Source organism: Phacochoerus africanus, chromosome 9, assembly GCF_016906955.1.
Source record: "Phacochoerus africanus isolate WHEZ1 chromosome 9, ROS_Pafr_v1, whole genome shotgun sequence".
Lineage (NCBI taxonomy): Eukaryota > Metazoa > Chordata > Mammalia > Artiodactyla > Suidae > Phacochoerus > Phacochoerus africanus.
In genome coordinates, this window is record NC_062552.1 from 4,162,692 (window position 1) to 4,233,562 (window position 70,871).

Genomic DNA, 70,871 nt, shown 5'->3' on the forward strand with positions numbered 1-70,871 from the left:
TTGCCATGAGCTGTGGTGTAGGTGGCAGACTTGGCTCGGATCCCCAGTTGCTGTGGCTGTGGTGGAGGCCGGTAGCTGCAGCTCTGATTCCGCCCCTAGGCTGGGAACTTCCATGTGCCGTGGGAGAAGCCCTTAAAAAAAAAAAGGCCAAAAAAAAAAAGTTCACATCTATGTATACGCAGAACCTACAATAGGACGCAAATGAATTTATCTATGAAACAGGTAGACTCACTGACCTAGAGAGCAGACTTGTGGTTGCCAAGGGGGGGAGGGTTGGGAAGGAAAGATTGGGAGTGGCAGCTCAGCAGAAATCTCTCTTTATACCTCAGAGAAGAGCGCTCTCCTTTCGTTACCACTGGTTTCCTCCCAATGCTTTGCCCCTGGGCTTATTAAAATCACTTCCATTTTATCAGCATGAACTCTTGAGAGCCTTTGCAACTGGAGCCAGCATTTAGCCACAAGTTGGTAGTTTGTCTCCTGCTGGAGCAAATTTTTAGACCATGTGCCTCCCACCCTCCCTGACCTCTGCCTTAATCAGATACTGCAGAGGGATCTGTTCATCCTTGGGAAGTTGCTCGGATTCATCTGCAGAGCCCACCTCTTCCTGGGCCCAGCACATGTGCTCCTCAAAGGAGCAAAAATCATTTCTGTTTGTACTTTGTCATAGAACGCGTCGACCCCTTTAGGAACCAAGTACTTTGCATATTATGTCCCCAGAATAGTGAACATCAATAAACTTTAATTAAACATTAGTATTGACATTATGTGGGGCCATAATAAGGAAGTTGGGGGGGGCAATATTAAGGGGCCTGCTACGGTTTGTCTGTTGGAGCAAACAGTTATCAAAAAGCCCTGGTGAGCTACCAATCTGGGGCAAATAAAAACAAAATTAGTGTCTATAAGCGATAAGCTGAAAATGTTTCAGAAAGCTTGGTCCAATTTTCTATGGGAAATCCAAGCCATTTTTCAAGAAGCCAAGTCTCCACCTTGGCAACAGTATGAAGTAAACGTGTTGACTGTTTTCTCCTCCCACGAGAAAGTACACTCGGTGACAGCGAGGGCTTTGTTGGCTGTTTTCCTGGCACGTGGAACTGTGGCCGGTGTGCTGAAGTCCCTCATAAACATTCGCTGCGTAGAGGAAGGAAGGAATCTGGAACAAGTGGACAAAAGATGAATTTTTCCCTGTTTTCTAGAGGAAGCAGAGCGTGTCTCTACTTCCCTATTGATGCCGGCAAGATGTTACTGGAATCCGGGGTCTTGTTCACGGAGCTGAAGAAGGAACTTCAAGAACACACAGGCAGCAAGCAAGCAAAGTCTTCATTACAGGACAGCAAACAGCTCTCGGGGCAGCTGGGAGGGGAAAGAAGAGCCCCCCCTCTCTGTTGTCCTATAGGGGGTTTTATCCTTTAAAGATGGGGGGGACCAACATGGGATCCAGAAAGATGTGATTTTTCTCTCATTGGCTTTGCCCAATTACCTACATCCGTCCTTGTCCAATAGGGTCTTAGGGGTGGGAATGTCCCGTAAGTCTCGTCTTAGGGGTGGAATGTCCCGTAAGTCTCATGGTTTCTTTGCCCTTTTCTTCCCGTAAACTGAGTCACAGGGGGTTAGGGATTAGGGTCCATCTGGGTGTAGGTCCACTCCCTACAGTACACAAGACCCGTGGGGATGTTGTTCCCTGGAGCCCTTAAGCCACAAACATTCATCAATGGCCACATCAGAGAAGGCATCGAAGCCCAGGCTCCTCCACTGACTCCCTGGGTTAGTATTCTGCCTCGCGGGCACCAACCCTGCAAGACACTTGTGTAACCCACATAGCATACAAGAGATGTGAAAATAATTAAAGGGCAAAACCTCAGCTGTTGGCCTGGGGGGCTACTAAATGGTGTTACATAGGAAGCAGCCTGGCTTCCTGGCTTCTGCACACCTGGGGGGCTGGTTTTCTGTGGGACTCAATTCACAAGACAGAAGTCAGAAGGGACCAAACCTGTCATCCCTCCGCCGCGTGGCAGAAACCCAGGGACAGGCCACAGAGACGAGGAGCAAGACGGCAGTGCTCTGTGAAGGGGAGCTGTCCCCTCCTACCATAAATATCGGAGGGGCGTTAAGGGAGAGCTGCCACCGTGGAATGCAAATGACAGTGAGGACGCACGGGCTGTTGGAGCCAAGTGCTCCATCTGTTACCAAATGCAAGATAGGTACTATCGTTAAGTCCAGGGGCCCATCCGCATAGTGAGGCCAAAGATACCCAAACATCAGAGTTAGGAGCAGAGAGAGGTTTATCACGGGCCCTGCAAGGAAACTGGCAGCCGTGCCTTAAAAAGCCCAAATGCTGGAACAAACACTTCAGCAAAGCCCTTTTAAAAGCAAAATGAGGGGAGGGTGTGGTTCCATGTTGCAAACTTCTTGGTGTCAGGGACCCTTTGTTCTTTGGGTCTGCATAGGTCAGGTCAACGTCACGTCACCACGTTCCTGTTATTCTCTCTTTAGCTCAGGCCACGGTCAAGCTCTCCTGTATCGTCAGAGTTGCTCTTCCCTGTTACATTTCACCAGCATTGTAACGTATAGGTAGGGCTGTCGGCTGCTGGCCAAGGAGATGCAGGTGTGATTGGCCTGAAGCCCCTTCCTTGTTCTGGAAAGTGCAGCACCCACCCTGAGATGCAAGCACTGTCCCAAGGGAGCTGTATCCCTTTGGGAAATACAAGCGGATGACGTGCACGGCATGCTTGCGGTGTATGAGTCTCCATAGAACCTGTGTGGGTCACAGAGTGGAGAGGGTACCACGTTGCACATTCCATAAACAGCAGTCTAAGTCCTTGGGTGGCCTTGGGCGCGGCCCACCTGCAGCAGGCCGCTTGCCCGCACCCAGCAGCAGCCTTTCAGCTGCACACTTCTCTCTCCTTCCCTCACTCTCAGCAGCAAAATCCAGGGATCCGATGTAACCTCGTGTCCTCCTGTGGAGCAGCTCAGCCTTCCTTAGGTCTTAGACTCTTGCCTTCTGTCTCCCTTTTATTCTTGGTTCCTTTTTTCTTTTTCTTTCTTTTCTTCTTCTTTTTTGTATTTTTAGAGCCGCACCCACAGCATATGGAGGCTCCCAGGCTAGGGGTCCAATCGGAGCTGTAGCCACTGACCTTCACCACAGCCACAGCAACGAGGGATCCGAGCCGCATCTGCGACCTACACCACAGCTCACGGCAACGCCAGATCCTTAACCCAAGGAGTGAGGCCAGAGATTGAACCCAAAACCTCATGGTTCCTAGTCGGATTCGTTTACCACTGAACCACGACAGGAACTCCCCTCCCTTTTATTCTTAAAGTCTCTCCCTAAACATCAGCGCTGCCTTAAGAGCTCTTCCGGTGATGGCCATCCTGATAGGAACTCTCCGCCCCCCCCCTCCCCCGCCCGGGGCAAGAAAGAAAGGCGCCATCCCCAAGCAAACCTCTGTGGAAAGAAAGCAGCTTGAGATGTGGGGGGAAGGTTGTTTAAAAGAGTAGAACAGGAGTTCCCGTCGTGGAGCAGCAGAAATGCATCCGGCAGCTGTAGCTCTGATTCGATCCCTAGCTTGGGAACCGCCATATGCCACAGGTGCAGCCAAAAAAGGGGAAAAAAAAAAAAGTGGAACAAAAATCTGAATGAGACAGATCAGTGAAGCTTCTTACGTGACGTGCTGAGGGGCTGGAAGGCTACATCAGAGCCTGGTGGCATATTCGCTCACCCTTTACCCACCTGTAACCATTTTAAATAACGCTCATAAACTGATCCTGGTTTATTTTATAGTTAGGGAACAGAACCTTCTCGATGATCTCTTTTGCTGCCTTCAGAAAGCTTCTAGTTAACGAACTGCTCAAGACACGCGTGTGGATTGAACTAGCAGAGCCACAGCTGATTTTAGGCAAACTCTGGTTCGCAGGAGGCAGAACTCCTTAGAGAAAGTGGCTTTTACTCGTTATTCCCATATAGATGGGCTCCGTGTTACACACAGCATTGCCTGTCATTTAGCACATTTTGTTAAGAACCAAGATGATTTAAAAAAAAAAAAAAAAAAAGCACACCCTGCAACAGATCAAATCCTATCTCCTAGAGCAGAGGTTCTCAAACCATGGCCCCCAGACCGGCAGCAATGGCCTTACCTGGGAACTTGTTAGAAATGCAAGTTCTCAGGCCCCACCCCAGACATCTTGAACCTGCCCCTCCGGAGCATGTGGAGGAGCTGCAGTCTGTGTGCATGAGCCCTTCAGGGGATGCTGACACCCTTTCAAGCTGGAGAATTCGCTGCTCCAAAGTCACCACACCACCAGAGCTTCTCAATGGTTCTTCTGGAATATTTCCAGATGCCAGTGCAACCCCCGAACAATGTTTCTTGTCATTGCTAGGTCCTCTGCTTCACAAAAGTCTGTAGCCCGGTCCTTAGACAACATGGGTTCCCTGTTGGGGCCACTTTGGGCCTCTGCGTGGGTATCAAGTCCCTGCTCCCAGTCTCTGCCCGGGAAATCAGCTCCCTGCTCCTGGCCTCTGCCCAGGGATCACCCTGCTCTGCCTGGGTATCAGCTTCCTGCTCTCAGTCTCTGCCCGGGCATCAGCTCCATGTTCCTGGTCTCTGCCTGGGTTTCTGCTCCCTGCTCTGCCTGTATCAGCTCCCGGTTCCTTGCTCTGCCCAGGTATCAGCTCCCTGGTCCTAGTCTCTGCCTGGGTTTCTGCTCCCTGCTCTGCATGCCTGGGTCCGAACCTGATGTGCTGCTCATGCTGCTCTGTGGGGTGGAGGGACGTGGCCCCAACTGCTCTCCCACTGGCTGTTTGGAGCTCTCGCAACAACTCCCGGAGCTCTCAAAGGTCCCCAGGGAAAGCAAAGCTCCGCGTCCTGCTCTGGAGTCCCCTGTGGTCTCAAGGTTCCTCCAGGGCTTACAGCTCTCCCCACCCACTCTCCCCTCCCGAGCAGTTCTCACCTCCCGAGCCCTTGCTCAGAGGGCAGCCGCCCTCCCCCACACACAGACCAGTGGGGCTATACCTTGCTCTTCCTAAAGCAACCACCCACCTCTCCTCCAGGGCTCAGATTTCCCCTTGACTTTCACAAAAGCCAGGGGTTCTTCAACTTGAGGGTATGTCAGACCCACCTGTTGGGCTTATTAAAACAGAGTGCCCACAGCAGACTTTCTGAGTCGGTGGGTTTTGCATGTAGCCCAAGAATTTGCATTTCTTTTTGCAGGAAATTCCAGCAGCACCTGGAAGTTCCAGGGCTAGGGGTCAAATTGGTGCTGCAGCTGCTGGGCTAAGCTATAGCCACAGCCACAGCCACAGCCACAGCCACAGCCACAGCAATACCAGAACCAAGCCACATCTTCAACCTACACCACAGCTTGTGGCAACGCCAGATCCTTAACCACTGAGTGAGGCCAGGGAATCGAACCCACATCCTCATGGACACCATGTCGGGTTTTTAACCCACTGAGTCACAGCGGAACTCCAGAACTTGCATCTCTTCTAACAGGCTCTTGGTTGAAGTTGATACTGTTCTCCAGAACCACATTTTGAGAATCACTATCGAAAGCCAACAAAAGGGAACCGACTTGCAGAAGAGAACTTCAAAAAAAATAAATAAATGAAAATACAAAATCAGTCCTCAAACAACTGTGCCCTGCTGTCTCCCAAGAAATCCAAGTGTCCATCAAGTAAGTCAATGTATTTGTCTTTACTGGTAATTACGTCCCACTCGCTTTCAAAAAGGTTTTGACACTGGAGATGTGAAAAATAATTAGAAAACAATGCTAGGGGTTGTGTATATGCAGTTACCTGTGACTATATGAAAGTTCTATTTTCTTTGTCAAGCTGCCTTGTTATATCTTTTTAAAATGAAAGATCAAGCTTCTGCTGCAGACAAAAAAAGTTTTGAGGTGACTTTAATTCTTATTTAAGCCATCGGTAGAAACAGTCATGTTCCCCAGTGCACTCAGAGAAATGCTTTTCCTCCCAGGGAAAAGAGTGTCTCTCCGTTGCTTCTGAAACGTGCTGGCCTTGGCCCTGACCGTGGTTCTCTTAAGCTAACATGGAGCTGGGGCTGGGGTGGGGAATCAGGGTTAAGAGAATGTGCTGTCACAATGCAGAGCAGCAGAGGTAAAGGGATGGGGGATGGGGGACAGAATTTAGGTGCTTTTTTCTTTTGCCCACACCCATGGCATGCAGAAATTCTGGCGCCAGAGATCGAACCCACACGACAGCTGTGACCCGAGCCACAGCAGTGATGACACCAGATCCTTAACCTGCTGAGCCACCAGAGAACTCCTGAATCTTGGCTTTGAAAAGAAAGTGGGACATGCCATCAATAATGCCACCAATGACCAAAACAAAGAAAACCCCCAGTCTTCAAAGGGCAGGCCTCAGTTGTCTGTCCTTCTCCACCCTTCCTGCCATGCTGAGCCCAGAAATAGAACCCAGCTCACTTCTCAGGCCTCCTCCCTCCCCCTCGTCTCCAGGGACCACAGCTGCTGCTCCCACAGCTTGCCCTGTGTCTCTCAGTTGCACAGGTCACTGCTGAAATCCTAATCCTGCAGGCGGAGCTGAAGCCCCAGTAGAGAAAAGTGCCAACAGGACAAAAGCCTCATGGCAGACCCCAGATGTCCTTCTGCAGCCCCCCAAATGCCAAATGCTGCCGCCGGCGCCAGCCAGGCCTCTGGTCCACGGCCCACATCAGAGGCCCTCGGAGCCAGGGGGCTGGTGATGAAAAGCACACGGAGGCCTTTCGGCAACTTTCTTTCCCGAGTGGCCGCCCCAGCTGGGGACGGGGCTCCAAGGAGGGCCACCTGCGGCCCCGCCCAAAGGTCATGCATCACTTGCTGGCCCCTCCCTTTGAAAGGAGAAAGTCAACATCCACCCCCCCGGACCCAGCCTAGCCTCACCCCCTGTTGGTTCAAGCCCAGAGTTTCTGGGGAAGAGCATTCAAAGCCCTCTGCGAACTGCCTATTGCTTTGTGGCGTGGTTCCCCAGGAGCAGAAAATACGAGAAGTGAAACTGAGCATGTCACCCCTTTATGAGCAGAGAGGAAGCACCCCAAGGGCCCTTTTTATTGGGCCTGTTAATCTTCCCTGGGACGCAGGCAGCCCCCGCCATGAGGGGGTTCACGGCCGCATTGCTCGTCTGGACTCTGGTTTCTCCCCAGGGCGGTGGCGGGGAGGCCTGGCCCACACACGTCGCCTGCAGGGATGGGAGTTTGGAAGTTCTCTACCAGAGCTGCGGTAAGCACTTGCTGCACATCCCTTTCTGGTTACGGGGAAATTAAGGGCGGCTGTTTGAGGGCTTTGTTGGGTGGGAGGAGAGAGGGGGACTGTGGCCAAAATGGCCTGCAAGTGCCGCAGGGAGCCCGGGCAGAAGGGGCAGTCGGGGCAGGAGAGAAAAAAAGAGAGTGACCAGAGGACCAGGAAAAGACCATGAGTCTAGATACGGCAAGCTGCTAGCATCACAGATCCCGAAAAGGAGCAGAAGGACCCATGGATTTACCAAAGTGGGACGCCGCGCCAGTTCCCAACGAGCAAAGGTGCTGCCCTGGCCTCCCTCGGCTGGCCACCTGGGACACCTGTCCCAGTTAGTTCATCTGCGGGGAGTTGAGTGGCAAGATCACTTGTGCCAAAGGAGAGGCTTCCTGTTCTGCTGATCATGCTCCTAGAGCTCCGGACATAGCAGCAACATCACTCATTCATTCAACAAACACTTACCCCGTAGCTGCCAAAGCCAGGGTTTTCTCTAGTGAACGACTAGTATGCAGGAAATGCCATCCTCAGTGTTAGACCCCACTTTTTGGAGTGTGTATGTGTCCCCTGGGGCTGTTAGAACTGAACACCACGGACTCGGGGGCTTGAACAGCAGAAATGTATTGCCCCACAGTTGTGGAGGCTGCAAGTTCAAGACCGAGGCCTCGCTCCCTGGCCACCCTCTCCTGTCTCTGCTTGGTCTTTCCTCTGCGCCTAGTGTGTCTGTGTCTCATAAGGACACTGGTTGTATGGGGTCAGGACTCACCCATAAGGACCTCATTAATCTCAGGATCCCTTTAGAGGCCCTATCTCCAATTACAGTCCTATTTTCAGGAACTGTGGGATAGGACTTCCACACAGGGTTGGGGAGCGGGGCGCAGTTCAGCCCATAAAGGGGGCCTGAGAGCAGAGACACGAGCCCAGGCTCAGGCTCACATCGTGAATGACGATCACAGGGCCCCGCTCATGAAGCCATGAGATCGTGAAACGTGTCACTCTGGAGGGACACGGGGGCAAAATGCTGTTTGGACTGCAGGAGATGGAAAGCAGGTATGTCTCTTAAGCAGCTAAGTTGCCCCCCGTCCCCCCGCAATGAGGTCAGTAGTGGAGACGTTACACTGAGCAGAGAGCTGGTCCCTAAGGCCGCCGCATAAGGAGCTGCCTCAGAGACTTCGCCCTTTTGAAAAGAAGGACCACTGAACCTCCATATACACATGAACACAATTTTTTAATCGAGAGAGAAGGACTGGCTGGATGCTGGAAGGGTCCGTCACCTTCCTCGTGCTCTTCCCATGCGGATGGGATGCTTTCTGCAGGTGTCGAGTCATTTTAGGTGCAGGATGAGAAGCGAGACTTGAGATGAGTGCACTGCCCAGGATTTGTTTTTCCAATTCATCCTCCCACAAGAGGTTGCCATGGCTGGTCCATCCCTCAGACCAGCCTGCAGCCGAGCTTGGCAACAGCCTCTCAAGTCGCTGCCAGGAGAGGCAAGAGGAGCAGATGTATCGGGGAAAGAACTCTCCCTCAGATGGGGTGGCTGCTCTGGGGAACCGACAGATGCTGGTCACAAGCCCTGCTCTGGGCACTCAGTCAAGGGGATGGAGGAGACGCAGTTCTCATCCAAGAACAGTGGGAGGATCCGACAAGCATCAGGTTGAAATCTCTCTGTGGAGGGTGGACCAGAGGCACGTGTGTGGCACCCAGGGCACAGGGGCTGGAGAGGGTGAGGTTGGGGTCTAAACCTTCAGAGAAAGCGTCATCAAGCTTGAGTTCACCTTAAAGGACGGTAAAAAATAGTAATTACAGCGTCTCACGTCCACAGAAGGTTTATAGGCGCCAGGCACTGTGCTAAGTGCTTTCTGAGCACTATTCCTATTCACAGATGTGTAACCTAAGGGTTAGAGATGCAGGTAACTTCTCCGAGGCCACACATGTAATGGCGACGAGAATGACATCCCCAGTGGCACAGAGTCGGAGTTTAGTAAATATTTGTGGAATTAAAAGAAATTGATTCCAGGCTTGTCTGACTCCAGAGCCTACTCTTAGTTAGTGCCTTCTTGAGTTTTGTCAGAAAGCAAATGGAGTGGAGACATGGAGCAGGAAGGAGTCCTTTGGCAGAGAACAGCAGGTGTGACGGCAAGGAGGTGTGACCAGGCTTAGAGTTCAGGCAGCTGTGGGAGGTCTGGGACCCTGGGGCGCCTGAGCAAAAGGAGGCAGGAAATAAAGGCAGAGGACTCATGAGATGCCGAGTTTTACATGTTATTTGATTGGGCTGAGGGATGCCTAGATAGCTTGCTTTGTTTGTTTCTTTTTCTTTTTACTTTAATTTTATTTTTTATAAACATTTACGATTGGCAGCAAAGTGGTTCAGTTTTATTATGCTGAGATACGGTCCCTCTATACCCACCTTGGTAAGAGTTTTGATCATGACTGGATGTTGGATTTTTTCAAATGCTTTTTCTGCTTCTATCGAGATGATCCTGTGGTTTTTGACTTTTTTTTGTTGTTGTTAGTTTGGTGTATGAGGTTGATTTGCATATGGTGAACCACGCTTGTGAACTTGGGATGAATCCCACTTGGTCGTGGGTATGATCTTTTGAATGCATTGTTTTACGTGGTTGGCTGAAGTTGTGTTGAGAATTTTCGTGTCTATATTCATCAAAGACATTGACCTCTAATTTCCCTTTTTGGTGGTCTCTTTGGTTTGGGTATTAGGGTGATGGTGGCTTTATAGAATGTCTTTGGGAGTGTTCTTCCTTCCTCAATCTTTGGGGACGTTTAAGAAGGATGGGTATAAGGTCTTTGTATGTTTGGTAGAAGCCATCTGGTGAGTTTTATATGTGTGTGCGTGTAGATATATTCTTCTTCAGATGCTTTTCCATTGCAATTTATTACAAGATAGTAAATACAGTAACTACAAACCTTTATCAAAATGTAGCTGGTTAAAAGTTACTTCTGGGTGTGTCTGTGAGGGGGCTTGCAGTGGAATCTGTGGACTGAGGAACGCAGACTCTCCTCCAGTGTGGTGGGCGTCCCCCAGTCTGCCGGGGCTGGAACAGACCACAGAGCAGAGGGAGGCTGACTTGACTTTCTGCCCAACCACAGCCCTCTAGGTCCTCAGGCCTTCAAGCTACAGCACCAGCCCCCCTGGGGCGTCAGCTTGCGGACAGCAGATCAGTCATGGGGCTTCTCAGCCCCCATGGTTGTGGGACCTTGCAATAAATCTCTTTCTAGAATAGACACATCCATGTCACTGCATGGGTTCTGGTTCTCTAGAAAACCCTGATGAGTGTGCACCAAGAGACCCAGACGAGGTTGGGCCCTATTCTCTGGGCAATGCAGAGGTTAAATTTTGGAAATGTCGACTAAAAAAAAATACAACCTGAAAGTTGAGAGTTAAATTTTATTTAGGGTGGAATTAGAACTTAAGCCCAGGAGACAGCAGCTCAGGTAGCCCCGAGAAACTGCTACGAGGAGGCCGGGGGCAGGGGGGGGTGGGGGGGAGCCAGGATATATGAGTTTTTGCAACAGAGGAGAGGTGGTAGGAAAAAAGATTTACAGATAACCAGATTTATAGAAGAAGATTTATAGAAAACCATTTCTAAAGATCTGGACTTACAGCAAGCCCTCCTTTGATACGCTTTCCTGAGTTTCCTCAGGGCTCACTGGCCCACCCTTGGGAGGGGCTGTTGGCATGGGTGACCATGACATCTTGTGTTTTGCCCACTAACTACAAGCCCAGGAGGCAGTATTTCAGACAGCTCTAAAACACTACCCCAGAGAGGAAAGGGAATAGCCAGGTGTAAATCAGGAAGGTGAAGCGGGAGGTGCCTGCAGCCCGGCACACATTCCCAGAGGTTTTCTGCTGGTCTCGTGCAGGGGACACCACGCACAGACATTCGTCACCACTGATGGGTTTTCGTGTTTTTCCAGATAGGAGGAGATGCAAGGATTGGGCTCATGAAATCTTCTCCTAAAAATATCTAAGTATCCGAAGGCCCGTTCTTCCAGTTTTCCCGGAGTACAGAGGGCCTGGCTCCTGGTCTCCACCCTGAGCCCCACTCCGGGGGGGGGCTGCGGGTCGGCCGCTGCAGTGGCTCATGTTTTACTCCGTATAGAGGCTGATGGCAAAGGGCCAAACTTCAGCTCACAGGGCTCCCCCCTGGTCATAAATTCGACCATAGTTCTGGGAGGCATTTTCTGATCCGTTTGTCCCTCAGTGCTAGGGATGCCCATTCCCAGGTCTGGCACAGGTTGCGTTGGTAGGCCCCCCAATGTGCTTTCACTGGTCTAGGCCTTTTTTTTTTCTTTTTTTTTTGTTTTTTGTCTTTGTTGTTGTTGTTGCTATTTCTTGGGCTGCTCCCGCGACATATGGAGGTTCCCAGGCTAGGGGTTGAATCGGAGCTGTAGCCACCGGCCTACGCCAGAGCCACAGCAATGCGGGATCCGAGCCGCGTCTGCAACCTACACCGCAGCTCACGGCAACGCCGGATCCTTAACCCACTGAGCAAGGGCAGGGACCGAACCCGCCACCTCATGGTTCCTAGTCGGATTCGTTAACCACTGCGCCACGACGGGAACTCCTGTCTAGGCCTTCTTAACAGCAGCTAAAAGTCTCTGGACCACCTGTCTCACCAGTCTGTCATGGTCCAGGAAATTATTCCTTCTTTTGCATCTCCCCATAGTTAGAGCTCCACTGTTACAATCATCGATCTGGTGAAGAACCATATATTTGATCAATGGCTTCAGGGCTCCTAGTCATCATTATTTTGTTGCGGGCTCAGTTACACATTTGGTAACATATGAAGCAAGAGTCCTATCAAAGAGGCAAAATATAATATACAGCTAATCACATGAGCTATAAGCACATGGTTAAGCCAAGAGCTTCTTACACCAAACCGGTTCTTGAGGATGTGGAGACCGGAGATGGAAAGCAGCTTAAGGCTTCAGGCAGGATGTGCAGCCTGCAGAGTCCGTAATCCAGGAGAGACACGCTCAGCGTTTACACTAGCATTGCTGCAACAGCCAGCGTCACAGGGAAGCTCTGGTGTAGCCTGGGGTCCGAGAGGAAAGCAGCGTCCTGGGGGCTCCTCCAGGGGTGCGTCTGTCCCCTCTCTTGAGAGCCATTGAGGTACTGGGGACCGAATGGCTGCACCCCCCTCCCCAGATGGAGATGCCCCCTTCCCCTCGGCTGCTGGATTCACGGTGGGATAATCCCTCCCACCTCAGGCTTTCGCATTGATGACCCAGTGCAAAAACTATGGTTAGGAAGCTTCCTCCAGCTCGGGGTTTAGACACCCCGGGTACCTAAGAGGCTCCTCGAATCCCAATTCGTTCACAGATGTGGGGGGATCAGCCGGCAAAAATACAGGAGCTACTGTCCTCTGGGTTCAGCGCCTCATTTTTACCTCCGCTTTCTGTTTTATCATTTTGGGGGGAGGTCTTCAGCTAGCAACTGTTCTGAATCATACAGAAACCCTTGCAGCGGAAAAAAGAACTTCATAAGCAGTTCCTGGGCTCTGAACGTGGACCCGGAAGTGAGCAAAGTGTCTGAAAAAGCAGAAGTGCTGCTCTGTCCAGCTCTGGGCGCTGCAGCAAAGAAGGGAGTGACTGTCTTTACAAAAGCAAAAGGGGGGACAAGAGCAGTCAGGGGCCCTTTTTTTTTTTTTTTTTTTTTGATAAGACAGTCTCCAGGACTAGAAAAAGCCCGGGACACCACCGCACACACATGCCGCAAATGTCCACCAATGTGTGTATTTATGTGCTGCTTCTACCGTGAAGACGCGAGGTGGATGCAAAGTGCTCATGATCTGAAGATGAACTAGGGGTGGGGGAAGCAGGGAGTGGGGGAAGCCAGGGCAGGGGTGGGGTGGGGGTGGTCAGGACCCTTGCAACCGAGAAGGCGGCCTGAGGGCTAAGGGCTTCGGTCCGGAGTCAGCAAACCTCATCCAGCTCCTCCGGGGACGCTCTTTTCTGTTTCCCATCCTTGATTGTACAACGGGTGTGTGTGAGTTTCCCGGGGCTGCTGTCTCAAGTGACCACTTGGCACTTGGTGGCTTTGAAGGACATGCATTCACTCTTTTCCCCACCTGGAGGCCAAAAGTCCAACGTCAGCCACAGGGTCACAGGGCACGCTTGCGCAGAAGCTCGAGGAGAGGGGCTTCCCAGGCCTTTTCCAGCTTCTCCTGCTGCTTCCCTGCATCCTTGGCTCACAGTCCCTTCTCCAGGGCCAGCAGCATACACCTTGCCTCAGCTGCCGGCTTTTTTTTTTTTTTTGAGCCACACCTGCGGTATATGGAGGTTCCCAGGCTGCCAGCCTTCACCACAGCCACCAGATCGAGCTGTATCTGCCACCTACGCCACAGCTCACGGCAACGCCAGATCCTCCCTTAACCCCCTGAGTGAGACCAGGGATCGAACTCGCAACCTCATGGTTCCTAGTCAGATTCATTTCCGCTGCGCCATGATGGGAACGCCTCAGCTGCCATCTTCCTTCCTTCTTCTAATGTCGAACCTCCCTGTGCTCCTCTCATGAGGACACTTGTGACGCACATAAGCTCACGGCCCCTTAGCTTAATCACATCTGCAAAGTCCTTCTTGCCATATAAGGGAACGGTCACAGATGCTGGGGAGCAAGACACAGCTCCCTTGGGGAGCCACCACCCAACCCACTGCAAGAGGGACAATAGCCGTATTGGCATCTCAGGGCCTGTGTGAGGCGTACATGAAAGCTCCGCATGCTCAGTAAACCTCAGCTGCTGCTGGTGGGAAGCTGTTTACGTCGCTAGAGGCATATTTGGCGATGAGCTTCCTCGCAGCCAAACCCGACAAGGGAATTACAGTCTCCGCATCGAGAATCCGGGTTTAAGGAGATGTCCAGCTTTTCCTGACCCTGGAGTGAGCCATGAGAGGCCTTTCTCTGTGGAGTAGGTGGCATCCTGAACAGCATCTCTCCGAGAGAGATGACACAGCATCACGCATCCACTGCTCCTCCCGGTGTCTGAGGCTGTGGACCAAGGGCCCAGGGCCAAAATGAAACGCAGATGGAATTTGCAGAGGTCCACAGTAGAGCCTTCCTGGAATGCAACACGTGCCGGTCTGGGTGGCTCAAGAGGAAGTTGGGCGTGGATGAGCAGCACGTGCTCTGGGACCCATCCAGAAATATTATCATTATGGCCACTGCTGCTGTTGCGGCTGTTACGGGGGTTTTGAGAAGGGGTGGAGAGCAGAGACCTCAGTCCTGTTTTCAGACAAGAGCCTTGAGTGTAGACACCCGTGTTGTCATTTCACATGCTTTGACATGAACCAGGCAGAGAGCAGAGGCGTAAAAAGTGAGGGACCTATGACACCTAAGATAAACCAAAAAAAATGACATCGAAAAATTATAATACGAATGGAAAACACCACAAGCCACCGAGTTGCTTAACAACACTTTAAAAATTGCGTAGGGAGGTCCCATTGTGGCTCAGCAGAAACAAACCCTGACTGGCATCGATGAGGATTCGGGTTCGATCCCTGGCCTCCCTCAGTGGGTTCAGGATCCGGTATCGCCGTGAGCTGTGGTGTAGGTCGAAGATGAGGCTCGGAGCCTGCGTTGCCGTGGCTGTGATGTAGGCTGGCAGTTGCAGCTTCGACTCGACCCTATGCCTTGGGTGTGGCCCTAAAAAAGAAAAAAATTACACAGAAAAAGCAATTTCTCTGTATATTTTTCTAGATTAATACTGAGCGAGTAAAGAAAAGCAGATAAACAGCCAGAGAAACATAGAAGCAATGCCAAAGGGATAACATACATATGCATTTATAAACACTGAGATGCAGATCTTTAAAAATGGGGACAGGAAAGTCAAAAGTGGGCAGGAGCGGAGGCACGAGGGCTTCTCCTAGAGCCCCAGGTTCCTCCCAGCCTCCCTCTGTTGCTACTGACTTACCGCCAAGCCTCCAGGGTGATATTACCTCTAAGGGCTTGTTAAGAGATGCTGAGTAACTTAACTGAATAGGGACCTGAGGACAGAAAAAGCTGCAGCCTCAGGCCACCTCAGAGGGGCCGCTTGTGGGGGGGGCATTTGGGGAGAGGCCTGTTTGGAGAGGTAGAGACAGGCAGGGCCGAAGTCCAGCTCTGCAGCTTTTTTTTTTTTTTTTTTTTTAAGAGACGTGGGGGCAAGGACATACTCCCACCACAGCTTCCAGTGTGAGGTCCTGGGCCGGGCTGCAGAAGGGCCAGTGCAAGACCAAAGCAGCTTTTTTCTGAGAGGTGGAAGAAAGTCTGGGAAGGAGAGAGCTCCCTTTCGCACTTCCTGCGGCTGGAGCACCTGGCAGAGCCCAGCAGGCACCAGGGTTCTGGTGACCCAGGATCCCGCCACCCCCGACTGCCCCCTGATTCCCACCCCATTCCCCATTACCATCGCTGGGGACAGCAGTCGAGAAAGGCACCAAGCAGGGCTGTGCCCGTCAAGCATAGTGCGGGTTGGGAGAAGGCGCTTGCCTCCTACCCCCACCCCCACACGACCGGGCCAGGGAGGCGGTTAATTGAAAGAAAAGGGCGATCCACCCAAGAACCATGCGCCGTCTGGGTTGGTGTCTGTTCCTCCTCTGGGAAGTGAAGGCTCCTGATCCAGCACTTCCTTCTGGGATCCTAGAGTAGCCGGGTGAACGTCCCAGGAGTTACCCTGGGGTCTTCCCGGAAACAAGCACGAGGGCCCCCGCGCATTCTTCCAGGGGCTGGATGCCCTGGATGATGCCTTAGCAGCGGGCAGTGCGCAAGCCAGCATCCGCCAGCCTCCTCGTGAGGGATCCAGGAGGGCCTCGTCGTGCCTCGTCGTGCCTCGTCGTGCCTCCGTGCCTTCTCGAAATTCTGGGCCAGTTTCCCCTGCAGTGTCTTCAGCACAGAAGGGAGTGGTAACCGAGCCAAGGCTAGGAGGAAAAAGAAAGGGATCCCGGGCCCAGAAAGCACTGCTTCCAAGCACGACTTAGTGGGAGATTCTCACAGGTTTAGGAAGCCTAAGGAATATTCCCCCGCTCCCTTAGTGGACGCCTGACATCCCCCGCAGGGCAGGTGGGACGGCACCGGCCCCAGGGAGAGAGCCAGATGGATCAGCCTTCCCTCTGCCTGTTTGCTAGCGTCCCTTCCCATAGCTGGGGGTCTTCCTTATTCCGAGAGCTCCTCTGTGTTTTTCGTGCTCAATGGAGGGCTTCCCAATACTCTATGAAAACTATCCCTTTAAACGATGAAACTCTACTTGCATAACTAAGAAATCAAAACTTTGTAAATTTAACAAGTTAGTTTTATCGCAGGCATAAGTCGCAAACTTATGAATAGAATTGTCTTAGATATTTAAACAAGCCGGATGTCCTTAAATGCTTTAAAATCTTTAAAAGCAGGCAGAGCAAGCGCAAATTATCACAGTGATGGTTCCACTGACTACTCCCGCTTTCTTAAATTAGGGTCAAACTATCGGACCTGTGGGTTTCACTTTAGTTATCATCTTGACATTGATATTTAGTCTTCCCTGTATTCTTGTATTTTCCTGTGTTACAGCAATACTTCAAGGACTTTCTAAGTGTCTAGTATGTATGTTCCAGACCAAAGATGAAGACTGTTGCTCAGAACAGCCAAGGTCACAGGCTTGGCATTGCCAGTCAGTTGATGCTGGGCCTGGGGGCCCAGCAAGTTGAGATCTCTGTGCTTCAACTTGACCTGTTCCATCCTGAAGATGTTTTAAGCCCCCTCCCTTCACAGAGCTCCCTGTATTCTGCTGCCTTTTGGTCAATCGATGTGTGTTTTGCTGGGTCACTCTGATGCTATCCATTGTCTTAGCATGGTTCTGCAGGAAACTGGCCTGCCAGCATTGCCGGAAATTTACAAGGACCACCCTCATGTCAAAAATGCAATGAAAGGAGTTCCTATTGCAGCTCAGTGGTTTAAGGACCGGATGTTGTCTCCGTGAGGATGCAGGTTCAATCCCTGGCCCTGCTCAGTGGGGTAAGGATCCAGTGTTGCCGCAAGCTGAGGCATAAGTTGCAGATGTGACAGGGATCCAACGTTGCTGTGGCTGCAGTGTAGGCCGGCAGCTGCAGCTCCAATTTAACCCCAAGCCCGGGAACTCCCATATACTGCAGGTGTGGCGGTTAAAAAAAAAGAGTACGAAAATAATATATGCATATGATAAGGGGAGGAGATGCTGGATTTTGTCTGCACAGTTGAGTCTTATCTGTAGGGCGACACTTAGTGAACCCATCCTCTGGGGACACTGGATGGATTGATTTCTACTTGTCTATTCTGTGTGCTCGCTGGTGCTGATTTGACTCTTCTTCAGCCTTCAATCCAATTTGTATAGGAGACCACTTGAGCTGATCAATCCTTCTGTTCTAATGTTTTTCCAAGTCCTTCTGTGTGTGTATAGATATATATTTTTTCCTCCTGGCTTATTCATTATACTTTGTTCTTACTCCTACCTACTTACAAAGATAGAAAAAAAAAAAATTCCATGGTTCTGTCTGGTCTATCCAAATGGGCAGAAAACCTCTGATTCTCCAAATAACTCAGAACAAGGCTTCGTGTTCATCCTGTGTTTGGGATGTGACCCAACTTCCTTCTCATCTTTGCTAAAGCTTTCATCATCCAGACAGGTCAGCTAAGTGGTTCTGAAAGAAAAAAATCAGCAGAGGTGAGGTCCTCAAGACCCCCAAACAGCAGGCACTGCCTTTCTTCCTGTTCCTAGAAACTGCCTGGTTTCGCCCCAATCAGCAGAAGAAAGGAAGTCCTCAATGGTCTTCTCCCGCTTGCCCATCCCGGGCAGAGATGGCACCAGCATTGACTCTCTGTTCTGTGGCCCGTGTGGAGACCCCAGGTCTCTCCAATTGCAGTTTTCTATGGTTGTGTAGCTGCAAATGGAGGAGAGGGAAGCACCAGTGCAGGCTGAGGTTCCTAGAGCAGCTCCGGGTAGAGCCCCGTGGACCAGCTTCTGATGGTGGCCTTGTGGCCATCCACCGAGGACATAGATGTTAATTGGCCCTGGAAGGAGCTGCATGGCCAGAGGCTGTCACGTGATCACCTATTTCTCCACCAGCCGGTGTCTGCAGGCATGTGGGGAGGAGTCCACGTTCTTCCAGTCCCCGCCCACAGGCTCAGGGTGGCCTGGCCACCCCGTACAGAATCTGGAAATGCTCTGGCCGGACAGAACCTCAGGGCTTCAGTCCAAGTGCCTCCTTATTCAGAAGAGGAAACTTGGAGCCAGAGGAGCCCTGTGTCCCAGCCACAGCCACAAGCAGGATGGAGGCAGCACCATCCAGGGCCCTCCCAGGCCAGCTCTGCATACCCCCTCCTGCATAAAAGCCATGGTGTGAACTCACCCAATTTCAGGCCTTCTGGAGGCCCCTGGGAGACGCCGTGAAACATCCCCAGAGTGGTCGGATCTGAAGGGAGAAGGAACTGGGGTGTTGATCTTCCAACTTCTACCTGTCATGGTTCTTCCTGGGAGCATGGACTCCCCCACACTTCTGGCTTAACTGTGTATAGGGCAAGTTCATTCCCAAGTCCAGAGAAAGCCCTCAGGCAGGGCCGCAGGTGTTTGCAGGAAGGCTTTGGAGAGAATGAATGCCCTGCTAGTGCCCTCGTGCACTGGAGTCTCTTGTACACAAAAGGATGCTGGTGGCAACAGAGAGACCAATATAACCCACCGAAAATGATCAGTGCATAGGGAGTAGGCGAATTTCTGGTCTTTACATCATGAAAAACTGTCTTGCTCTAAAATAGCTGGGTAAAATACGACACAAATCTTTTAAAATGCACAGCTGAGATTGCAGGAAAGAACAGGAGGTCTCCAGGAGCTAAAACTAAAAGAAAGCACAAAAGCAGAGTGGAGAGCCAGCCCCAAAGCTGCGTCCGCCCTCAGAGCACGTGTCTATCTCCGTGAGCCAGAATGTGGCTTCACCGGCTCTGTGGGAGTCTTGCAACCATGCCCTGTGCTGTGCGAGTTGGAAACTGATCCCATACTGAAGCTAGGACCTTCGAAGTGTTAGAGCCACAATGAAACGTAGACAAGAAAAGAAAAATATTCTCTTCAACAAAACAGACAACAAGGTAAATTATCTGACTCTGCCCGCCCTCTGGAGAAAGTGAAGTCTTCCCTGAGAACTCGGAACGTGGTATGACCGCAAGTTTGGGGCTCAAATATGTGTTCCCTTCAGAATCCAGGAGATCCCAAGCCTAGAAATTAAATTAAAGTGAGTCTTGATTGTGAACACCTGAGACATATTGACAGCAAAACATTTTCTCTGGAGGGACACACACTCTCAATTTAGGTTTCACGTGATTTCTAAAGATTGACCTCAATCCGCAATTTACAAACACAAGGACATAAACCACCATGAGGGAAAGTCAGCAGAAAAGTGAAAAGCAGAACTATACCCCTAAAAATATTAGATTTAGAAAATGTAAGATACAGAATATAAAATAAGAACATGTCATTTGTTTAAAGAAATAAAGGAGGAAATCTAAACCACGAGCAAGGATGGAGGTCCCGCCATGGCACAGTGGGTTGAGGATCCAACTGCAGTGTCTCTGATTGCTGTGGAGGCACAGGTTTGACCTCTAGCCTGGCACAGTGGGTTAAAGGATCCAGCATTACTGCAGCGTTGGCTTGGATTCAGCCCCTGGCCTGAGAACTTTCATATGTCCCAGGTTTGGCCATTTGAAAAAAAAAGGAGCAAGACAAAATATAAGGTAAAGAAGAAAAAAAGAAAAAGACCCAAAAGATTTGAAAAAAAGAATCAAAAGAAGCGCTCAAAATAAAATATTTAATTTTTGAAATTTAAAAAATAATAAGAGGTTAAAACAGATTTAAAAATAGCTTAGAGACAACTAATAAACTGGATGAAAGGTCTGGAGATATTATTCAAAGTGTATCACAAAGAAATAAGGAGACTACAACTTGAGGAAAATAGGGAAAAGGCCATTTCTGAAGAAAAATACTGGGATTTTTCTGGAGTTAATGAAAGATATGAATCTTCAAATTCAGTAGACACAACAATTCCCACGTGGGATTCATACGGAGAATTCCACAACTAGACTCATCAGCATAAAACCACAAATTAACAAGGTATAAGCAGCAAGAGAAATCACATAGATTTTTTTAAATAGCAACAGCTATATAGTCAGAGAAAAGAGAAAATAGTGATCAACCTCAAATTTTATATATAGCTGACTACCACTCAAAAATAAGAGGGAATTAAAGACTTTTTTGGACAAACAAAATCTAGAGTTTGCCACCCAAAAAACTCTCAGCAATGGAACTTTCTAAGGAATACTTCAGAAAGAAAGAAAATGATCCCAGAAATACATTCTGAAATGCAAGATAGAATGGAGAAAATAATTGATAAATTCAAATAAACAATGACCGTAAGGATAATACCTAATTTGTAGCAGGAATATGTGTGTTTTCTATTGTTACATAATGAATTATTCTTAAAACTTGGCACCTTAAAACAGCAAACATTATTATCCTATAGTTTTTAATGGCTGAATAATATTCCATTTTATATATATATATATAATTACATATATATAAATTTATATGTAAGTTTGTTTATCCATTCATCCACTGATGGACATTTACGTTGTTTCCATGCCTTGACTACTGTAAGTAATGCTGCAGTAAACAAGGTGCTACCGATACCTTTTTGAGCTAAATGCTTGTGTTTCCTTTGGCTGTATTCCCAGAAGTAGAATTGCTAAGTCACATGGAGCTCTCTTTTTAATTTTTTTGAGGCTCTGCCAGATCAAATTTTAAACATCAGCTCTCTGCTCTTTAGAGAAATGTGCCTAAAATGCGGCTCTACAGAGAGCATCCCATTTGACAGTGAAACCTGGAAAAGGTCCCTTTAAAACCAAGAATTAGACACAAGTACCCTCCCTCCCACTTCTATTCCACACTGCTCTGAAGACCCTCACCCATATAGTAAATAAAATACTTAAGGATTTGAAAAGAGGGTATAAAATATTATTTTATGCATATAATATGACTGCCAACATAGCAAATCCTATCTAAAACATACAGGAATTAACAAGAGAGTTGGACTAATAATTTATCTGGGAACCAGTGTGTTACATTATTCCAAGAGAGAGCCAGCATGTGTATCTTTGGTTAATTCATTTTTACCGATGTAGAGTATGTCATTATTTGCATAGATGGCAATTGTGTCATTCTCCTTTCCATAAACATTGAGGTGGCTTCCAATTTTTCACAATTAAGAACAGTTGTGAGTATCTATTATTTATGTTTCCTCATGTCAGAAAAACCTACCCAGTTCAGGACTTTCTTTTCCATGTCTCTGAAGCGTAAGCCTGGGCACACGCATGTAGAAGAATTCCTCAGGTTTCGACAGTTTTGTCTAGTACTGTTTCCATACAATTACAGTTTCTAAATACTATATTCTGAAAACACACGAACAGATGGCAAGAAGAGTTGGAACAATATCCAAATGGTTCCGGCCACGGCGTGAAGGAATTGGTGAAGTGCTGAGTCAGGCCGGCTTGAAACTTCGTGGTGATCAACTCACGTGCAGCCTTGAACTTGCCCGTGGGTTGGTAGCGGGGCAGGAAGGCTGTGGTGATTCAGCAGGTGCACCCTCTGATTTAATGAACCAGAACTCAGATTTCCCGTCTTATTTTTTCATGTCAGGTTGCTATCTTCCAACAGAATTCTTTTTATATTTTTAGTAGAAGTATTTTTGATCCTCTAAACAGGAGGAAAAGGAGAGGGTTGTGTTGATTCAGGAAGCAGAGAAATGAGTTCTTTCCTTAATGAGGAATTTATTTTGCTGGAAGAGGGACCCAGCCAAAGGCAGCTGGTCCTTTGCTCCTCCAGCACTGACCAGTGAGTGCTTAGGACCCTGTGTTATTCACACCCTGGGATCCTGTTGCTGGGTGGTCCAGGACACACGGATGGAAACGTCTCCTTCCCCCCCACCCCCCCCCGACCCCGGTCAGGGAGTGCTCTGTTGCAGAAGAGAGACAGCCCACAGACGCACTCTGGTTCCATCCCCAACTGTGAGAAAGGCAGGAGGCAATGGAAGACTGGTTCCGGGAATGAGGGATTCTGCTCCCTGATTCAGTACAAGACATCCTGGTAGAAACCCCACTGTTCACCCAGGGCACCTGCTCAGGAAATCTTCATGGCCTCCTCAGGTCCCCCGGGAGAGGCGTCTGCCCGCCCCGGAGACACGGTGCCTCTTGTGTCTGATGCAAATGACCCCTGCGGTCCCCTTGAACCCTTCCTCCTCCTTCCGCTGCTTCTGTGGGGCATTCATTCCAATCAGGGTGGGCACATATTCAGAATCGGGGTCACTCTGGCCCCTTCTGACTGCTGACTGCCTTTAAGAGCAGGGTCTTGACTCATGCTATGGACGGAACGTCTCCCCCAAGTTCACGTGCTGAAGCTCTGGACCCCCATGGGATGGTGTTTGAAGGTGGGGTCTTTAGGAGGCAGTTGGGGTGAGATGAGATCGTGAGGGTGGGGCCTCAGGACAGGAATTAGTGTCCTCATAAGAGGAAGAGGACCAGGGAGGACATGGGTGGGAAATCTACAAATTGGGACGAGGGCCCCGCCCCCACCAGGAACGGAATCAGCCGGCCTCCCGGGCTCGCCAGCCTCCCAAACGGTGAGAAATACGTTTGTTTGATTGTCATCTAAGCCACCCAGTCTGTGGGACTTTGTTATGACAGTCCGACAGACTGAGACAAACCGTCGGCTCTGTCAACAGGCTGGCTTCCTGGGAAAAGTATAAATTGATGGTTCCTGGTGCGGCTCTGATGGGGCGTCAGGGCAGCAGGGAATGACAGTTCAGGACCAAGGGTAGGGAGAGCAGAACTCAGGGGAGGGAGTGGGTGGTGAGCTGATCTCATACTGGAAACACTGGATGACAAGCCTCGGGAATGAACACCTGTTCTGCAGGCCTACCTGTGACAGAGTGGGACCAAAACTGCCCCCCGGGGCCCTAAGTGCAGCACTGGGTGGTGGGGGTGGGGGGAGGTGCTAGGATGGAAATTCCCCTCCCCCTCCCCCTTAGGGGCATGACAACCGTGAGCTACCCCTGCACGTGCCCTGCGCGGCTCCCAGGGCTGGAGGCTTCCCGGGAGTGTCTGTCTCCCATCACAGAAAGTCTTGCCAGAACCTCGAAGGCTGGGTAGGCGTAGATGCTGTCAACCCCACACTGACGCCCAAGTCCCTCCCCTGGTCCCTCCCAGGGAACAAGTGTCTCTTAAGAGGATCTGCCGGCCTTGCTGGATGTAAGATGTCCAGCCGCTCTGGAGAACAGGCTGCATTTTACAAAACCAAACCTACACTCACCATGTAACCCTGCGACCTCAGTCCTGGGCATGTATCCCAAACAAATGGAGACATGGTCAAACCAAAATTCCTTTACGGGCCATTAGGGGGATTCGTTTTCTTTCTTTCTTTCTCTTCTTCTTCTTTCTTTCCTTCTCCCTTTCTTCTTATCTTCCTTTCCTCTTCTATTTCCTTTCTCTTTCTCCTACAGTTTCTTTCTTTCTTTCTTTCTTTCTTCTTTCTTTCTCTTTCTTTCTTTTTGTCTTTTTAGGGCTGCACCCTCAGCATATGGAAGTTCCCAGGCTAAGGGTCAAATCCCAGCTGCAGCTGCTGGCCTACACCACAGTCACAGCAATGCCATATCTGAGCCATGTCTGCAACCTACGGCCACAATGGATCCTTAACCCACTGGGCGAGGCCAAGGATGGAACCTGCCTCCTCATGGATCCTAGTCAGGTTCATTACTGCTGAGCCACGATGGGAACTCCAGGAGGATGCTACCAAGAAGAGCCCCGCCTCTACTGCAAGAATTCTTTAAGATTCACCCGGGTAAACTGCTGAGGACCCCCCAGACCTGGTGGGGTTCCAAGCTCAGCACTAAGGTAGGAGAAATATTTCTGCAGTTTCTCTGGAGCAAGAGTCAGAGAGATAAAGGGATGAAGGGAGGCAGCTGGGAAGAGGGTGACAGGTAGTTTGGGAGAAGGGGGTTGCCTTTTTGAAGCCCCTCAATTTTAGAAATTCTGTGAAACTTGTGAAAACGTTTGTCAGGGGATTTCTTGGGAAACCCGTGAAGAGGTTAAACTTTTAGCCTAGAGGGAGGCAAAGTCCACCCGGGTGTCTTCCTATCAGCGTCTCCCCCAGGACTGAGCCTGCAACGGGCTGGGCTTCTAACAGTGGCCCTCAGACAAGGCTGGATGGTAGAATCGCTTGGTGAGCATTTAAATAGTTTGGTGCCCAGGCGGCACCAGGGTGTCTGGGCGGGACCCAGGCATCGGTATTTGTACAGAACTGCCCAGATGGTTCCAGTGCACAGCCAAGTTCAGAAACTGGTGGCAAGAAACATCCCCAACCACAAAACTACTATTCCTCTCTCCTCTGGGTATTGTTTCAGAAATGTCTATTGGACCTAACAAAATTGTTTTAAACCCAGAGTGCTCTCACGTTAGAAGGAAAATTTTGAAATGTTCCCTGGTGGCTCAGTGGGTTAAGGCTCTGGCATTGCCATTGCTCTGGAACAGCTTCGATCCCTGGAGCAGGAACCCCCACCTGCTGTGGTCATGGCTAAAAATAAAAGAGACTTTTTTTTTTTTGTCTTTTCTTGAGCCGTTCCTGTGGCTAGGGGTCTAATTGGAGCTGTAGCCACCAGGCTATGCCAGAGCCACAGCAACTCGGGACCCGAGCCGGGTCTGCAACCTACACCACAGCTCACGGCAACACCGGATCCTTAACCCCCTGAGCAAGGCCAGGGATCGAACCCGCAACCTCATGGCTCCTGGTCGGATTCGTTAACCACTGCGCCACGACGGGAACTCCAAGAAATGTTTGAGAAGAGGTTGGTTTCATGTTCTGCAATTTCAATGAGAATCGTCCGTATTGCTTTTCCAACAGAACCCACTCATTTTTGCCCAATTATTCAGGGTCTACTATGCCCTTGACATTGACCTAGTTGCTTTATGCATATTATTATTATTATTTGTTTTTATTGGCATACCCACAGCATATGGAGGTTCCCAGGCTAGGGGTCCAATCAGAGCTGCAGCTGCCAGCCTACACCACAGCCACAGCAATTCGGGATCCAAGCCACATCTGCAACCTATGCTGCAGCTCGCAGCAACACTGAATCCTTAACCCACTGAGCGAGGCCAGGGATCGAACCCACATCCTCACGCACATTAGGTCAGGTTCTTAACCTGCTGAGCCACAATGGGAACTCCTATATTATTTTTCTTAAATCCTACAAAAACCTTCTTCTGCCTCTGCTTTGTTCTCTGGGCTATGCCATCATCCTTTGGGGCTGGGAAACAGCAGTCCCTTTGCAGGAGACAGTGATGCATGCAATCCTAGCCAACAAGCCCAGAAAGCTGCGTGTCTGGGTTTGTCCTGTCCCTTCTGTGATCAGCCCGAGGCCCGAGGAGCAGGGTCATGGTATGTGTTGGACCCTTCCTCTGCCCCACGCTCTGCTTCTTGATGCAGGCAGTCAGCCTCTCCTGCCTTCTGTCTCTCATGAGTGGCAGTGTGAGGGCGGAGCCACAGAAGCAGGGCAGGGCCTGGGGACCATCACTTGGCTGCCCTAGACTTCAGCCTCCTCATCACAAAATTAGATATTAATACTTGACGTCCTGGCCGCTCTCAAGCCCAGGGAGAGAATCAGTGATTCAACTACATGTTGGAACCTCCCAGAACTTTGGGTTCAAGTCCAGTTCTCCAGATCACCAGAGATTGCCTGGTGTCACTTGTCACCTCCCAGCCAGTTCTCCAGTTCCTATCACCCATGCAAGGCGTTCCACAGCCCAGATGCTGAGGACAAATACCTGGGCTTTTTCTCCTAAACCTCGCCCGGGACTTGCAGCAGAGGAGGGAATATTCCTCTTCAGAATTTCTAGCCTTTCCAGAAAATCCCCGAGGTCAGCCTCACACCTTTACCCACCATCAGGTAAACCCCCCTGGCCGTCATGGCCCCATCTTGTCCCCGCCGGAAGATGGGCAGGTTGGCAGGAAAGGCAGAAATGAGCTATGACACTGGATGTGTCTCAGTGTCACCAAATGCTGCCATATTACCCACTGTTCCTAAACCCGAGAAGCGTGGAACCCATGGGCTTCCTCCCCAGAAGTGAAATCCAAATCCTCTTCCTTTTCTCTGTTTTTCTAACCCACATGGACGGACCCCAGATTAGTAACAGAACGTTAAACAGGAGTTCCTGTTGTGGCTCAGCAGGTTAAGAACTGCACCTAGTATCCATGACGATGCGGGTTCGATCCCTGGCCTCGCTCTGTGGGCTAAGGATCCGGTGTCGACGTGAGCTGCGGTGTAGGTCACAGATGTGGCTTGGATCCTGCGTTGCTGTAGCTGTGGCTGTGGTGTTGGCCGGCAGCTGTAACTCCAATTCAGCCCCTAGCCTGGGAACTTCCATGTGCCTTAGGTGTGGCCCTAAAAAGCAAAACAAACAGACAAACAAACAAACAAAAAAACCAGAGGATGCATGTACCTTTTACTAAGTCTAGAATCATAATTAGATGATGGAAGTGTCAGAATCCAGGTGAGAGCAGAGCCTTTTCTGGTTTGTCTTTGTTTTGGGTGTTTTTTTTTGGGGGGGGTTGGTCTTTTTTTAAGGCCACCCCTGCAATATATGGAGGTTCCCAGGCTAGAGGTCAAATCGGAGCTGTAGTCGCCAGCCTATGCCACAACCTCGGTAACACCAGATCTGAGCCACATCTGTGACCTACACTGCAGCCTGTGGCAATGCCAGATCCTTAACCCACTGAGGGAGGCCAGGGCTCAAACCCAAGTCCTCATGGATTCTGGTCAGGTTCTTAACCCTCCGAGCCATAATGGGAACTCCGGTTTGTTTTATATCTCCAAGGCCTCGTGTTCTTCCCACCCTGTCAGGTACTCAGGGAAATGAATCAGAGGCGAACTTGCAGTTCCCATTCTTGAGCCACTAGGATGCACTGTCACCTGTAAGACAAGTTCAAGTTGGCTTGTGCGCTCATGTTAAGATTCTCTGTGGCACGATGGTACCCCCTTGGAAACACACAGAAAAACTATCCATTTCGTGTCAATTGATAGTAGACTGATAGACTCCTAAGATGCAAACGCTCGATCTTAGCCTCGGACGGGTTGTTACTGTCCTTGAGGCCTTTGGAAAGGTTCTGAATGAAGGCGTCTCTTCATTGTCATTTATCTCTTTTGGTCTCTAATGTTTATATTATGATACAAAAACCATCTCCTCCTACACTCATGGAAACCAAACTCCAGTTCCTCCTGGGGAGTGGGATTCAGAGGCCAAAAGATGCAGGTCAGACCTTCTCCATGAATGAATTCCACTGAGTCCCATTTCTTTTTGTTAGAAGCCGACAAAGCGAGGGATCCAGAATTTTGAATTGGGCAGCCCGACCCACCTTCACGCTCAAAAACGCATTCCACCGAGCTTACCAAGCAGCCTAGGGGCTATAGGAATTCTTGCCCCCATGGTACCCGCTGTAGATGTTCCACTGTGGCTGTGTTCATTGTCTGTTTGTTGTGGTTGGTATTAGGAACCATGGCTAAGCATTTTTGAACACCCACTCTGCACATCCAAGCTGAAGGAACCAAAAGCCAGATCATGCACTTGACTTTGGCTGAGTGAGTCAGTTCCTGATGAAACGCTGACGGGGGAGCCTGGAAAGGGGCGGAACTACTACTATTTGAAAGAATGGCTCATGTGGGAGTTTTGCCGCCCTGTTCTGTAGCAATAAGATTTGACAGGTGGAAGAAAAGCAGAGGTCGGGAAATAACAGAACGACGAGCTAGAAGACATTTGCCACCTTGTAAGTCATTCACGTCTTTTCAAAGGCAAGGAAGGAGGATGGCGGGGGGGAGAGGACCACGCCGCAGTGCATCAAGGACAGAAACGAGGGAATTACTCTTGTGTTGCCATGGTAACGGACCTCCAGCCACGGCGTCTTCCCGAAGCCTTCCCCATCATCTTTTTTCCTCTCTTAGGCTTTCACGATGACTCTTGATTGTGATCCTAGGACTCACGCGAGAAGGTTTAAACCCCACAATCAAAATACAGCCGCAGGAGAAGGCCCCCTTACAGACCCACGCACAGCTAGGCCTGGATTGTAAGCAGAGGGCAAAGCTTACAGAACTGGTCGGCACCCAACCTCACGGAAGAAGTCAAAAGCAAGATCTGTTTCTTTTGTTGTATTTGGGAAAGAATCCTGAAAGATCGCAGAGGTGCATCTGCTCATGTTTGCCCTGGGATTAGATTTTCAGCCACCCTCAGAAATGCCATCCTAAGCGCCAAAGCAAATACGTCTGTTACTGCAATGAGAGCGTTAACGCGCTGACACCTTCCCAAAGAGCCGTCCGAGTGGGGGGACCATCAACCCCTGGCCTCGAAACTCAGGCTTCCCGAGCAATTGCTGGCCCCCGGCAAAGCTGGACAGGAAAGCTGGACTTCCTCCTGCTATCATCCAGCTGCCAGACCTTCTCTCCTTTTCATCTGTTTATCCAACCAGCTGAGATTCATGGGCGTGTCCGGCATGAGATGCCAGTTCTCTGAGGATGGATAAAGGAAACATCATTCCCAGCCTCCACGGCTTCTATGCTAATATCATCTGTGAGAGATGCGAAGCAGCGAGCCTCCCCACACTTCATGATGATAAAAGTGGGATGAGATGCACAGAGCGAGGAAGGGTAGACGAGGGTGTCCCGGGAGAGAGCTGGGCTTGGGCTGGGGTGCAAGCACAAAAGGCAGGGGAGAAGCAAATGTTTTCCTGTATGCGCGCCAAAGCCCTCTCATTTCTTGGAAATTGTCCAAAGCGAACTTCATGCTGTGGAGAGAAGTAAACATGTTTTCAAAAAGCAGAGAATGAAAAGCGCGAGCCGTTTATTCTGCTACACGGAATCAGCACGTGCCCGGGCGGCTGGGGTCAGACACAATGGGAGGTGGGGAGGAATCCAAAACACGGAAGGATACAGTATAATAGGATGTAATGGAAAAGTCCTGCCCCTGAGCCTGACCTTGGTCCAGGAGGCAAGGCTTTATCACGTAGGACGTTGCGTGGTATGAATGCTATGCAGTGTGGCTAAATCCCAGGCATAGGTCATAAACTCATAGGAGCAGAGAGTAAGAAGCTGGTGGGACAAGGGGACAGGCCCAGGAAGATCAGTATTTGGAGAGAAAAGAGAGACATCCTTGACGAAATGAAAGCATTGACCAGGTCACGCCACGCTCTCCCTCTGGAATCGTCAGTGGCTCCCCAGGCAGATTCTGGCTCACTCTCTGTGTTTCCCTGGGACCCGGACAGCCCTACCTATAGCGCTCCTGGAAACTTAGTTGGCTTTTTCTCATCTTTGTTCCCAAACTCTCAGTCAGCATAGAGCCTGCCACTGGTAGGGGCTCAGTAAATCCATCCCACAAACTTAGGGAGTCATTTAGAGGCCTTTGAACCTCAAGCTAACTATTGACCCTGTAAGAGCGCTGGGATTGTAAAGCACAATTGGAAGGGCTGTCGAGGGTTCGGGCAACAGGACACAGGAGAACCCGCGATGGCGAGCTGTGTGCATGCCTGGCTTTTTTGGTCACGATGTGCTATGAAGGCGGCTGTGGAGGGGCGATCTTTGACAGCCGGCTTCGTGTAGATTTGATAGCCCTCCAAAGTGTGGGTGGGCCTCGTCTAATCAGTGGAAGGCTTAAGAGCAATGACTGAGCTTCCCTGAAGAAGCAGCAATTCAGTCTTAAGTGTGCAACATAGAAATGCAGCCTGACTTTCTGGCCTGCGGGCCCGGCCTGCAGATTTCAGACCTGTCAGCTGGGCCCTCCACACCAATCCTGTGTGACTAAATAAATCTTAAAAGAAATCTCTCCATAGATAAATAGATATTATCTATGCTATAGACACTCTGTGTATGTATGCGATATTCTCTATGTGTTATATATATACTTTTTCCATTCCTTCTGTTTCTCTGGAGAACTCAATTTTTACTTTTTAATTTTATGGCTGCACCTGCAGCATATGGATGTTCCCAGGCCTGGGATTGGGTCTGAGCCACAGCTTCTACCGACACCACAGCTGCAGCAACACCAGATCCTTTAGCCCCCTGCACTGGGCTAGGGATCGAACCCGCACCTCCACAGTGACTCAAGACGCTACTGTCAGGTCCTTAACCCACTGAACCATGAAGAACTCTCATAAATACCATTTTGTTGGATAATGAGAAGCTATCTGGGCTGTTTTTTAACCAACCAGAGGCAGATCCACTTTGCTCACGTGCTGTTTGCCCAAGTGTTCCTTCTGCCCAGAAACCAGCGGAGCCAGTTTCACCTGTGGGTTCCAGCCATATGCTGATGGTGAGCCCCTCCCCCACCATCTCTCTGGTCCTTCTCTACCCAACCCCAGCCCTGCCTCTGTTGGAAACCTGCTATGATACATGCTTTGTAATTCCTGACATTCCTGGAGCAGCCTGTTTTCTGCCAACAGCACACACAGGCAGCAATACCAGCTCCTACAGTCCTGTGGGTTAAGGGACATGAGAAGAAAGTCAGTGTGTTCTGAGTCTCAGGATGTAGCCCATGGAAGGGGTGGAGGGGCGCTCAGAGAAAGAGGGAGGAGGGAAGGGGGGGAGAGAGGGAAAGAGAGGAGGGAGAGAGAAAGAGAGAGACCCCTGTGGTGTTCCCATCATGGTTCGGTGTTTATGAACCCAACTGGTATCCATGAGGACTCGGGTTCGATCCTTGGCGTTATTCAGTGGGTTAAGGATCCAGGGTTTTTGCTATGACTTCGACATAGGTCACAGATGTGGCTCTGATCCCCAGTTGCTATGGCTGTGGCGAAGGCCAGCAGCTACAGCTCCAATTCAACCCTAGCCTGGGAACTTCCACATGCTGTGGGTGCAGCCCCAAAAAGACCAAACAAAAAACAAAGAGAAGCTATCTTCGTGCAGCAGGACATGGACAGCCTTGGGTGGACTTGGACGTGAACATAGATAAGGCGGATAGAGGTGACTGGGGGCTGTCAGCTCTTTCTCGGGGTGGCCCTGCTGTAAGAACCCCACCCTCCCTCGGGAGCTAGAAAGTCCATGCTTCACCCACCTTGCAATGGTTTTTAAAACCTAAGCAATGGAACACCAAGCGCCTGCACACACGTGCACACACACACAGACACACAAGCACAAGGGCGTGTAAAACTGGTAACATCTGAAAGAGCTGTCGTCCCAAGGCCCACCTCCTGGTTTCAATATTTTACAGTATGTAAGTGGGACCAGCAGCCTGAGAGTCAGGCCCTCGGCTGTCCCTCAAACCCCTCCAGCCAGCTACACACAGGATGCAGGGTGTGAGGCCAGGGCGACAACTGTGGCCTCAGGACTCAGGTGTTCTCCCCGCCCTCAAAGCTGGGGACCCCCGAGTTTCCATCATGGCTCAGCAGTCAATGAACCTGACTAGTATCCATAGGGACTTGGCATCCATCCCTGGCCTCGCTCAGTGGGTTAAGGATCTGGCGTTGCTGTGGCTCTGATTCAGCCCCTAGCCTGGGAACTTCCATACACCTCAGGTGTGGCCCTAAAAAGACAAAAAAAAAAAAAAAAGCCAGGGACACCAATGTTCCCCAACTTTCCCATTTTATTCTTTCAGAAGATCCAAATTCAGATAATCCGATGTACACATGGTAAAAATGACCCAAGGCAACTGTCTCAGGAAAAATTCCCCACTTTGCCCCAGTAGATTTGGGTGCTTTTTAAGGAGAATGGCTTCAAAAATTCCACCTGCTCTTTTTTATTTCCGCAAGTGATTCTGAGGCATTTGCCTGGCAATCGAGAAAGCAATTCTTAAAAGCCATGGTGGTTCCCCCCCAGGGATGAGCTTGTCCCCCAGGGGACACTTGGCAATACCTGTAGCCTTTTTTGGTTGGAATTGGGTCTGGAATGGTACTGGTACCTAGTGGGTAGGGGTGCTGCTGTTATCCTACAGTGCACAGGCCCATCCCAGGAGAGCCCCCACACCAAAGGACTTCTGACCCCAAATATCAATAGTGACGAGACTGAGAAATCAGGCTTTAAAGTTCTTGGCAACTTTACCACCTATAATCCCTATTATTCATTCAACAAACCATTATTCTGAACCTCATAAAATCTTAAGACATTATGCTGGGCCTGGAAGCTGGGAAGCCTGCCTTGCAGCCTCTAGTAAAGAAGTGAAAGAGGTTACAGGAAAAAATAATGTCATATAGCTCATGCTAAGTGCCTGAGTGAAAACACCGGTCTATAAAGGGAAGGTTACACGCGTGTGAGGGTGGGATTGGGGGATGGTAAGAATAAATGTCATTTTCCCCCAGATAACTGCAAGCTGCGCTTTCACTCTCAGGCATAAAATGGAAATAACTGCTCAGGAAGATCACCAAGCCCTCAGCACTTTTTAAATAATATCTTTCTGCTTTTTAATCCTCATCCTCAGAGAGAAGCAATGGGCTGCTTTCTTTGGGATTCTTTTCCTTATTAAAGTTATTTTCCTAACAGTGATATTTCCCCAGCACCAGGGAGATGTTTTATTTCCTTCTGCTGCCTTTGGGTCATTCCCCCATCTATACTTTATTGATACCCATGCAGTGCGGTTCTGTAACTGCTTAATCGAGCTTAGCCCCACGTGACCAGCCTCTTTTATCTTTTCTCAGATAGCACCTTCCGGTCGTCCCCAGTTTGGAGGTTGCATTTTAGTAAATGTCTGTTCGTTGGCCTCTGTTTCAGTACTGAGTGAAGTTAGTGACCAGATCGTAGGGGGTTTAAGCAAACAAAAGTGCACCTAGATGAGGTGTGCAAGGCTAAAAATCCCGGCGACCTTTCCCACGGCAGATACTAGAGACAGTTATGTGTCTTCCAGGTCAGCCATGTGGACCATTAAACTGTCTGGAATATGCTCGCTGACAAATGGGAGCTCAGAGCTAAGCTGAAATTGAAGCCAGTTATGAAGCAGGACGGCCAGATGCAACCAGCCTGCACACAAAATATCCTAGGCAATCTTACAAATCAAATGATTAACAGATGTCTTCCAGGCTCTACTTGGTGAATCCTGTGGCAGGTGGCAACTTTTCATTAGTTTATCTGTGTTTAAGTCCAGGTTTGACTCTTGACTCTGCTACTTTCTAGGGCTTGAGCTGGGTGAGTTAACGCAGAGGTTCACTTTGGGTCTTTATTTTCCCATTAGTGAAATGAGGAAATCTCTCAAGATTGTCATTCGTTTGTATCAGCCTAGATCTGGTCGGGAATTCAAGAGCTTGTCAGTTATTTTAATGGAGAAAATTTAATTCAGGGGATTGGTGAAGCAGTGGTTAGAGAACCAGAAAACCAAAGGGGGACACAGAGGAAGCAGCTACCACCCGAGGGCTGTGAAAGGGTGGGGCTGTTGGATCTCAGATGCTTGAATGAAGAGCCTGCAGAAGCAAGACATGGGCTGCTGGGGACGGGTGATGGCCTCTGAGTTATCATCCCTGCAGAAGCTTAGGGGCTGGTAGAGCCAAGCCTTGGCTGACTCTGGGAAGATGCAAAAGAGAGAGCCGGATGCTGGAGCCAGTTGCCACTGCCAGGGTGAGAGGTCATCACCAGTGACATTCTCCAGACTCAGCAAGGATGCTAGAAGGAGCCAGTCCCTTGTCCCACTCAGCCTGTCCCCGCTGGCACCTGGCAGAGCAGAAACATGATGGCAGAGAGCTGCCAGCTTCACTAAGCAGAGCCCAGAAGGCTGGATCTGGAGAGACGATGGCTTAGTACACGGCCCGTTCATCCGTATTGTGAGCTCTTACAGAGCGCTTACCGGGCATGCTCGGCGCCAGGGAGACCGGACAATTAAGTGGAAAACTCATCAAGCACACAGCTCAGTGATTCATGTAACATAAACCCTCCATTAAAATCAGTGGTCCTCTCTTGGGAAACGGAAAGGAAACGGAAAGCAAAAGAGCAGGAACAAAACAAAACACTGTCTCCTGCCTTTCAAGTATTCCGTGCTTCGATTAAGTGGTTTGGGGCAAAGTACAAAGTCATACATGCTTCTACGCTTTAAAAAGTATTTCAGGAGTTCCTGCTGTGGTTCAGCAAGTTAAGGATCTCTGCATCAGCGAGGGTTCGATTCCTGGCCTGGGAACTTCCTTTGGCAGCAGGTGTGGCAGAAAAAAAGGAAAAAACTTTTTTTTTTTTAACTTTAAAAAAGTATTTCAGACATAACTGGCTGAAGAATTCAGAGAAGCAAAAAAAAATCTTGGGAGGACTGTCAGGGGAGCCTTCACAAAGAAGATGGATTGAGAAACTGTAGTTTTGAGACGATGACCTGAAGGGGTGATGTGGTGAGAAACAGGAGGCAGTGCCTGGAACTTGCTGGAGAACTGGCTGGGTGGTACTTAGGTTGCCTCCCGGATCTCTTGGGATGGAGGGCAGGCTCAGGATGTCGGGTGGGGAAGTTGGGGCCAGAAGAGCGTGTCTTGACTCTCATCTAAGGCATAGGTAAGCCATGGGAGCTTTCTGAATGAGCAGAAATTGTTTTAAAAATATTCTTTGCAGAGAGTCGAATATGTGGGGAAACAAATTTTACATTGAATGGGATGGGATGGGATGGGGTTATCACGGCAGGTCTTAACTTGGAACATCTACACGTGCTTTCCTCTGTCTTAATGATAATAACCAATGCTTTATGAAATGTTTTATGCAATGAATTTTAAGGCCCGAAGTCAAGGACCTAAAAGAATTCAGACAGTAAGAAAAGCTGTAAGTAAAGATGGAACTCACCCAGGATACTGTGCCTATTTCACAGGCTAGACCCGCCATCAGCGCGGACACAGGGTTGGTGTTACGGAGACCCGCCATCAGCGCGGACACAGGGTTGGTGCCGGGCAAAGCCTCATGGACGTAGGCAAGAAAAGCATTGGTCCCTGTCTCTTTGAGTTCGTGTTAGCAATTCCTATGCAAAAAAAATAATAGAACTGATGTGTTAGCAATTCCTATGCAAAAAAAATAATAGAACTGATGTGACTTTTGCATATGAGTTTGCAGAGTATACGGTGCCCTCACACCTAATCCATTGTTTGCTTCCTGGCAGACCCGCTACAAGATTTTGGCTTTTCTGTTGACCAGTGTTCCAAACAATTAAAACCAAACCTCCACATTCGATTTGGAATCATTCTGAGTAAGTAAAAGTTATTGACGTCATATAAAACATGGCAAAACCTCTTCCTGGCCTCTCGCACCTAATTACTTGCATTTACTGCAGTGGCTGGCTAAACCCCGGTTCCCCACCAGGCTCTGGAATTAACATGATTTCCATGTTGGTTTTCATTTCTCTCTCTGGACAATATCCAGACAGAGCAGACCTCTCATTTAATGCTGTGCTTTTGGACTGAAAAGACCCCAGGCGCTCATCTGAATGACAGAAGCAGTCGGCAACTGTACCTCCAGCAAAAAGAGAACATATATTTTGAGTGTAACTATTGATGTCTGCTCAGGAGGGACTTTTGCTTGGTTATCTCAGCAAGAAACAAGTCCAGTACCAGCAACATGGTTTATCTCTGCCTTATTTCTCTCTCCAAATAACACGTATAAATTCTGAAGCCTGGACACAGGCAAAGACATGGAGTATCATTTCCCTTTGCCCCCATCAAGGAGCTGGAATGCCCTCTGATGGTTTATTGTTATGCCGTCCTGTCATTAGAGTGGGGTATTGCATGGCTCTAGCTGCTCCAGCACTGCCTTTCTAAGAGTTCCATCAGAACCAGAGCAGAAGGGGAGTTCCTGCTGTGGCAAAACAAGATTGGCAGCATCTTGGGAGCACTGGGTCGCAGGTTCGATCCCTGGCCCAGCACAGTGGGTTGGGATCCAGCGTTGCCATAGCCGCGGCTTAGGTCACAGCTACAGCTCGGAGCTGATCCCTGGCCCGGGAACTCCATGTGCCACAGGGTGGCCAAAAAAGAAAAAAAAAAAAAGAAAGCAAGAAAGAAAATGGAGCAGAAGGATTTAATAAACTGAGCATGTGGAATCATTCCAGAGAAGTGGAGGGAACTTTCCCGGGGGCCAAGACCTCTCATGCATCTATTTCCAGACTCTGCACAGTATCTGGTCTCTAAGCTGCAGCTCAGCAAATGCTTTAGGGAGAGAAGAAGTGGGAGGAGGACCAGGGGGAGGAGTGGGCGGGACATAAAAGGGAGGAACAGAGGCAAAGGCAGAGAGAGCTGGGAACCAGCCCTGCCGGGCACCCGGAGGGCTTCCTGCGTGACCAGAGGACAACCTCTGCCAGGCATCAGCAGTGGGGATACAGGCTGGACCACAGCCTGTGGCTCTTTGGCTCAGTGCCTCAGGAGCTGAGAAGCTGGAGAAGCCAGGCCCCCAGGGCATCACATTCGGGGTCCAGGGCATGTGTGTGTGTGTGGGGGGTGGTGCTGGGGACAGGTCAAGTACCTGCTCCAAGGACAGTAAAGTCGTGAAAGGGCCACATTTCCTACCCAGGGCTGTCCAGGTGGTCTCAGATTCCCCGGGAGCATTGCCCCAATGCTGTTTGACCAGAAAAGAAAACCATTCCCCACACAGCACTGATTTTGGGAACAAAAGGTCCTTTGGGAGTTCCTGCCATGGTGCAGTGGAAACGAATCCATGAGGTTGCAGGTTCAGTCCCTGACCTCAGTCGGTGGGTTAAGGATCTGGCATTGCTATGAGTGGTGGTGTAGGCCGGCAGCTGTAGCTCTGATTGGACCCCTAGCCGGGGATCCTCCATATTTCATGGGTAAGACCCTAAAAAGCAAAAAAAACGAAAAAAAAAAGAGAGAAAGAAAGGTCCTTGGCTCAGCCTTTTAGGAAATTTGAAGCTTGGCAACCAGGCTCACAGGAAAGCCGGTCTTCTGGTCTCCCCAGGACAAGACATCAGGGAGCTGTTTCTGGACGTCGCTCTGTTCAATCAGGGGTCCTCCATCCTGAACTTCTCCTACCCCATCTGCGAGGCGGATCTGCCCAAGTTTTCTTTCTGCGGAAGAAGGAAAGGAGGTAGGTGTCTGGCTGGCTGACTGCTGGGCTGAGACCCAGAGCGAGGCGGGTGGACAGGAGCGGAGTCAGGACCCCAAGGCAGAGTCTGGTTGTCCCTGACTCCCACCTGTGGACACCCTGAACGTCGCTTAGCAACGCGCATCCTGTAAACCATCCCGCTGGGGCCGACCTCACTGGGCCGAGGGGGGCGAGCGTCGTCACCAAACGAAACGTGCCTATCAGGGGTTTACAAAGAGACACATGGGCTGTGGATGGTGGCACCTTATAGAAAATCGCTGGTGAGCCCACTGAGATTCAAAGTGCTCCCAGACTCCTCCTCAGCCATCTCTTTAGCGGCAGGGTCCCTAAGTGGACGCCAGGGAAGAGAAAGAAGTTTTCTAAATGTCACTGCTCAACCGTCGTGGTTCAGTGAGTCAGTGGCTGATGGGGACATGAGGTATCTAGCGGCAAAGGACAGAAGCATGAAACCCACCACGTTCTCTCTTTCTCCACTTCGCTAACCCCCAGCCCCCTGCAGGACATACCCCCGAAGAGCACAGGCGCCTCTCTCCAGCCTGTCCCCTCTCCTCTCCTCCGTGTCCTCACCGGCCACCTTCACCATGATGCCGAGCTGCCTCTTTTTTCACCTCCACCCAGGGTTTGATCTGTGATGGTCCTTCCCCAGAAGCTGGTCTCGTCCCCCTTCCTCCCCCCTACCTTAGCCTCCAATGCCTGTTCCCCCTTTGTCCCCCACCCAGACCCAACTTGAGCATCACCTTCCCTCTGAAACCTTCCTCCAACCCCCAGCCACATGAAGTGCTCCCTCTGGATCTTCCTGGAGCACTATGTCCCCACCTATCTAAGCTGGAACTGTCCTCTAGAGTTGGCCTGTGCACACGCGCACAAGTGCACACGTGTGTTTCTCTCTTGAAGTCAGGACACTTCACACTGTGAGCCCTTTGAAGGCAGGGCTATTTCTGGTTCCTTTCAGTCTCTGCTGACTTGACAAAGAGAGCCTGGCACAGAATAAAGACGCGATAAGTATTTCATTGAATTTGCAGGCGGTAGATTGAATGCAAGTTTACCAGCCCACCTCCAACGTGACCATCGGGACGCCTATACAGGTCACAGACATGAAGCACAGCCAGTCATAGCTAATGTCTCAACCCTTCATGTTTAAGAAGACCAAACTGTTTTCTCCTCTGTGCATGGTTTTGATGAGAGAAACAACACAGAAGAGTTATTAGTCTCCAAAGCGGAGATGCCCAGTTCAGTTCGGCAGCTTGAAAGGCTGGTGTCGATCTTATTTGAATGGTGGGCAGCCCTTCAGCTATTCATTACCTTTCTTGCTGTAGCACTGATTGCTGAGCAGGCTGAGAAGCCGAACTTGGGGAATTGCCAGGAAATTTTACATAGAATAAAACAATCAAAAAAGTCATACGCAAATGCTGCGTAAACAAATGATTTGTGTAAATTAGACAAGCCAGGAAAAACTAAAATCTTACACTCGGAGGCTTCTTGGGTTATTACACTTTTTTTTAGCCCTACAAACCTACTGAAGGAATGATTCTCTTGAAAGGAGGTGCTAAGTTCTAAGACCAGAAAGGGGGCAAATGGCACCAAGGAGAATTGAAATCAACTCAAATCCAAGTGCAGGTGGCTGGTGACATACTAAACAGGATGCTGAGTGCCTTCTGGGGTCCTTTTAGCAGAGCAGTGAGAAAACCCACTCCAGGGTTCCAGGATCAGCTGCCGTTGAGTTGTCTGGTGTTTCCACTGCATTGCAACGCATCCTTCTGCATCCAGCTAGCTCTTCTCCCAGCCAGAAAAAAACTACAAACTGGTCAGGCTCAGGGAGACTATGTGAATAAAATGTTTCTTTTTCTTCCACATCTTCCTCAGCTAGCTCCAAAGCAAGAGTACCAGGGCTTCCACTCCCAGGGATGCTATTTCAGTGTTGCTATGTATGGTGTGATTGGTAACTGGGGGGAGAATAACCTCTATGGCCAACGACAGGGAACTGGCCAGTCATTCAGCCAAACAGAGCTACAGTGTTCTGTGCTTTTAAATGATTTGTAGGAGTTACTGAATTACATGAAAATGTAAGAATATTGTTAAGTGACAAAGAAGCTGTCGTTAAAGAGTATTTACTGTTGGATCCTGTGAGTGTAAACACCTGCCAAAAATGCTGAAATAGTGTACACCCAGGTACTTAGTCACGGGCACCTCTAAGTGGTGGCACTGCAGAGCTTTAGTTTCATCTTTTGGGAAATCTCTTTTGTTTTTATAATAAATTTACAAGGTTACGCTTTCAAATAAGAGTTGATCTTTGTAGGAAAGAGTAGAGGATAAATTTTCTCCCCCACTGTGAAGCAAATAAGAGTTTTCAAGAAAAAGAATTGTCAACTACTTAATACTCAGTGATTTTGGTGTTAGAATCTGAATCAAAGCATTGCATGGAAGGTCACGGGACTGTCTGATATCTAGCCTGGCTCCTTCCCTGAGCTCCCCCTGATGCCTTTACTGCTGTGGGCTCATTGAGCAGGTACCAAAATAAGCCCATTTTACTTCCGACTCTGTTAATGTCCCCTGTTCCTTTCTCTCTTCTTTGCACTGAGTCACATAGATCCATCTGGTCAACTTCTTGATGCGTTCGGACTGGCTCCATCAACGTTTAAGATTGAATTGGGATTCCATTAAATCTCCTCAAGGACCACACCTAATTACTAACCCCAAAGAGAGAAGCTGCAGTAAACTTCCTTCATACCCAGCAACAATCTCCACGCTTCTGTTTGGGGATGGGGGCTGTGAGGGCAGTCAGGTGCTTTTAACCAGAGCTGTGAGCACAGGTACCCTCCGGTTTTGCAGATGCAGGCTTCGTAGGAAAACGTAACATCTTTGCTTTGACTGTGCTTTGCCACCTGCCACCAAATTAGACTCGGGACAAGAAAGGGGTCTAAGCACACAGATGGTTGGTGGGAAGAAGGAGACCCTCATGAAAAGCCAGAGAGCATGTCTGGTCCCCTCCCCACGCTGCCACTGGCAGGTTAGAGCAGAGCCCTTTTCTCTGAGGGACCATTTGACCCCCGGTTCTCACTCATTTCATGCAGTGGGAGTAACCAGAATCCTTTACTGGGTAAGAGAGGCAGCTGAATAAGAAGAGCTGTGTGGCCTGCCTGGCATGCTAGAAGCTCACGGTAAAACTGGCCACGGCGTGTGTCTCTCTGCTTCCTCCCTCGTCTGAGAGACCCAGAGGCAGGGATTTATTTTCACTTGCAGATCAAGTGGCCCGCAGCTGCTCTATAAACTGGGCTCCCCCATACAAATGAGCCAGAGGTGAGGATGCTGACCCACCAGCTCACCAGAAGGCAGGTGGCAGCTAGGCCAGGATCCCAGATGACTGGCAAGCTCTCCTGGGTCTTTCCTTGCTGTTCTGCTTTCTTAGCTGGGTCTAAGTTTGGCCTCTAAAAGTCTCATGTTCCATCTCTCTGGCTTGACTTCCTTCCAGAAGGCATGACCACGGGAGTGTCCACTCCCCGGGGGGAAAACTTCAGATTTACTCTCGGGGGTGTGGTCTGTCCCCCTGGCCACACAACCCCCTAACAGAAGGGCTTCCCCCAAAGTCTGGGCTGGCTGGCACTAAGCAGTGCTGCCATCAAGACACCCCCGGGCCCCATATAGCTTGGAAATGGGTGGGGCTCACCCCAGCCCCTTGTACCCCCTTCTGATTTGTCAGGGCTTCAACACACCTGGATGCCCCTTCTCAGCAACACGGGATTCCTTTTGCCCAGCGGATTTCCCAGAATATCCCCTAAAATTCGGCTGCAGGACTCACTATTGAGCATGCAACTAAAGGGTCCATCTGGGAAGTGGGATCAAGACCCATCCCCACCCCCACAGGACACGCTCCATCCAAATAAAAAATAGGAGGCAAATTACCAAAAGGAACAGGGTGGCCCGGGTTTGGGCTGTCTAGAAAATATTGTGCTGTGTGGAAAGAAGATTCTCAACTGGAAAGGAACTTGGAGATTTGAGCAGAGAAGCAGATTAAAGACATGCAGTAGTAGGAGCTCCCGTCATGGCTCAGCAGTTAACGAATCGGACTGGCATCTCTGAGGACGTGGGTTCGCTCCCTGGCCTTGCTCGGTGGGTTAAGGATCTGGCATTGCCATGAGCTGTGGTGTAGGTCGCAGATGCTGCTCGGATCCCATGTTGCTGTGGCTGTGGTGTAGGCTGGCGGCTACAGCTCCGATTGGACCCCTAGCCTGGGAACCTCCATGTGCCACGGTTGTGGCCCTAAAAAGACAACAACAACAAAAAAATTTGTGTGCATGTGCATGCAAGCATCTGTGTGTGTGTGTGTATAAGATCAAAAACTAGGGAGTTCCTGTTGTGGCACAATGGAATCAACAGTATCTCTGCAGCACTAGGATGTGGGTTCCATACCTAGTCAGGCACAGTTGGTTAAAGGATCCAGCATCGCCTTAACTGTGGCTCAGATCTGATCCCTGGCCCAGGGAACTCCATATGCTGTGGAGCGGCCAAAAAAAAAAAAGAAAAGAAAAGAAAAGAAAAAGAAAGAAAGAAGATCACAAACTAAGAGACCTGGAGGTCAAGGGCTCTTCTTTGACACTTGAAGCTGTGATTGGCGTGGACAAAACAGGACGAAAAGCTAAGAAGCCTTGACGTCAGACATGTGTCAGAATCACAGAGAAGGCAGCAGTCCCACGAGAACTGCTGGCGTGCGGTGCACCTGCCCCCCGCACAGTTACCACTTCCCAGGAGAAGCATCATCTATTATGAACCAGACGTGGCAGACATGGATATACCTCACTTCACGCAGGATGTAAGCTACAGAAAAACTCTGGTTGTGCACTTAATTTCAAATGCATCTGCAGGAGTTCCCTCATGGTTCAGCAGGTTAAGGATCTGGCATTGTCTCTGCAGAGGCTCAGCTCGGGTCACTACTGCAGCACAGGTTCGATCTCTGGCCCAGGAACTTTTGCATGCTCTGGGTGTGGCCAAAAAAAAAAATGCATGTGGAAAGCTTGGAATTAAATATGACAGTGACACCTTTTGCAAGCTGATGAGTTCTTTAGTCAAAGAAATAATTGGTCCCTGGTTTATCTTTTGGGTAGATCTGCGCCTACCTACTTTAAGCATTTGTCCAAAGTGGGGAATACATCATAATTAGATGAATTTCAGTACAGAGCTTAGAAGACCCCCTGAGAGCTATTTTTCAAGTCTGACATGACATTGCCCACCAGGCAAACACTATCCTGGACAGCAGCTAAGGGCTTCTGCGGCAGAGCTCATTGATTTCACACCTACAAATGAGACCCAGGTGAGGAGTTCCCACTGTGGCTTGACAGGTTAAGAACCTGGCTAGTATCCATGAAGATGCAGGTTCAATCCCTGGCCCTGCTCAGTGGGTTAAGGATCTCATGGCTTTGCCATGAGCTGTGGTATAGGTCACAGATGCGGCTTGGATCTGGCATTGCTGTGGCTGTGGCATTAGGCCGGCAGCTGCAGCTCTGATGCAACCCTTAGCCTGGGAACCTCCATAGGCTGCAGGTGCGGCCCTGAGAAGCAAAAAAAAGACCAAGGGCGCTCGTAATGGTGATCGTCCTCCCTCTCTTCTTTAAACTTGGGCTTCCTGGCTCCTGGTTCACGCCGAACACACAGGCCTGGCCATCCTCTGAGCACCCGTAAGTACAGAGACTTCTCAAGCTCGCTGACTGTGACTCTTCTAAATACAGTCTTAACAGCTCTCTCTAGATCAGCAAGTCACACTTCATCAGCTAGATGTCCAAGGCCCTCGCCATCTCTGTTTCTAAGTGCTCCTTTGCACAGATCTAAGAAATGGAAAAAATTTGGAAATTGCCTAGATTTGGGGGGAATCCCCATAAACGCTTCCTGCAAAATGCCTTCTGTGCTGCACCGCTGCAGTAGAAAACAGGGCGAAACCCCTTCCAGGCAAGCACTCCCTTGAAGAAATCCCACCATTAATTTCTGCCAATGACCCGACTGCCTCTGTCCAGCACACCCGCAGGCCTGCCTCGGGCTTCACTTTTGAGCGTTTTGCATTTGCTGCGCGCATATTCACAAACGCAGGCCCCAGGCACATGGTCATTGATTTCTGCTATAAAAGAAGGGGAATAAGTGGCTTTATCTGGGGCCTCAATTTTAAAATACATCTTCTCTGGGGTAGCCTCTCCCACCTGTTTGCTCCCCTTTGATTTCTGGGCCGTTGTAGACCTCGGGCTGCTCCATGTGGCTTTGCTGCCGGCTTTCCGCTCAGCTGGTCGCTGGGCTTTGTTCTCAGTGTCCCCCCGATGCCAGCTTCTGGGCCTGTCTTTCACCCAGCCCTGCTCACAGCCCAGAGGACGATGTGGCTTAGACAGGAACACGTGGGTCTTGGTTCCATTTCCGTGGAGGGAAGTATGGCCCTCTGCCCCTGGGAACCGCACAGCGCCTCCGCCGTCATCGTCCGCTCGGTCACTGCGGAGCTGCAGGCAGCGTGCTGCCCAAACCAGGATGGTTTCCTAAGAATTTTCTGCTGCCTGCCTGCCTGCCTCGCCTTGCTGCCTTGGAGAGCACGCAACTGAGCCCATCCGGTGGTTCTCAAACTTGAACTTGCATGGGCAGTCACCACCCGGACACGTTCAACCCCAGGTGCCTGGACCCATCCCCAGTTTCCCCTTGGGCATATCTGGGGGAGCCTGAGAATATGCATTTCTTACTAATCCCTGGCGGAGCCCAATGGTGCTGGCACAGGGACCACACCTTGGGAACTCCTAGCCTAGTTGTGAGTAAACCTAGTTGTCCCTTCTGGTCATGGGACCTCAGGCACAGGACTCCCTGTCTCTGGGCCCCACATTCCACACCTGTGTGACAAGGAGACACAGGTGACCTCGTGGTGTAATGTACAAGTGATAATGTGTACAAAGCTCTTAGAACAGAGTCTGGCCCATGGTAAGCCCTCAATAAGTGATGGATGGCAGCTACTTCCTACGGCTGATGAGGCATTTCTCAAGCAAGGTCTCTGAGTCCCAGAAGTCATCAATCTCCGGGTGGAAGTCGGCGTGTTCACAGGCCTGGAGAGGCGGCAGAGCCTCCAAGGCTCCGAAGCTTAAGACCGTTTTCCTCAGGGGCAGCAGGACCTTGACTTTGGTCCAAGCTCTGTATCCTCTGGCGGCTGACAAAGCAGAGTCTCCACGGCCCCCACACCTCTGGGGAGAGAGCCCCATCTGCGTTTCTCACGGAATTGAGAATCTGAGGCACCAACAATGCAGTCTCCAGCCTTTCTTCTCTGTATGTTTTATTCTTCGCCTGCGCACCTCGAGCTGCCGTGGGTTTCCTGCTTGTGACACCTGGGCAGCCGCCGATGTTGCAAATTCATGCTGAGTCCACAGAAACAGTGGCTTATTATTGTACGAGCAGCAAACGCCCACCCTTGAACTACAGAAAGAAAGAAGAGAAGGAAGGAGGGAAGGAAGGGCAGGAAAGGAAGAGACAAGAAAGGAAAGGAAAAGAAAAGGAGAAAAAGAAAGGAAAGGAAAGGAAAGGAAAGGAAAGGAAAGGAAAGGAAAGGAAAGGAAAGGAAAGGAAAGGAAAGGAAAGGAAAGGAAAGGAAAGGAAAGGAAAGGAAAGGAAAGGAAAGGAAAGAAGGGAAGGGAAGGGAAGGGAAGGGAAGGGAAGGGAAGGGAAAGGAAAGGAAAGGAAAGGAAAGGAAAGAAAAAGAGAAAAAATGATCACCTTTGCAAGGCACCAGCAGGACCAAGCAAAAAAAGGACTTTTTTTAATTAAAAAAAATAATTTTCTTAATTAAAAAAAAAAGAAGAAAAAGAAAGAAAGGAAATATATTGCCCGCTAAGGGATCCTGTAGCCCTGGGAACTTTCCATCCATCCTTAAATCCAAGCCTTTTTTTGTACATGAGCCAAGAATGAACTTGTCCTTTGACAGCCATCAATTCTTTATTTTTGGTGAGCCCAGAATGTTGAGACGAACGGTGACCTCGGACCAAAGCATTTTTAATTTCCTAAGCCACTGCGGGCTCCTTTTGCACATTCTCGGCCTGTTATGGAATTTCATCCATCTGACTCCGTGACCCCCGCTTTCCGTGGAAAGATCATTTAGGAAGCCAGTTGGGAAGGCCGCTCCCAGATCCCCTGCATCCTCCAGAACTCCCATCCCATGGCTGGCAGGCCTTTTAACAAACACCCTGAGGCTCTGATGTGACTGGACCCCGGGAACCCCGCTCCGAGAAGTCTGAGAAAGGCCGGCCTCTGTGCTGTCTCTTTCATTATTTCCCATCCCGTTGTTCTTGCTCGTGGCTGAAAGTCAACCCCATTTCTTCCCTTCTCTTTCCCCTCTTCCTCCCCTGCTTCCTTCCCACTTCTGGGAATCCAACCAGCCCACCAATTCACATCCTCGGGGTGGGGGGGTGGGGGCATCCACTCAGCTGTACTGGCACAGCTACAAGATCACGTCTGAGATGGTACAGGTGCACTCACGGCACGGAAGTCCTCCACCGGCCTCCCCTCGGGGTGGACCTGAAGGACCGCAGAGGCTCCAGGGGGTAACAGGATACATGGCTCAGGGAAAGAGGGCCTGACAAATCAGGGCACACCAAAATATTATATACGTGATAAAAAAGTGAAAACTGGGCCTGGATGAAGCTTCCTGCCCACACCTGCCGGGAATCCACTGAAACCTTAATGGAACCTCAAGGCTTTGAGGCCCCATGAAAACTCTACAAACAGCCACAACCAACAGAGTCAGAAGGAAGCGAGGAGCAGCCTCTGGGCCTTTGCCTGCAGCGGCCACATTCAGTGCCTTGAAGAAATGCCCCAAAGCCGAGAGGATTGGACAAGTGCAGCGTTTCCTCAAATGAAGGACTTCGCTCACTCCAGAGATGAGCTCTCGGTCTGCCTGGAAGTTCACCCACCTCCCTCTTCATCTTGAGACCCCTGCCCACAGCAGCCCTTGGATGGACCTCCCAGACCGCATGCTCCCTCCCGCTCCCTGGATGGCAGGATGCTGGCTGCAGCCTCTGAGTTCATCACGGGCCCCCAGTCCCCAGGGCGCAAACGCGTGTGAGTGAATGTGGGATCATCGCAGGCGTTCCCGTCGTGGCTCAGTGGCAACGAACCGGACTAGCATCCATGAGGACGTGGGTGCAATTCCTGGCCCTGCGCAGTGGCTTAAGGATCCAGCATTGCTGTGAGCTGTGAGGTAGGCTGCAGAGGTGGCTCAGATCCCACGTTGCGGTGGCTGTGATGTAGGCCGGCAGCTGTAGCTCCGATTGGACTCCTAGCCTGGGGATGTCCATACACTGCAGGTGTGGCCCTTATAAAATAGTAGTCATTGTAAAAGAATCTTTGCTCTGAACAAAGCAACAATTCGGCCTATTTAGGATCAACTGCCACTCTAAATATTTTTACACCATCAGGGACGTTTCTGTAATACCTTTGAAAGACTGGAGGCAGTTCTCTTAAGGGGAACATCAGGTCCATTTTCCTAGCAAGGGCTAGGAAGTGGTGGGCTTCCACCTAACAGAATATCCACACACTCAAGAAGGACCTCCTTCCAGAGCAGCGTCTGTGCTGGTTATTGCGCATAAGAGGCTGTACCCAGATCAGGACACAGCCCCCGGCCCTGTCGATCGAACCCACAGTGCCACGGGACCTTTGATTTCCACAGTTTAAAATCCATTTCCTCTATCAAAAGACACTGTGTGCCAACCACACAAAGAGCTGGGCCCCCCCAAACCAAAGCCGACTGGGCAGAAATGACTTCAAGTGTCCAGAAGCAGGAAGGTGAATTCCTTTCGTGCGCTTACACACGAGAAACTGATCACTATTCCAAAGAAAAGGGGCGGAAGAGGCGGGTCCAGATCCACGGGGGCTCTTTTTATAGCTCCGGAGTGTGAGGGTGTTCATCAAAGGAACCTCGGAATCCGAGATGATCTGAAACAGGAAGGAGCGAGAATTTAATTTTAGGTGTTTCATCAGGTTTTTAAAAAAAGAGACAGTTTCGTGAGTTCCTTTCAGCGACTCTCAGGAGCTTCCTGGGCCCCCGGAAAAGCTTAACGTGATGGGCAAGTTCACGGCCATCCCTCACCCCAGGAAAGGACCTTAATAGCAAAGCGCACACAGGCAAATCCTGGAGCATTGAATGAACCTCACAGACTGCTAGGCGTCTGCTAGCCGTCAGCTGCTGTCCTCAAAGAGCAGCACTCATTCTTATTTTGGCCTCACCCATGGCCTATGGACGTTCCCAAGCCAGGGATGGAATCCCCTGCGACCTATGCCTCTTAACCCACTGCACAGGGGCCGGGGATCAAACCCGTGCCTCAGCAGTGACCCAAGCCGCTATAGAGGCAATGCTGGCTCGTTAACCTGCTGTGCTGCAGTGGGAACTCCCTCATTCATTTTTTAAAACAGAAGTTTAAAAAAAGAAAAAAAAAAAGACACCGGAGACATCCTGCTGTGGTGCAGTGGAGACGAATCCAACTAGTATTCATGAGGATGTGGGTTCAACCCCTGGCCTCGCTCAGTGGGTTAAGGATCCGGCGTTGCCGTGAGCTGTGTGGTGTAGGTTGCAGACACATCTTGGATCTGGTGTTGCTGTGGCTGTGGTGTAGGCTGGCGACTGTAGCTCTGATTTGACCTCTAGCCTGGGAACCTCTATATGCTGCAGGTGTGGCCCTAAAAAGCAGGAAAAAAAAAAAAAAAAAGACACAGCAGCGCTTGGCAGTTGTACACTTTGGCTCAGGGAAGAAGTTCCCAGACACAGCCTTGGTGGGTTTCTCAACAACTCCCATGGGAGCCTTCCCCACCTCACTCTTTCACATCAGATGAAGAATCGTGCAAAGAACAGTTGCTATTTCTACCCTTCCTGGGGACCCCATTCTTCTCCGTGAACCTACCCACAACCCTCTGGTCCTCTCCGCGCCCTTCGGGAAGGGCGCTCCTCTTCCTACTTTGCAGGGGCAGAAGCTGAGTCCCAGGATGAAGTAAATCGTCCACCCACACTTAGTGGGTGGGAGAGCTGGGTCCTGAACCCGTGCATCTGCCTCCAGGGTCAAGCCTGGAGAGGCATAAAGTGGGCATCAGACATGATCAAGAAAATCTGAGCAGACCAGGCGTGGACAGGCACACTCCCTCCCATGCTGGGGCAAAACTCCAGGTCCACATCTCCCTTCTGTATTCCTGCATCAAAGCTACTGCATGGGGCTGAGAAAATACACATCTGGACTGACGGCAGCATCTTTAAATCTATGCCACAAACCTAAAAAAAAAAAATTGCCTAGCGGTCCTTCTGTTGTTCAAGTAACTTTCTTCCCCACTGTGCCTGATGACTATTGTAAATCGTCTTCTCGCTCCGCAGGGTCCCACAGCCCCCCACCATCCCTCACCAAGAAACAGAAGTAATCGGACAGGAACCTGCCATTGGTCCACCTGCCAGGCTCCAAATCTGCTCCATCTGAACCAGTTTTGCTCTGTTTCCTTGCCTGTAAATATGGGCGCCCTCTCTGCGCTCCCCTCAAAGGCAAATCCCTCCCCAACCACCCCTTTAAACATTCATTTCTTCAGCGAGTCCGTCTCTTCTGTACCTCCAATCTTTTTGCCCCATGATCCTTACCTTCAAGTGACAGGATGCAGAGTCTCCATCTTAAGAGACAGCCCATTAACCCTCCCCCGCCTCCAGCCATCCTTCATTTCTTCTGCTTCTCTCTAGAGCAAAATTTTGTAACCCCCTCATCTCCGTATCACTGGCCCACCCGCCCCGTCTGGGTGTTTGTTCTCACTTTTCTAGTGTTCTTGTCAAGGTCACCAAATGACTTCCACGTTGCTAAATCCACTGCACGTTTCTGTCCTTATCTGACCCAGACTCTCAGCTTCATTCAACACGGTTGATCGTACCCTCCTTTTTGAAAAGCGTCCATCAGAGTCCCCATCGTGGCGCAGTGGTTAACGAATCCGACTAGGAATCATGAGATTGCAGGTTCGATCCCTGGCCTTGCTCAGTGAGTTAAGGATCCGGCGTTGCCATGAGCTATGGGTGGGTCATAGACGTGGCTCGGATCCTGTGTTGCTGTGGCTCTGGTGTAGGCCGGCGGCTACAGTTCCAATTGGACCCCTAGCCTGGGAACCTCCATATGCTGTGGGTGCAGCCCTAGAAAAAAAACAAAAAGAGAAAAGACAAGCATCCATCTCTCGGCTTCTCTGCGCCCTCACTTCTGGTTACCCTCCACCCAGGACCAGTCCTTGGCTGGCCTCTGCTCCTCTACCCAATTTCTGGATGTTGGAGGACCTCGGAGAGTGGTCCTGGCCTTCACCTTCCCTTCCCATTAATTGTGTCTTCCTAGGGGTCTCATCCTGACCCCACTACTCCTAGCTCTACCCCTGACCTCTTCCCCCAAATTCAGACTCATGTAACCCCTACTTTCAAGGACCCTTAATAACCACCTACCAAAAAGAGGTCTCTTCAGCCAACACACACACACACACACACACACACACACACACACACACACACACCCCTCATCCATCCCCAGGAGTGGAACCCCATCCACCCAGATGTTCGAGCCTAAACCCTCCCTCACCCTCACTGTCCATGGGCAACTCATCAGGAAGCCCCACCTCTGGGTACCACCCTGAGTCCATGAGTTCTCTCCATCCCCAACACCTCCAGTTCCACCAACCCATCGCTCACCCGGGCCCCTGCACAGCTTCCCCTCTGGACCTCTCCACACAGCAGGGTGAGGCCTTCAAACATAGGAGAGTTTTTGCCCCTGGCTCCTGACCGTGTCCTCAAGGTCCTGGAGCGTCTGTCTCCCCTCAGGCTTCTCCATCGCTTCTCACCCCACGCCCTGTGTTCCCTCTGCTTCAGCAAACCCACCTCCCTTCTGACCATCCAAATTCTCAAACTCCTTCCGTATCAGGGCCCTCATCCGTATTCTGCTGCCCTGTCATCCTCTCCTCCCAGCTCTCTAAATTACTGGCTCCTTCTCCCTCAGAGAAAGCTGATTGCTCAAGTACCATCTCCTTGGAGAAACTTCCCTGACCCGCCATGTTCGCAAACATGGCCTCTCCCAGCTCCTAGCTTTCGTGATTACTGAGTGCTCTCCAGCCAGGGTTGTTATTGTTTTATATTGATTAACTCTCTTCATTCCTCACGGTGCTGTTATTGCCATTATTATACCTTTCTGGAAAATGAGGAAACCAAACCCAAAGAGGTAATAACATTCAAAGTCAACCGGTTCCCGGAAGCTGTTTTAGGATTTAACCTGGCCCAGCCCAGCGCCAGCCTGGCCTCTTAACCATCATCCACCTGCGTCTCTCCCGCGGCCCACCTGTCTCCTTCTAGCACTTTCCACGGCTTGGATACCGTCTCGTGGAGCAGTTTATGTGCCCTGAGTCTCCGCATGAGAATACAAGCAACGTCTCGACAGGGGCCTTTTTCTTCATCTCTTAGATCCCCAGGGCACAATAAGCACAGGTAATACAGCAAATCATTTCGGTTCTAAATGATTGAATGACATTCTGCGTGTTTGTCTATTTTCCAGAGCAGATTTATTACGCCGGCCCTGTTAATAATCTCGGATTTGAAATTCCCGCGGTAAGGTTTTAGTTTTTTGTGTTGTTTTTGTTCCCTAACTATTGTATAGAGCAGTTTCTTCAAGAAGGAGATGCAGAGCAGGAGGAGGAGAGATGGGAGAGGAGAACGGAGGAGGAAGGGGAGCAGGAGGAGGGAATGAAGCTAAGACAACATAAAGCCTTCATGTCGCCCATCACAAAGAAAACCCTTTCCCAGTGATGCCGTTACCGCGTCATGGGTACTTACATGCTTGACGCATGGGTTTTGGGGTTTGGGTATTTAACATTTTTGTCCTGTGGGACCGCATCACCTGAGCAGACGCCTCCCCTGGAGAGGGATTCTGGGGCCCGGTCCTGCAGGATGGCGGTGTCTGTGGGGCGCGGCTAGAGCTGCTGGTGGAGGGGGAGGCAGCCACAGGCAAGCCGGCCACTGGGAGAAAGGAGGAAGCCCACAGCTGGGAAAGGCTTAAAAGCCCCCAGTTATAGTCCTTGCACAGTATTCATAGGCTGCCACCCAGTAAATAAAATGCCCACATCTTGCAGGCTCACAGCTAAGAGGAGATTTTTCCACTCACTCCTTTTGACTCAAAATATTATGACTTGATGAAACGGCGGAACTGCAGCAGCTCTGCCATAAACCATCCATTCTCAATGTGCCGCTCCTGACAGCATCCTGAGAAACGACATCAAAAGAATCACAAACATGTGCTCATTTTAAAGTTCTGGTTTTCAACTTCATCCTTTCTGTCTTCCCAAACTCTCGGATGGCTCTAGAAAACAATCTCCTTCTCCATAAACAACCCCTTAAACTTTGTCTCCTTTCTCTGCCCGTCTCCTTTCGGTCCCAGCCCCTGGCTTCCTCCATTTCAAGCTGTCAGGTCTCCAGATCATCTTGGCCCCTCACCCGTGTTGCTCTGGCAGCTGGGGAGTGCCCAGCCTTCCAGAGTGTTCTACTCAGGTCTTCCCGTGTAATACAAGAGTTTTGCAAACTCTCTTCCTTTCTAGGATGTGAGACTGAATTTCTCCTAGAGTGTTTTTCTTTCGATCTTTGCTATTTAAATTAATTTTCTTTCCCCATTTTCTTCTGGCCCCCTCCACTGGAGACTGACTTAAAATGTGCAAACATTTTGTTTCTGTCTCGCTTTTTTTTTTTTTTTTTTTTTTTTTGCTTTTCAGGGCCAAACTTATGGCATATGGAAGTTCCCAGGCTAGGTGGTTGAATCGGAGCTACAGCTGCCGGCCTACACCACAGCCACAGCCGTGCAGGATCAGAGCCGTGTGTGCAAACTATGCCACAGCTCACAGCAACGCTGGATCCTTAACCCACTGAGTGAGGCCAGGGAGCGAACCCCCATCTGCATGAATACCAAAGGGTTCGTAACCCGCTGAGCCACAGTGGGAACTCCCTTGTCTTGCATTTTGACTTTAAAAAAAGAAAAAAAAAAGTTACCCTTAGCAATTGCTGTGGAAGAGAGGGGAGAAAACTTGAGGTCACAGAATGGCTTTGAAAGAAAACGTAGCAGAGATGTAGAGGATATTATTGCAAACCCCTAGGACACATGGGTGAGCATGCTGCCTGCTTCCTTCAACCACTGGCAAGGCTCCTCAGGATGTTGCCCACTGGGGGGCCAAGACAGTGGCCAGGAGACGTGGCTCTGGTCCTGCTTGTTCAAGCTCCACAGGTGCCCCTGGCTGGCCCTCCTTCCTCTCCCCCTTCTGAGGGCTGAGCCCCAGAAGCAGAACCCTGCACCCCTCCCAAAACCCCGACCCAGCCGGGCCTAACAGGGGACAGGACTGGAGTGGACACAGGTGACCTGTCATGTCTGCAGCAGAGGCAGCTGGAGGCCTGACCCCAGCTTGGACCCCCACGCTGGCCCCAAACCAGCTCGGCCAGCCCAGGCGGCCCTGCAAAGCTCAGAGAGTGGACTTCTGAATATGGAGCAGAAATGGTGGGAGGGCTTTTGGTTTGAGAAAGTCCCCGCGTCCCCTCCTTCTCCCTGCGAATCCCCCAGAGACGCGCTCTGTGCCGATCCCATCCCAGCACGGCAGGAAACTTGCTGCTGCGTTGTCCATCCCTCGTGTCTTGGTATTATTCTCTTTGTAACACCACCAGTCCAGTCCCTTGGCCCAGGTTGAAGTCCTGCCTGCAGCGTGCATCTGTCTATGCTGCTTTCTGGCTGAGAATTTCCAAGTTCTGTGGGCTCCAAACTCACAGGCGCCAACGTGCAGGCCCGAACCGTGTACGTGCCAAGGCTGCAACCACAGACTCCTAAGTGGCAGATCCAGTTCACTCTGCAACTGCAGAAAGGCCACTCCTCTTGGTCCATTGTCCCTCCTCCGCCCCTCCTGCCCTTCTTGCATGTCCCCTCCTCCTGCCCACAGACAGCCACAGTGGCCTGAAAACTCTTGCCCCTTGAAGCAGGATATGTGTGTTTTTTAATGTCTACTCCAGGGCCCCTTCCTTCCAATACCACACCTTTTGTCAGGCTTATAAAGCAATGATGAAAAATTCGCTTGGTTTTCAATAACTGTGTGTGCTGTGTTCTTAAAAGCACAGGGCCAGTTCAGAGTAGTGATGGTGATATAACAATGATGACAAAACACCATCCGAAGCAAATGAGCTGGTCTCTACTCAGAATCAATTCTCGAATGTGTACACTGCAGGCTCCATTCCTAACCCTACCCCTGAAATCACAACTGTCGAAAGTGGGCCTGGACCATCACGCTACCTCCAAGGTGAAGGGCGCCTTAAGTCACCCCATCGACCCTCACACTGGAAATGCCATCACTCGATCCTGGGCCTCTGTTTGTTGCTAGAAAGTTCTTCTCTTCGAGCAAAAACCAACTCGCACGCCATGTCTGTCCTGTGGTCTGATCTAGCCTTTCCCTCCAGCTTATACAGATGAAATGCCTTCCCTGCCTCCAGTGACAAGGACGAGCCAGGAGGTTCTTGAATCTCGCTGCCCTCCATCACCCAGAGAGTTTCTTCCAGGGACAGAGGGTCTGCAGGCAGGTCTGCGGGGCCAGGCGGGGCTTCGGCCACCAGCAAAACCGATGTGGCTAAGCCCTGGGATCTTCCTGCAGCTTCACGCACAGCCTGGCTGGCAGCCACTGACCTCAGACAAAGGGAGTCCTCTGTGGCGTGCTGGTGCCCAAAAGGAACCCTAAAAGGCAGAGATACTCTTCTAGTGGAGTGTTGAGGTTTTTCCCGCAGCAGAAACTTGCTCTCCCATGTCTTCTCCATCTCAGCAAAGCACACCTCACCCCTCCTGTGGCTCAGACCAGAATCCGTGCAGGCACCTGTAACCCCTCCCTTCCCCACCCACGTGGGAAAGTCAGATCCGCTCTTCTTTCAAATCTCCAGAATCTCTTCCCTCTCCCGATCGTCTCCATTTGCTCCAAACCTTCCCCCTCTCTCACCTGGCTCATTGCTGTCACCTCCTTCTGCTCTTACTGCTTCCTCCCCCTCCCCCACGGCAGCCGGAGGGCATCTGAGGACAGGCGCATCAGGACAGGCCACTCCTCAGAGGGGAAGCCCGCGAGGCCATCCGTGACCTCCTCTCCTCCCTCCCTCTGTACCCCTCCCGCAGAAGGCATGGCATGCTCCGCACCTGCTGCAGGTCTTTGCCCAAAGGGCACCTTCTCTGGGGACTTGCCTTGACCACCCTACTTAAAACTGCAAACCAGTCCCACCACCCCGGAACCCCGTCTGCCCCTTTCCCTCTGGGAGCTCCGTCTGGAACACGAGACATCTCATCTTCGTCATTCAGGGTGGCCTCTGTGTGTCTGTGCCCTCCAGCAAGCCTGGTGGGCGGGGTTTGTCCGGGTCAACTTCGTCCCCAAGTCTAGAGCGGAGCCTGCGCGTGCGTGGAAGGGCTCCATAAGCACCTGCTGAAAGCTGATGGCTCGGCGGGTCACACACCTGCTTTCCTTGCATCCCTTCAGGGAGAGTACCGGGTTCTGCTGGAGCTGTACAACCAGGACCACTCCACTGTGGCCTGCGCCAACGCCACGGTCCTCTGCTCCTGAGCGTCTGGGAGTGTGGCAACCGCGGCTCCTCCCGCGGAACCTGCCGCGAGGAAGGACCGGCAGATGGCAGAGTGAGGCTCCCGGAAGGCGCAGGCGCTGATTTCCACCCCAGGACCGGAGGTCCCGAGCCCCAGGGCTGCAACGAAGCCCCCCGCCCCATCTGATCTCGGGAGCTCCTGGCGGTCGCCAAGCAGTTTGCGGGTCCTGTCCCTCTTCCCTAAGTGCTCATCTGACACCCCTCACCTCTTTCCAGCTCCTGGGGGCCCTTCCTCGGTCGCCCAGAATAAAGAAACCGGCCCCACAATGGTGCCTCGTGCTCTGTCCAAGTGTCTTATTCCAATCCTTCAGCTATAATGTAAGTTCCTCCTCACACCGCGTGGAAGTGGAGGTTGGGGGGAGGCGGGAAATGGTCGTGGCGGAGCCACCGCAGCGTAAGCGATGCTCAGAGATTCGGGACCGCGAGGGTCCAGCAGCAATGACGGCGATGGGGTGGGGGGTGGAAGCCCTTCCGTCTCCTGGGCCAACCCACGCCCGGGACATGAGGGCCCAGAAGCTGATGAAACCTCATAAGCGGGGACATTACCGTCTCGCCGGAATAAACCTCCCCCTAACTTCATCCCAGAAGCATGGCCTTCCCGGCCGCGGATAACCCGGGCCCGCCGGAGTGCCTTCGTTAACTCACTCAGACTCACAGAGCCGGCCCTGTGCTCAGTGCTGAGGCGACTCCAGGGAGCAAAGCAGACACTGTCCCCACCTTCGTGGTGCCTGCAGTCCCCTGAAATATTAAAAAGCCTCGTGGGTCTGAGTTCCTGCTGTGGCTTAGCCGTAACAAGTCTGACGGGCATCCATGAGGATGAGAGTTCAATCCCTGGCCTCGCTCAGTGGGTTAAGGATCCGGCGTTGCAGACATGGCTCGGATCCCGTGTTGCTGTGCCTGTGGTGTAGGCCGGCAGCAACAGCTCTGATTTGCCCCCTAGCCTGGGAATCTCCATATGCCCTACGTGTGGCCCTAAAAAGAAAAAAAAAATTTTTTTTAATTAAAAATATAAAAAAATTTAAAAGCTTCATGCCAGGGGAGGGGGAGGGGCACATTCATGTAGGTACAGAAACACCTCCTTTAAAACCCCAAGTAAATGATGAGGTTGCCTGTCTGTGGCCAGAGCCATGTGGAGAGCTCTGTTTCCTGCCCCTGGCTGTGCAAAACCTCAGGGGGGGGGGGCTCCACGACCCCTCCCACATCTTGTGCTCCCACCCCCCCCTCCCAGCAACCCCAGGCCCACACCTGCCCTCTTGCTCCTGCTAAGAGGCTGGCATCAGGAGATTGGGTGCATTTTCTCCTTTGCAGATCTTTTATAGCCATAAAAGCGCCACTGTTAGAAATTAAAAGTGGGGGGAATGCACAGTTTAAAAATGTTTGTTGCTATTAATTACTGACTGTATATAATTGAACTACCCGGAATAGCAGGCCATAAATGCCTGGTGAATCAAAACCTTCAAACCAGCATCTGAGGTTTTCTGGGTTGTGGAGAGACAAAATTATAGCAGTGCCCTCGCCTACGCCCAAAATGCTCGGCAGAAAAGACACGCTGTGGCCCCACCAGCCTCGGGGGCAAAGTTCTGAGCACACACGGGTGACCCCATTTTGTACCCAGAGAGCAAACCAATTGACTGATCCCTCGCCCTTCCCTCCAGTGAGACATTCCCCGCTCCCGACGGTCACGTCCCTCCGTCCGGGTAGGGCCCTGGATGGGGTCTGGGTAGTCACATGTTCCAACAGCTCAGGACAGCTGTCACAGCCTTCCAAGGACAAGGGCAGGGCATAGGAACACGCTCGCTTTTACTCTTCTACGCTTCAGCTGTCCCTTTCCTATTCTTCACCCTCTTCTTAAAATTCATGGCCCGTGTGTGTGTGTGTGTGTGTGTGTGTGTGTGTGTGTGTGTGTGTGTGTGTGTGAGATAGAGTTTTACATGCTGTGGTTTTGGTTAAAGAAGGATTTCCACGCGTGCTCGAGCTGAGCCTTCACTGGGCACACAGGAGCACACGGCTGTTGCCCTAAGGGTATAACATGAGAGGAAAAAAGTGTTTCTCTGCCCCCAAATCTGCTCGTCCTGAATGTCCCAACATGGGCCTTAAATTTCACCGACTTTCACTCCTGTAAGTTGAGAATGGTTGTCACTGTTTGTAAATTTCCTGTTAAAAAATACCAACAGTCCTGGGAGGAGACGTGCCAGAAGCGTTTTGGCTCAGGCAGACCATGATAACTAAAACCGCCCCCAGAGGTGGGACGAATTAAGGACAAAAGGGGCAGAGCCCAAGGCAGGCTCTCTGTGTGCCCGGGCATGGCCAGGGGTGGGGGCCGGGGGCTGCGAAGAAAGAGATTACTTTTCATCTTCTTTTTTTCTTTTTAGGGCCACACCCGAGGCATATGGAGGTTCCCAGGCTAGGGGTCTAATCGGAGCTGTAGCCACTGGCCTACACCACAGCCACAGCCACAGCAACACCAGATCCAAGCCTCATCGACTACCTACACCACAGCTCACGGCAACACCAGATCCTTAACCCATTGAGCAAGGCCAGGGAGCGAACCTGTGTCCTCATGGATGCTAGCCGGTTCGTTAACTACTGAGCCATGATGGGAACTCCCACTTCTCATCTTCTCATGAGTGGTTTGCTACTGTTTCAAAATCACCATCAGGTATTCCAGAATTTTCTCCTGAATAAACTTCCCTGAAAAAAAGAGTTTGATTCAGGATTATGCTCTGTCCCCAAACCAAAGAACCCTTGTGGAAATCAGCCAGCTCCAGCCATTTTGGTGTTCACAGGCTCTTCTGTATGTTTTAAGGGAAATTCTATGTGTATATATTATATATGTGTGTGTATATGCATGTATACTTTTTTTTAAGCTTTTTTTTTAAGGGCCACACACGCGGCATATGGAAGTTCCCAGTCTAGGCATCAAATCGGAGCTATAGCTGCCAGTCTATACCACAGCCACAGCAACGCCAGACCTGAGCTGCATCTACAGCCTACACTACAGCTCATGGCAACACCAGATCCTTAACCTACTGAGTGAGGCCAATCTCATGGTTACTAGTCAGATTCGTTACCGCTGAGTCAAATGGAAACTCCCTGTATACATACATTTTTAAGGGACTGCCAGTGCCCAAAGAAAGCTTTGCCAGGCAGGGTCCAGGCAGACAGCAGAAGGTTCCTTTGGCCAATGTGGTTGCCCTTGGAATATGTGGCTGTCAGGAACAGAGATCAGCTCAGTCTGGCTGCACATTCAGCTCAGCTCAGCTGAGCCCATGTGGTTCAGGCATCAGCCTTGGTTTGCTGCAAAGGTCCACGCTGTCATGAGCATTTCACCTCCATTTCTCTGCAGTTCTTTCCCCTCTGGCCGCCCTGAATATTGGCTTTACCCTCAGACAGTCCTTCCTGCAATGGCAAATAGTTTCACACTTGCCAAAGTACAAAGCAGAGAGACCTTCCTCCTAAAGCCCCATATTTCCTCTGAGTACCCTCACTTGGGTCACATGATGACTCCTGGCCAATCACTTTGGCCCTGTGCTGATTGGCCCACCTAGGTCATAAGACCCACCCCCAAAGCTGGATCAGCATTAGTCCCTCTGGAACCACATCACTCTCTAAGTGGGAACCGGAGTAAAGGGAGGAAAAGGGAAGCGAAATAGACGGGCCGGGCTTTCGGTTCTAACTCCCCCAGTTGTTAACTGGGTGGGTGACTCACTTTCTCTAAGCCTCTGTTTCCTCATCTGTAGGTGTCAATGATAACAACACCTGCCTTACAGGACGACCGTGAGGATTCAATGAAAGAAGGCATGAAGGCACTTAGAACAGTGCCAGGCATGTAACTCAGTGAATGGGAGTTATTATTAAGGAGGTGCCTTCGTCTGTTCAGAATGCGGTAATAAAAATGCCGTTAAGTTGTGTAGCTTAGAAACAACAGACATTTATGTACCGCATTTTTCTCGTTTATTTTTGGAGGCTGGCAAGTCCAAGACTGAGACGCCAGCAAATTCAGTGTCTGGTGACCCACTTCCTGGATGACAGACAGCAGTCTTCCTGCTGTGTCCTCCTATGGCTAAAGGGGTGTGGAAAAGCTCTCTAGGACCCCTGTTATAAAGTATAACCACCCAATTACGTCCCAAAGACCCACCCCCTCGTGCCATCACTTTAGGGGTTAGAATTTCACCACGTGGCCATGCAGGGGATACAAACTCTCAGTCCTTAGCAGGGGGTATTCACCTTGGAGCTGAAGCCCTGTCTCCTAAATCCCTCTCCCATCCCTCGTGCCTCACAGGGACCAACTGTCTTTGACCCCTGCATCCTCACAGAGACACGGTCGGGTCCTCAACCTGCTGAGCCGCAAGGGGACTTCTGTGTTCCCGTGATTTTATCTGGCAAGCCCGTTCCCTTTGCAAGTCCTGAAATGGTTCCTTGGCACCTGGATTCCTCTCTAGTGTCGCTGGTTTTCTTCGCCCTGGGATGGGGGCATGTTCCCTGAGCTGCAGCTGGGAGCACAAACTCTGGAAAGAATTGAAAGGAAGTGTTCATGCATGAGTTTCCCCTGAAACAGAAACATCGTAACAAGGCCAGAAAGGCCCAGGAAAGAAAACGTGTGTAATTTTTAATTAAATGTGTTTCCTGTTGTTGGTGGTTATTTTTTTTAAGATACGCATCAGGATGTGAAGAACTAAATGGAACACCCGCAATTTAACAATTACGTCTGCCTTCAGGAAAAAAATCACCCAAAATAGCGAGTAAGAGAAGGAAAAGGGCCACATCCTGATTTTTTTTTTTCTTCCGTCATTTTAGGGCCGCACCCGTGGCACATGGAGGTTCCCAGGCTAGGGGTCCAATCGGAGCTGTAGCTGCCGGCCTGCACCACAGCCACAGCAATGCCAGATCCAAGCGCATCTGTGACCTACACCACAGCTCATGGCAATGCCAGATCCTTAACTCACTGAGCGAGGCCAGGGATCGAACCTGTATCCTCACAGAGACAGCATCAGGTCCTTAACCCGCTGAACCACAAGGGAAACTCTGTGTTTCCCCATCACTTTATCTGGCAAGCAGGGGGGATGCAGAGGAACTGGGAAAGAGCTCTTTTACATCGTTTGTAAATCACTTCAGTTGTTCCACTGACACTGAAGCCTTCAGCTGCCTTCAAATGTACCAGCCTGAATTTTTTTTCTCTCCTCTAACCTAGCTTTCCTTCAAAATACGTGACAAAACCAAATTCTTTCCTGCAATATCTTGGACTCCTCACTCCAGAGGAAAAGAATGTATGCATCAATGTTATTTCAGCTGAAAACAATCCTTTTTTTCCCCTCCAGCTGATATTTTTATGGATTCCCTTAAACACAGCCAAGGATGGAAAGAAAACATCCCTGCTACGCAAGCCTGTATCATTTTATTGCGGTTCTCCCCTCCTTTTCTTTTACTCAGACATGGTGGGAGAGAAGGGAAGACAGGGCCGGGGAATGCTGGTGAAATGATCACAGGGTTTTCACATAAAGGTAGAGTAAAAAGATGAAAATGTGAGAGCAGAGCCCCGCGGACCTCGAGGACAGATTTGCGGTGGCCGACGGGGAGGGGGACGGACGGGGCATTGGGGGTTGGTAGATGCAAACTATGACACTGAGAATGGATAAGCAGTGCAGTCCTGCTGCACAGCACAGGGAACTCTATCCAGTCTTGGGATAGAGAAATGATGGAAGATAATTTAAGAAAGAGAATGTGTGTGTGTGTGAGAGAGAGAGAGAGACTGGGCCACTTTGCAGAAAATGGCACAACATTTTAAACCAACTCACACTTCAACAAAACTTTTTATAATGATTTTTATTTTTGTCCATTTTAGCTGGTTTACAGTGTTCTGTCAACTTTCTTCTGTACAGCAAGGTGGCCTAGTTACACATACATGTATAGATTCTTTTTTCTCACATTATCATGCTCCATCACAAGTGACTAGATATAGTTCCCAGTGCTATATATACACAATGGAATAGTACTCAGCCATAAAGAAGAACAAAATAATGCCATGTGCAACAACACGGATGGAACCAGAGACTCTCATACTGAAAGAAAGAAGTCAGAAAAAGAAAGACAAATACCATATGATATGACTCATATCTGGAATTTAATAAATACATGGCACAAATGAAGCTTTCCACAGAAAAGAAAATTATGGACTTGGATAATAAAACTTTTTAAAAATGAGTAAGTAAATAAATGTCAGAGTGTAGAAAGATAACACCTGAGAAGGCAGAACAATAAGAAGAAGAATAGCTATTATTTAAAAGCTAACAATTATTTGAGCATCCGCTGCATGCTGGCATCGTGCTAGGTAGTTCACCTGCATCGCGATACTTAATTTCCCTCGGAATAATCCAGCGACCCATCTTATTGAGGCAGTCGGGGTTGGCGCAGCAAAGAACCAGACCCCGGCTTCTTCAGGCTCCTGAGGTCAGGGAGCTGGGATTCAGATCTCTCTGACTCCTCCCAGGCTCTCACCAGCTGATGCTGCCTTGGCTGTTGGGCTGGAGATGATATCAGAAAAAGCACCGGGAATTCCGGCCGTGGTGCAGTGGGGTCAGGGGCACCTCTGCTGCGCCAGGATGCAGTGGGGTAAAGGATCCAGCATTGCCAAAGCTGTGGCATAGGTCACAACTGCAGCTTGGGATCTGCTCCCTAGCCTGGGAACTCCAAAAAGGGGTGCAGGGGGAGCCCTGTAGGTTGTGGGCTTGCAGAGCTGGCCAGGTTGAGGGGTAAATAGGCTAAAAACAAAAGCTAGGCTAAAAAGGTGTTAGATTAATGCATTGGTGAGAGCTCAGGGGAAAAAAAAAAAAGGAGGAGGAGACCCTGGGTGTTTAAAGAGCGTAGTGATTTGAGTTTCCGCTTGAAGGAACACCGCTGTGCTCTTCAACCAAAGAAGTCCCTTGGACATTCGCTGCCAAGCCCAGCTGGGCGAGGGGCCCTGGCCAGCACGGCTTTATCCTCTTCTCTCTCCTCCTCCCTCTCTCCCTGCCATCTCTTCAGGGAATATTTATTCAGGACTGACTCCTAGTCGGCCACTGTACTAAATACAACATAAAGAACAGGAGAGAGAATTAAAAAAAAAAAATACTGCATAATACAATTCCTGTCCAAAATCAGCTCATGTTTTGGCAGAAGGGAAAGCATCGGACACCTCAGGATGCATGGCCCGTGGTTAGGGACAAAAGAGGAGAGTGGCTCCGTGGGGGTGACCCTCGGGTTGGCTCCGCAGTGGACGGAGCACGCGTGAGCTGGAAGGATGGCTGGGGCTGGAGAGGTCCTGGTGCCCCCAGTGGCTGTGGTCCCAGCTGTGGTTGCCTGGCTGTCACCTGGCGATTTGTTCTTGAAGATATTTCTGCTACCACTAGGCCATGAATTCAGTCTCGGATGAAAGAAAGTGCATGATAAAAAGGCTTTCGCCCAAGCCCAGGCTTTTCTGTCAAAGCTTAGCTGTGATCCCTGACACTCGGCAACTCAGCAGGTGTTTATGGAGGCCGACTCTGCACCCAGATCTCACCCAAGCCCATCCTCCTGCCGGAGGCCCTTTGTCACCCCCTGGAAGAGCCCCCTTCCCTGAGAGAAGTGACTCTCTTTCCTGAGTGTGTCCTCCCCCCCTGTCCTGTGTGGCTTCTGTTACCCAAGTCCCCTTCAGCGGCAGAGGGTGGGTTCTGTGCAGGGCTCCATGAGGATGGAGGGATGCAGGAACTGGGGGTGGGGGATGCCAGCCTGAGAAGGGCCTCCAAAACCAGGCAAAGGCTGCCAGAGGGCAGCTGAGGTTGGAAGGGCGGGGAGCAGAGTTCTTGAGAGTGACGAGCAGGAAGCAGAAGGAGACGGGGGCACACGTGGGCCAAGCAGCTCCACGTGGGCCCTGGTGCCAGAGACCAGGACGGGCCCTCGAGTCCATCAGCCTCTTCCCACGTGTATGTCTCCCAGCAGACGCAGTAACACCCCTGAGTCACAACTTCCGCCAGGGCAGGACCATGGGTTTGTGACCTCTGCTCCTTTCTCAGTCTGTTCGGCTGCTGTCACAGAAGTGCCACAGCACAAGGAGCTTAGGGACAATGGAAGTCACCTCTTATAGCTGCATTTCCAGGGCATCTGGTGAGGGCTTCTTCCTGGTTCCTGGTTCCTGGCTCCTGGGTCCTGGTTCGAAAACAGATGCTGTCTTCCTGCTACGCCCACAGTATCTGGCTTCTTCTTCTTCTTTTTTTTTTTTTTTTTTTTTTTTGGCCACGCCTATAGCCTAAGAAAGTTCCTGGGCCAAGGGATCGAATCCAAGCTGCAGCTGGGACCTACACCACAGCTGTGGCAACGCTGGATCTTTAAGCCACTGTGCCACACGGGAAGTCCTCAGGGCCTCGTGATAAGCAGCCTAATCCCACGCACGAAGGTACCACCCGCTTGACCCAACCACCTCCCAAAGCCCCCACCTCCTAAGACCATTGCACTGGGAGCCGGTTTCAACAGCCAGATTTTGGAGAGACGCCAACTTCCAGCCCTCCCGTGTCCCTTCTGTTTTTCCCTTTCCCACCTCATTTTTGGTGATGAAAAGAAATCCACAGACAGCTTAACATGGAAGCTCCCCTACTGAAAATTAATTATCCCAACCACCCACCAAAAAGAGAGAAGAATTACACAGTGTGATGGAAGCACTAAATATTACTTCCGCAGCTACCAGATTACAGTATATATCAAGTCAGACAGAAAAAGGCAAATATCATATGATATCTCTTATATGTAGAATCTTAAAGATAATATGAATGAACTTATTTACAAAACAAATAGACTCAAAGGGATAGAAAACAAACTTATGGGGAGTTTCTGTTGTGGCGCAGTGGAAATGAATCCAACTAGGAACCATGAGGTTGTGGGTTTGATCCCTGGCCTTGCTCCGTGGGTTAAGGATCTGGCATTGCTGTGAGCTGTGGTGTAGGTTGCAGATGCGGCTCCGATCCTGTGTTGCTGTGGCTGTGGTATAGGCTACAGCTCCAATTAGATCCCTAGCCTGGGAACTTCCACATGCTGCACATGCAGCCCTAAAAAGCAAAAAAAAAAAAGTATGTATTTATACTTTTAAAGTATATATAGATATCTGAATCACTTTGCTGTCTGTTTAAAACTAACACAACATTGTAACCCTTAACTCTACTTCAATTAAAATAAATAAATAAAAAATAAATAAATATTTGAAAATCTATACAACTCACAACCTTGAAAGAAAAATAAAATAAATCATATACACTTCTTGACGGAAACAGGGAAAGCCTTTGGCAAAATCCAACGCTTACTTTTTCAAATATCTTAACAAGAAAACAAAGGGACCTTTCTTAACCTGAAAAAAAAAATCGTATCAAATGAATACCTCGTACACCTTAAATGTACACTGTGTTGATGGAACATATTCAGTTTTTTAAGAAAAGAAAAGAAGGAGTAAATTCCCATCTTGGTCACCTGCCCATGTCTGCAGCTTTTAGTAATGGCCCTCTCGGCCAACCTGGGTGACCTACGTCCTGTCCGGAGTCATTTAGAAGAGAGAGGTGCCTTTTCACACCTGCCTTGTTCCCTGGCCACCGTTTGTCGCAATCATATTGGATTTGCCCGTTGTCACCTCCCAAGGCTTATTTCTGTTCCAGAGTTGGTCCTTTCCTCACTTTCACGCTCCGAGGGCTGTCTGTCTGCAGTTGTTTGTTTTTTGTTCAGTTCTTTTAAATTGGATTTCATTGTTCAATATTTTATGTGTTCTGACTTCAATATCTCACAGCCACGTTCTGGCTTCCAGAACCTTGGGCTCAGGAACAAGCCGCTGAGCTCATCCCTAGAAGCTGAGTCCCACCTGCCCCTCCCAGGGAGCCCATACACAGAGGCTGCAGAACCAGCCCCCCCAAAATTAGAAATTAAAAATCAGCACAACTGGGGAAGGAAACCAGTGCTCCCAGAGCAAAGGACATCACGTCGGCTCTTCTGGAAATTTTGGGGGTGGGGGTGGGGATGTTGGCCCTGCCTCCTGGACAAGCTTCTGGCCACAGAGGTGGAATGGGCCTGGTGTCTGGTGTCCCCACCGAGCCCTGGGGATGAGCACCAGAGCCTCAAGGAGGAGGAAGTGGCAGCCAGTTTCTGAGCCAGTAGCTGACCCCCAGGCATCCAGAGACTCCAGGGCCCCCGTGGCAATTTGTGGGGCCCCATGGCAATGGGGTACGAGGGCAAGCAGGTAGAACACAGCAGGGCTTGCTCTAGGAGCTTGGGGAACACAGCCCAAGGCAGGAGGGAGGCGCCCCACCTGGGCTGGGCTGCCACGCTGCCCCCAGAACACCACGGCTGCGTGATGCTCGCCTTTCTGCAGCTCCGAACGTTCATAACAGCTGGGGAAGGTGCCCAAGAAGGAGCTAGAAGGAGCTGATGACAGGCAGGGGCTCAGCTCCTGCTCTGAAGAGAGTCCCTTCTTCTCCCTCCTCCCGAGGAGAAGCTTTCGAATCTCTGGTCTGGGTCTGTTCTGGACAGAGCACAGCCCTTCTGCCAACCTTACTCCCCAAGCAAATATGTGGTGGGGTCCATACGGGAAGAAACACCACATGCGGGCAATTGACAGAGTCTTAGACCTTTATGTGTGAGTCAAGATGGAAAGCGTAGGGCATCTTGCCCAAGCCACAGAGACAGCATGTGGAGCCAAGAGTTAACGGCTGACTGCTTGGAGCTGTGCTGTCCCCTTCCTCTCTCGGCTCCATAAAAACCAGCTATAATCTCAACGGCGGGGTCATGAGCCAAAAGCCATAGAGCAAAGGTTCAGACCAGCAAGGTAACTGGGAGGTAGCAGGGCAGCCAATGACATGGAAATACAATTAGAGCTTCCCCTGGGTCCCTCCTCTGTCGTGTGACAAGGACTCCTGGGCCAGCTTTCCGACATGCAGAAGAGGCTTGATTTCCGAGAAACACATGCCTTGTCCTGCAGCCAGACCAAATGCCAGGCTCGGGACCACCACAAGGATGGATGGCACCTTTGTGTCCCCTCCCAGGGGAACCAGAGTCAGTTGCCTATGCCGTGGCAAAAAGAGGACACCTTTGTGCCAAGCAAAGTGGTAGCCATCCTCTGGATAGGCAGAGGCACATGCCCAGACGCCTGGTGTGGTAACTGTGCATGTGCTGGATTTCAGTCCCCAGTCTCCCCTGGTGCAGTCCACAACCTACATGACCGTACCCCATGACCCATCACGTGGCACAGGTTGAGGAAAGAGAGCTAAATGAAAGGAGTCTTCTGCCCCAAAGAGGCACCAGTCTGCCCAAGCAATTAGTAGAATGGGATGGCTGCCCACTGACACGGGGAATGCCATAGTTGGAACAGGTTTTACAAGTGAGGGAGGGTATCAGGAGGGTTGATTGATGCCCAACCTCACTTCCACCCCACCCTACTCGGTGCTCATGCACTTCTCCCAACCAATTACCCCAGCTAAGAATCCTTCTGGAGGCAAAACTGCTAAGTGGAACAAATGCATTGACTTCTTTCCAATCTCCCTCGTGCCCTGGCATTTTTCATATCAACTTGGAACTCAGCTTGTTCCTTGACTGCCACAACAGTCATTCCCACCCTCGCTCCGTGATCTGAAATACAGCATCATTTGGGGAGCATCCCTCCCTCCAAGAAGCTGTTGGTCTCTGAGCCCGGATTGGGTTAAAGTTCCCTTCTGGGTCTCCTTTCCTTTCCTTGACTGTGGTGTGACACTATCGTATTTTACCACAATTGTTCATTTACTCCTTGTCTCCTCAACTAGAACTGAGAGAGGAACATAAGCAACTGAGAGAGAAACAGGGTCTTGTTCAACTCTGAACAAATTCCAGCACTTGGCTTAAAACAAAAAATATATTTGTGGAATGAACAGCCTAAGAAAGAAAACTAACGTTGATGGTGCAATGGCTCTAGTTTTCCAGGGTGCTGTAGTAAGACCAAAACGGAGTGGCTTAAAGCAGAAATCTGTTTTACAGTCCTGGAGGCCAGAAGTCCACAGTCAGTTGGTTATCGGAGTTCCTGTTGTGGCTCAGGGGGTTAAGAACCCAACATAGTGTCAATGAGGATGCGGGTTCTATCCCTGGCCTCGTTCAGTGGGTCAAGGATCTGGCATCGCTGCAAGGTGCAGCATAGGTCACAGATGTGGCTCAGATCTGGTGTTGCTGTGGCCGTGGCTTAGGCTGCAGCTGCAGCTCCGATTTGACCCCTTGCCTGGGAACTTCCATATGCTGCAGGTGCAGCTGTAAAAGAAAAAAAAAAAATTGGCTATTTTATGTGGAATGGAGGTGATAGCGCAAGCAAAGCAATTGCCGTAGGATGTCTGTACTGGAGATTACCAAGAACTTGCTAACGTCCTTATCACGAAATCCTCTCGCTACATCTTCCTGGGGAGCAGCCCAGGGACACATGGGGATTCAGTTAGAGAGGAGACGTGGTGTCCGTTTATCTCTGCCGGGGGCGGGGGCGGGGGGCACCAGTCTTGCAAACTCGACACACCCTTTTATTCATGCAGGAGCATCTGTTTCCTTTGCAGCACTCCCCTCATCCAGCTCAGATATGATGTTCTCAGCAAAGCAGAAATGTCCAGAAGTATCAGCCGGCCCAGACTCCACCCCTCTGCAGTTGAAGTTCACTGTCAGTGGCTCTCTGTATCTGTCTCCTCCTCATCTCTGTGCTTATTGCCACAATCTCACAAAGACAGGTCACAACGGGACAAATCACAGAAATCCATTAGAGTTCCTCTTGGTCAAGGGTACGTGGGACAGGAGAAGAGCTGACCATGGAGTCCTTTAAAATCTCCAGCAAGGCCAAGTCCTTGAAAGCCTCCAAAAAAGCAGAGCATGCATTCTTCTGGACAGATCTTGGGGTAACTAGCAATTCGACAGTCCTCAATTTCACTTCCCACCCAGTCCCCTCCTCCTTCTTCTCTTCGTGCTGAAGCTGGTCTAAACTTGAGGGCATGGTGCCTTTGAAAAGCAGACTGGGTGCCGGGGGTGAGTCTCAGCTCCATCAGTTTGCTGCGTGGCCTGGGCAAGCTGATTAATTCTTTCCTAGGTCTCAGTCTCCTCACCTGGAAAATGGGATAACAGATTCTGCTTCACTTGTCGTTGTGCAGAATCTAACATGCTGGGCTTTGCAGGCACTTGGTCAACGCCTCCTCTTCCCTTCTCTTCTTCTTGGAGTCGTTTTTAACCGCCTGCGTTCAACATGCCCGCAGTGATTATGTAGAACACGACGGAACAATTCTAAATACAGTCAAGAAGAAACCGTGGGCTCTGCATTCGCTGGTGCAACTTGTATCTTAAAAAATACAAAGGATAGTTTGCTGAAAAATTTCTGGAGATGGACCGTGATGGTTACACTGTCCTTGTGCTGCTGAACGCTTAAAAATGGTAAAAGGGTAAATTTTGTGTTACATACGGTTTATCAAAAAATGTTTGATTTGAGAAAACTAAAAGGAGTTCATGCTGTGGCAAGGAAAAGAAAATGGAACCATAACTGCTAAATACGTGGCAGGTTTTTCGCAACAGCTAAAATTGCTTTACCAGGTGTTCACTATCATTAGAATCTGTTCGGACCTCTCTGATGCTGAAATTTTGGCAGACATTGATGTTATAACAAAAAGATGCTCAGAAGCATTGTTTAAATTTTTCTCAAAATGCTTTGTTCTTTGTAAGGGTATCAGGTCTTTACCCTGAGGCTGGGGACAGATTCAGTGTCTCTTGATGGGACAGGAAAATCTCTCTTATCAGAGGAACACAGAGAGCAAAGGTCTGGACCTCTGAGCTTCATGACACTGGGACGTGTCACCACCCCACACACCTATCTCTCTCTCTCTTTTTTCTAAAGGAAAGAAAGGAAGGACGCCAGGGGACTCAGATGCGAGACAAGTGAGTGAATTTGGTTAAAACTCCAGAAAGGTGCTCATCGTGGGCTTACTTTTAAAGGGACTGTGCTGGGCACTTTCTCATTGATTGGGCAATTTAAATGTCACCATTACCCCATGATGTAACACTATCTTTAAGATCTTCTTTACGAGGTTCAAAACATTACCCAACATTTACCATGATGGAAACTGGGCAGTAATTTAAGTAGAACTACTTTGGGCAGAACCAGATTTTTTTATAAAGGGTGGAGACCAGGTGTGTGGGCTGGGCCGGGCATCAACCCCCCACCCCGGGGGCGGTCATTCAAGCTCTTAGTGGTACGTGAAGGCAGAGCCTCATGGTCCACATGCTTGGGGCAGCATGGTGCCCACGTGGTCCTGGTGTGCCCACCCCCTCCGCTGGGTGCTGACACAGGGCACCCAATCACCAGAGTTGATCATGCCTCTCCCAGGAAACTCTGTGATGGGGGGGGAGAGAGGAGGGGCAGGGGGCAGAGTGTGGACAAGGTGGGCACGTCACTTGCCCAAGAAAGAAAGGAAGAAAGAAAAAGAGAGAGAGAGGGAAGGAAGGAAGGAGGAAGGAAAGAAAAAGAAACAAAGAAAGGAAAGAAGAGAGAATGAGAGAAAGGGAGGGGAAGGAACCTAAAACAGCAAACAGAGAAGCTCCGATGAGGGGCTCATTCATTCTGTCCATTCGGGTTTGTTACCAGCTCTTCCTTTCCTGCCATTTACAAGGACCTAAGTGGTCAGAGCAGGTGGAGACACAAAGGCACAGTGACCAGGCTGTCCCAAACGTGCCACCCTCTGCCTTGGAACCCAAGCCAAGATTTCCTTCCTTCTTCTTCCCTTTGTCACTCTCCACCCCACCCCCGCCCCAGGCTCCTGTCTCAGGGGCGTCCCAGGCGCCCCTCTGACACCAGGATCAGGCTCCAGGGCAACACGACGGACTCGCTTTCTGCTCCATCCTGGGAAGGGACCCACAGAGCTTCAGGTGTAGACCATAAATCCAGACCGCTGACACGTACTTCTCTGTCCTGTGAATTCCCGGGAGATTCCACTTCTCGGAAACGTTTCCAGTTTTCCTTTGATGCCTCTGTTCGTCCCTCTCTCTTGGGGGAAAATAAAACACAGTCTCTCTGGAGCAGCTCACCCCTCAAGCCAACTCAGACTGCATTCCTGTGACGGAGAGAGCCTGGGTGGCCCCAAGAATTCCCAGGCCCCCCAAGACACAGGAATGGGGGGTCCAGGTGGCTGTCATCTTCGCCTGTCGGTGTTACCGAAAGCCTTGCACGCACTTCAGTAGAGTTAAGCGTGCGGGCTGGGCTGGGGCAGGTAAGAGAATCCAACACACCCTACAGCGTTTTACGAGGAGAGACTCGGGTTTCGTTCACGGAATTGAGGAAAAGAGACACAGAGAAGTCAGAATTCCTCTCTGAAAGACGGGCCCACACGAGGGTCCCATCTGCTTGGCAAACGGAATGAAACTCTTGTTCTAATTGCACCATCGCTGAGCAGCCTTTGCCATCAGGATGTGGCTTCTCACGGACTCTCCCACAAAGGCGCGGCTCGGGTCACATCTCGGGGTCCTCTCCAAAAATGTGGCGGGGGGGGGGGTCAAGGTTAGCTTTCCAGCCCCACCCTAGACAAGCTGCCTAACCTCCAAACACCTCTCTGGGGCTTGGGTTCCTGGAGTGAATGATCTCGGCCACCCCTCGGGCCCTAATGTCCTGGATCTTGGAGCGCGGCAGCCCACTGGCCGCTGCACTTGTCACAGGAAGGAAATGAACTCGGTATTCTCTATCCATTTCGCTCTCCTCTCCTGAGCTGGATTAAAATGAGCCACATACTTTGACCCTGGTCATGCCATCGCTCTCTCTCTTCTTTCTTTCCTTTCGGCCGCCTCAAGGCATATGGTGTCCCCGGGCCAGGGGTCAGATCTGAGCGGCGGTTGTGACCTACCCCACAGAGCCTTTACCCACTGTGCCGAGCCGGGGATCGAACCTGTGTCCCAGCGCCACAGTGGGAACTCTGGCGAT

The 70,871-nt window shown here is 50.4% G+C and overlaps 1 protein-coding gene across 1 annotated transcript; it reads left to right on the top strand.

Annotated features, from left to right (window-relative positions):
• The first annotated feature begins 7,030 nt into the window (after positions 1-7,030).
• LY86 (lymphocyte antigen 86) lies at positions 7,031-55,201 on the top strand. Its single transcript, XM_047795191.1, has 5 exons — positions 7,031-7,227; positions 35,351-35,437; positions 37,153-37,281; positions 50,838-50,890; positions 54,814-55,201. Exons 1-5 carry the CDS (start codon positions 7,101-7,103, stop codon positions 54,895-54,897), a joined length of 480 nt encoding a protein of 159 aa, XP_047651147.1. The 5' UTR covers positions 7,031-7,100; the 3' UTR covers positions 54,898-55,201.
• The last annotated feature ends 15,670 nt before the right edge of the window (positions 55,202-70,871 follow it).

Excerpts from the sequence above, each read along its gene's own strand:
- LY86 (XM_047795191.1), top strand. The coding sequence starts at position 7,101 with ATGAGGGGGTTCACGGCCGCATTGCTCGTCTGGACTCTGGTTTCTCCC. Across the intron at positions 35,438-37,152 it reads TCGATTTGGAATCATTCTGA|GACAAGACATCAGGGAGCTG; the intron begins GTAAGTAAAAGT and ends TGGTCTCCCCAG. Across the intron at positions 37,282-50,837 it reads CTGCGGAAGAAGGAAAGGAG|AGCAGATTTATTACGCCGGC; the intron begins GTAGGTGTCTGG and ends TCTATTTTCCAG.